The following is a 63,464-nucleotide window of genomic DNA, read 5'->3' as shown; positions in this document are numbered from 1 at the left end:
CTAAACGGGAATCCTCACAATATTTCCATAAAAACCCAATAATGTGGACCCACCCTACCAAACACCAAACTTAACCCTTAAAAGGAAAAAATCCCCCCAAAATCTTAAAACATAATAATTGTCACCCACCCTGCCAAACCTAAAACTTAAGAATTAAGAACCGGGGTGCCTTGCAGACTGGGGATGGACCGAGCAAAACTCATCCCCTAACATTCGTTGGGAGCGTGAGATTTTCATTCCCCTATTTTCACTACTCTTTGCATTCATGTAAGACTGTTTTAACTCGTTGAAGACTGTGCTTGCTAAAATACTGGACAAAATGTGCTTTCTGGCATCTGGTGTGTTTTTGTTCATTCAAGCATGAAAGAAGTTCATACTGGTACGCTGTCTGACAGATTCTGACACAGCCTTCAGCCCATGTGTACGTTATACAGCAGACGGGCCATGTTCCACAGCCAGAAGCTGTCAATCTAAACTGGACGTGTCAATACAACCATTTCAAATCGTATCCAGATAGTTTAAAGGCTTTTATGTGAATAAAAGCTTAATTATGTAATGTAACGCTTGACAATGATTACAGAAAAAATGGATGTTGCGTTGATGGCGTTAAATATTTTTAACGTGTGCATCTGAAAAAATATATTGCATCCATTAAAGCATTAACGTTGACAGCCCTAATATATATATACAAATACGGTATATATTTTTGTGTGTGTGTGGGGGGGGGGCATGGAGAGCAAACCTTCAAATATTGTGGAAGTGAAACAAAGACAGTTTGACAGATTAACATCATCATCCATTATCATACATTTTTCAGTATTTTAAAATCAATGAGCTGTGTTCTGATGATAAAAATCTTCTGATGTTCGTCTGTTCAATTTTCTAAGATATTTAAGGTAAATTACTGCTTTCAAAGTTTCTCTATTTTTCCTATTGATGCTATTAGTAACAGCAGACAAACTGTTTTTGTTTACTCCAAGGTATATTCAGAAAAGCCACAGCTCTCTGTCCCCTTAAGTGTGGAAGTGTTCACCTCCTCAGTGTGACGGATTTGTCACTTGTGTTTTAACTCTACGTAAGGCCTAAAATCTAGTGGCGTTGACGTTGTCGAAACACATCATTTGTAATTTACGTCAGATGTACCCCACATTATTTAGTTTCAGTGGTGTAAAGTATTGGAGTAAATGTAATTAGTTACTGTACTTAAGTATCTTTTGGCTACTTTAATACTCAGTACAACTACAAAGATATTAGCAACTTTTACTCTCTACTTGACTACATTTTTGAACAAGTGTATGTACTCTTTACTCCAATATATTTGTAATGACTAATGCAATTACACATTACATTTTGCATGGCACCCATCTTTTTTGCAGCAGTTTATTTTTGCTACAGAATAATTAATATTGGCATTTACAGGGCATTGCAGGTACTATAATCTTGTGGATTTTGCCCTAATTTACTAAAACTTGTCAACATGGCTTCTTTATGTGAATACGAGTACAGTATCAGGTAGTTGTCGATCGCTGGCGGTTTATATGTAAAATGAGGACATGACTGCAGCTGGCGATGAGGCCAAAACCAGCATGTCCAGTGCAAAAAGGCTTTGACTTTTTGATTTTACTTAACATTCTTTTATTTATCTGTTATATTGAAGAGACCTTTTTGAAGGAGTTTGATTTACTTATGAGCACTTGAGGCTTAAATGAGACTTGGGTGTTTGTAATAGACGTACAGTAGGTTATGGTGTCCAGGGCCGGACTTAGGAGGATGGGGGCCCCTGGGCTTGAGTTGTTTTCGGGGCCCCCCCGTACTATTTAAAATCATATGTTTGTTAGCATTAGTAAATGTTTTTTTCTCCAATGACTAACAATGACACGTGTTCATTGGTTTACACGTTTATAATGCTTGTTTTGACAGTGGGAGCCACAAGTGGTGCATTTATAGCATGTAGGAAGTTTCAAACATACTTAAATGTAAAATCCAATCAACATTAATAATCAACATTACAATATCAAGGGGACTACAGTTTTTGACATAATCATACAGCCCTACCATTATGTATATTAAAATTAAATATTAAATTGATTGATTCATAATAATAAAACTACTAAAAAGGAACAAATGTGTGTGTTTTGCCTGTATTTCTGGAGGATCTTGAGAGATTATACGTCTCAGATCAAAAATTTGTGAACCCCTGCATTAACATGAAACAAACAATGAATAATACAGTCAGCATTTATTAATCTTGTTTATTGTTAGTTAATGCCCAATACAATTGTTCATGTTAGTTCATGGTGCATGTTCAATGTTTTTAAAAATATTAGTAAATACTGAAAATAAAGATTAACAAATGCAGACATGTAATCTAATTCTTAACTAATGTTAACAAATGCAACGGTGTAAAGTGTTAAAATATATTGGTATTCTATTGCAATTCCATTAGTAAAGCATATGACAGATCTATGAGTTTGAAATGCACATTAAAATTGTATTCATATAATGAGATGAACCGTCTTATTATGGCTTAAATAGTTTCATAATAATGAGATTGGTCCATAGTTTTGTAAAGTCTAGTTAACTGAGGTTGTGCAGGGCAAATAGGGCACCCCTCTGTTGTAAATCGTTTTAAATCTTTTAATTACTTTATGACTAACATAACATAATTTTCATGTCAAATTCTTAAATGTAAATCTAAGAGACAGTTTAATGCAGCTCACAGGCCATGAATCCATGAATGGTATATCTGCAAGGTATCATCTTAATTTAGCATTTACATTTTGCCAGATATCTCAACGTCAGAAATGAAATAACTATCTAAACGCAGTTTGAAAAAGCACGAGCAGTATGTCCCTTCACGCGTCCCGTAGTTCGGTTGTTTCAACTTTGTTTATTAGTTAGCAGAATGTTTTCGTTTTTTATTTACATGGATGGATTTAACAGTGTTTGCATATTTAGCAGCAGTTATTGTAAATGAAATGATCACAGACAACAATTTTGATATGCTTTGCCTTACCGAAACCTGGCTTAAACCAAATGATTACTACGGTCTAAATGAGTGTACACCACCAAGCTACTGTTATATGCATGAGCCACGTGCGGTTGGTCGAGGTGGCGGTGTCGCAACAATTTTTAGAGACTTTCTTACTGTAACTCAGAGAACGGAGCATAAATTTAAATCATTTGAAGTGCTTGCGTTGAACATAATTGTTCCAATTGACAGTAAAAAACCATTGCTTTCTTGTACGTTGGCTACAGTGTATAGACCCCCTGGTCCCTACACTGATTTTCTGAAAGAGTTTGCGGACTTCCTATCGGACCTATTGGTTAACGTTGATAAAGTACTAATTGTCGGAGACTTTAATATCCACGTAGATAGTGCTAACGATGCATTAGCAGTGGCGTTTACAGAGCTATTACACTCTTTTGGAGTAACACAACACATCAATGGACCCACTCATCGATTTAATCATACACTAGACTTGATTATATCTCACGGAGCCGATCTAACCAATATAGATATTATACCTCAAAGCGACGATGTCACTGATCACTATCTTATAACATGTACACTGCGCACTGCAGAAATCAGCCGTTTAACTCGTTATCGACAGGGTAGAACAATTACCTCGACTACTAAAGATAGTTTCGCAAAGAGCTTGCCAGATCTGACTCCTTTAATAACCATACCAATAAATACAGAATCGCTCGATGACATGACCAGCAAATTGGGCACTATTTTCTCTAATACATTAGAAGCTGTCGCACCTATGAAGTCAAAAAAGATTAATGAGAAAAACGCAGCACCATGGTACAATAGCACCACTCGCGCCCTTAAAAGAGAAACACGTAAACTGGAGCGCAAATGGAAACAAACCCAATTAGAGGTCTTTAAAATTGCGTGGAAAGAGAGTGCAAACTGTTATAAAAAGGCACTAAAAGCAGCAAAGGCTGAGCACCTCCGTAACCTCATAGAAACTAACAAAAACAATCCAAGGTTTTTATTTAGTACAGTTGCTAAACTAACAAATAAACAGACATCACCTGACCAGGGTATTCCGCCGCACCTTGGTAGCAATGATTTCATGAACTTTTTTACAGAGAAAATCGAAAACATACGAGACAAAATAGTAAAATCTCAACCTCCAAGTCTGTCCTATAAATTAGTACCAACCATCGCCCCAAAAGAAAGGCTACAGTGTTTTTCACCTATAAAACAGGAAGATTTAATTAAACTTATTGCAACATCTAAACCTACAACTTGCTTATTAGACCCCATACCAACTAAATTATTAAAAGAGTTATTACCCGTTGCAATTGAGCCCATTTATAACATTATCAACTCGTCAATTAATCTAGGCCATGTCCCAGGAGCCTTTAAACTGGCCGTCATTAAGCCTCTTATCAAGAAACCAAACTTAGACCCCAATGAACTAGGAAACTATAGACCGATTTCAAATCTCCCTTACCTGTCTAAAATACTAGAAAAAGTAGTGTCCACTCAGTTGTGCTCTTTCTTACAAAATAATGACATACACGAAAAATTCCAGTCAGGTTTTAGACCGCATCATAGTACTGAAACTGCACTCGTTAAAATTACAAACGACCTGCTCATAGCATCAGATAAAGGTAACATCTCACTCCTAGTCCTGCTCGACCTTAGTGCTGCGTTCGATACTGTAGACCATAAAATACTTCTAGATCGCTTACACAATTATACCGGTATTCAGGGACAGGCACTACAATGGTTCAGATCTTACTTATCAGACAGACATCAATTTGTCCATTTAAATGGGGAATCATCAAATCTAACGCAAGTAAATTATGGATTACCTCAGGGATCGGTTTTAGGACCCTTGCTATTCTCCATATACATGCTGCCCCTTGGAAACATTATTAGAAAACATGGAATTAGCTTCCACTGTTATGCAGATGATACTCAGCTATATATCTCATCAAGACCAGATGATTCCTTCCAACTATCCAAATTGGCAGAGTGCATCGACGATATAAAGCATTGGATGACTTGTAATTTCCTTCTTTTAAATTCTAATAAAACAGAAATATTACTTATCGGACCAAAGACACGTGAGCAGAATATTTCGGATTATGACCTGCAAATTGAAGGCTGCACTGTTACTCCAACAAATACAGTTAAAGACCTTGGCGTTATATTAGACAGCAACCTGTCATTTAAAAATCACATCTCAAATGTCACAAAAACAGCCTTCTTCCACCTTAGAAATGTTGCCAAATTGCGAAATATTTTATGTGTGGCTGATGCAGAGAAGCTTATTCATGCATTTGTGACCTCAAGACTTGACTACTGTAATGCACTGCTTAGTGGTTGTCCTGCAGCATCAATAAACAAACTACAGTTAGTTCAGAATGCAGCTGCCAGAGTTCTAACCAGGTCCAGAAAATACGATCACATAACCCCAATGTTATCAACCCTTCACTGGTTACCCATTAAGTATCGTATTGACTTTAAAGTTCTTTTAATTACTTATAAAGCCTTAAACGGTTTAGCCCCTACCTACATAACAGAGCTTCTACCACACTACAACCCATCACGCTCTCTAAGATCTCAAAACTCCAGACTTTTGATAACACCTAGAATAACTAAATCCACCAAAGGGGGTAGAGCTTTCTCATACGTAGCACCTAAACTCTGGAATAGCCTCCCCGATACTATTCGAGGGTCAGACACACTCTCCCAATTTAAATCTAGATTAAAGACACATCTTTTCAGCCAAGCATTCACTAATACATAGCTAATGAACAGCAGCTACGCTAATTATTCTCTTTCTGTTTCTGCCCTCGCCTCGGGATGCCCATCCCGAGGTAGGGAGAGATTCCGCCAGGCCCAGATGAACGTCATATGCCCATCCACAACTAGAGATTACGCCAGCTACATCTGAAAATCCCGTGCCATCCTCCTGCGAGAGCCTGCGGACTGACTGACCATCCAGCTCCATCCAAGGCAATTCCATCACCACCCAAGAAAAAGGCGACCATCTGGCCGGCCCAGCTCAGACAATTCCATCCCCAACCGAGAGCAAAGACGGACTACCTGTCACATAAATGCTAAATTTACAATACTTGGTATTTAATGCTAAACTTACATCACACGACAGCAGTTTGAAGTTATGGCTGCACTCAGTGACTTTGATTGGAGGTAGCTGGGTGGGTGTTGTAGGGAGTGGGGGGGGCTTGTTGGTTGTGGTTCGGGGCGTTTCATTTGTTGGGACTGTGTGGGTCTGGTCTGGTTGGTCTTGTTTTGTGGTCGATGTCGGACAACAGAGGAATAAAGTTAATTATGCCATTACTACTTTTCCCTGGTTGTTCCTCTGTTGTCTGTTGTTGATCGCGGAATGGGACCGGGTTGGACCTGCACGGTTTCGGCGGGTGGGGCTTCCTGGGTCGCGGCTCGTGGGCTCTCCCTGTTCTTCGTGGACGTTGCTCGGTGGCTTTGGTCGGGGTCACTGAGTGCAGCCATGACACGTCAGAGGAGATCTGGCCCTCCCGGCTGAGCCTGGTTTCTCCCGAGGTTTTTTTTTCTCCATTATTCAGCATTGGAGTTTGGGTTCCTCGCCACAGCAGAGCAGTGCAGTGTTGGCTTGCTCACCGGGAGACTGCATTTATTTATTTATTTATTCATTTATTTATTAGATATTATTTATTATAATGATCTTGCTTGGTCTATAAACACCATGCACTGTGCTGTGTTTTACCTTTCTGTGTTTTTCTTATTTGCTCCTGTAAAGCTGCTTTGGAACAATGCACATTGTGAAAAGCGCTATATAAATAAAAATTGAATTGAATTGAATTTACAAAAACCGTTTATGGTCACAGAATGGGAAATATTAGAAATAAACTCTATATTACCTGTTTTTATTCAGAGATGTCTGCAGAACACAACACTTTTCATAACACGTTTTTTGTAAAAGCAAAGAAAGTGTAACAACAACAACAGCTAGTAGACTCTACTGCATCTACCTGTGGATGAACCGATCTGTCGTGTTCAGTGAGCGGACACAGACTGTGAGGAGCGAGCGTCAAATGGAAAACGCGGAGTGGAATCATATAGCGGTGTATTCAGAGAAATTTTTTTGCGGGGATGTGAATCCTCTCTACTCTATTTCGACTACCAAAGGGCGCCAGCCTGTGAGGGCAAAATGGGCAGCGGCTCAAGCCACAGAGCCACCCCGTGAACGCGTTCCGGCTCCCGTCGGTCCGCGAGTTTCAAAGAAGAAATAACTGAAATAAAACCGGAGGGTGGCGGCCTGGCGGGAGATGGTGACAGGTATGCTCTGGATTATCTGCCTAAAGATCAAGGTGTGGTGCCATGGGTGTAAAGAATCATTATTTTCTAAATGCTGTTCTTTTGCGTTCTTGTCTCTCAGTTTTTGGTTTTCATTAAGCGCGGCACTGCGATTGCGCTTGTCAGCCATTAGAACAAGCGTCTTAACGAGCAGACAGGTTTCAACTGAGGTAAACATGATGGATAGAAACCACAAATAACCAATCAGGAAACGCCAACATGACTGACGGAACGTTTAGCCAATTAAACGACATCATTCCTTACATAAGGCAGTGCTATTGAACCTTGGTAGGCCAATGCACAAAGTTTAAATGAAAAATAAAATGATTGGCATATAACTAAACAAATCAAATGAACGAGAGCACGCTGGTGCCCAGTCAAGGCCAATGGTAAGTCCGGCCTTGATGGTGTCGGCCATGATTTGTTGCAATTTTGAGGTGTTCAGTCTTATTATGATTTAAGAAAATAAATGCGATTGCTCACCTCACGTATCAACTGATTCTTGTTTTTCACTGACATGTCTCTTAAGTGTTGAGGACTAGTGCTTCTTTGTGCCTACATTCAGTATGAGTAAAATACTCAAGTACTGTTAAAATCAGATACTCCAAGACCTTTACTGAAGTCGTTTTGGAATTGGTGACTTGTAACTTGTAATGGAGTAATTTTCACTGCAAGGTATCTGTACTTTTACTTAAGTATGGTTTTCAGGTACTCTTTACACCTCTGTTTAGTTTAATATATGAGATTTGAGCTGTTTGAGCCACGGGCCAGTGTTCTGTCGGTTTATGCTACCTTATCAGATTTTGTTACACGTCATTCAAAACGCAGGACTAACCAATCGCCAAACCCTAAACGCAACAGAAGTATGCAAGGGTAGGAAACTCTGATGGGTAGCAAAAATCATCAGAACTCCAGACTTTGGACAAACCCTGCAGTAAGATTTTTTTATGATGATTATTATAATTGTTTTGAAAGATTTTTAATGAAACAATATTCTTCTATTCTTTTAGGCAATTTCTTAAATTTGAAGCGGCCCAGGACAGTTACCCTGAGGGATCTGGTAGAGTGCCTTCCATGCAAAGGGGCAATGTTAAACGTTACATTAGCTTACCCTCGTGCTAATGTCGAGCAAACCAAATGATCGTGGTCTGCTCTTTGCTGTAAGATTTCCCAAACTCTATGGGATTTTAGCAGGATTTTGTTTTGCTGCCATCCGCCATCGATATGCTCCATTGCTTATGTGTTGTGCATGTGTTTATGTTGCGTTCACAATGATGCTACGGCAGTAGAGGCTGCGCATCCATGACTATAACTTTAGAATCCCCACCCACTTTGAAGCAGTACTAAAGTGCTGTGGAAAAGCAAACTGAGCCGAAGTGAAATGAGCTGTATTGAGCAGAGTCGTACTAAACCTGACGGTACCGTGCAGTGGAGAAGTGTCATATGTTACAGCAGGGCAAAGATCCAAGCCTAATAAAACACCTGAAGCAGCCAATCAATGTCTTACAGTTCACTTCAGTTACAGGCAGGTGTATTAATGCGGTTGAAGTTAAATTCTTTGAGAACATGGATCTCCAAGAACTGGACTGGAAAAACAAGGTACTATCTGGTGGACTCAAGCAGAGGGTAGTACTCCGCTCTAACACACAGCACTGAAGCAGGATATCAAACTGAAACAAGGTTGATCTGATTGGCACTGGATTCCTCCTCATACTAAAAGAGTAAAAATGAATGAACAGGTATTTCATAGTTAATTGTAGGTTAAACTGCTGGTATATCAAGTGTTGAGCTCTGGCAACTCCTACAAAAGCATAGTGACGTAGATTTATACAACCTGCCACAACACACTTCAGAGTGAAAGCTGTGATGCAGTCTGCAGGAACAGAAATTCTCACAGCAGTTGACAGTGATCTGGCAGCAGTGGCAGTGCTTGCATGAGGCAGGATCGAAGTCTAGAGCTACAGTTCCTAGTTAAAGATAATACAGAGACAGAAGCAAAGAGAGACGTTACCATAAAGCCATCCACAATTACAACTTCATTACAATTTAGTTATAAATGAGTACTCAGTCTTGCTCTACTGGAGATGTACACTCACCTAAAGGATTATTAGGAACACCATACTAATACGGTGTTTGACCCCCTTTCGCCTTCAGAACTGCCTTAATTCTACGTGGCATTGATTCAACAAGGTGCTGAAAGCATTCTTTAGAAATGTTGGCCCATATTGATAGGATAGCATCTTGCAGTTGGGGCACGAAGCTCCCGTTCCACCACATCCCAAAGATGTTCTATCGGGTTGAGATCTGGTGACTGTGGGGGCCATTCTAGTACAGTGAACTCATTGTCATGTTCAAGAAACCAATTTGAAATGATTCGAGCTTTGTGACATGGTGCATTATCCTGCTGGAAGTAGCCATTAGAGGATGGGTACATGGTGGTCATAAAGGGATGGACATGGTCAGAAACAATGCTCAGGTAGGCCGTGGCATTTAAACGATGCCCAATTGGCACTAAGGGGCCTAAAGTGTGCCAAGAAAACATCCCCCACACCATTACACCACCACCACCAGCCTGCACAGTGGTAACAAGGCATGATGGATCCATGTTCTCATTCTGTTTACGCCAAATTCTGACTCTACCATTTGAATGTCTCAACAGAAATCGAGACTCATCAGACCAGGCAACATTTTTCCAGTCTTCAACTGTCCAATTTTGGTGAGCTCGTGCAAATTGTAGCCTCTTTTTCCTATTTGTAGTGGAGATGAGTGGTACCCGGTGGGGTCTTCTGCTGTTGTAGCCCATCTGCCTCAAGGTTGTGCGTGTTGTGGCTTCACAAATGCTTTGCTGCATACCTCGGTTGTAACGAGTGGTTATTTCAGTCAAAGTTGCTCTTCTATCAGCTTGAATCAGTCGGCCCATTCTCCTCTGACCTCTAGCATCAACAAGGCATTTTCGCCCACAGGACTGCCGCATACTGGATGTTTTTCCCTTTTCACACCATTCTTTGTAAACCCTAGAAATGGTTGTGCGTGAAAATCCCAGTAACTGAGCAGATTGTGAAATACTCAGACCGGCCCGTCTGGCACCAACAACCATGCCACGCTCAAAATTGCTTAAATCACCTTTCTTTCCCATTCTGACATTCAGTTTGGAGTTCAGGAGATTGTCTTGACCAGGACCACACCCCTAAATGCATTGAAGCAACTGCCATGTGATTGGTTGATTAGATAATTGCATTAATGAGAAATTGAACAGGTGTTCCTAATAATCCTTTAGGTGAGTGTATATCCCCAGAGTATGGATCCAACCCCAATAAAACACCTGAAGCACCCAATTACTTTCTTACAGTTCACTCGAGTAACATGCAGGTTTAAGGTGGCTGGAGCCAAACATAAGTGTCAAGAGACTGAACAGAACATCCCCACATTAATGGCTTTCTGAAAATCTATGATAGATCAGACCAAGAAAGAAAACACTTTGTCATGTGAACAATGACAAATCAGGGCCTGCTAAACAGTGATATTTATTTTAACTTTAACACCAACAGCAACAAAGACTGTGCCTATGGCCAACATGCAGTATAACTTCCCAAAACATAACACCAATAAAGACTCCACGAAAAAACATTATGAATTTAACCATGCCTACAATAATAAGAGTTCAGTAACGCGTAATATTTATAAAACTTGCTAAACAGTGAAGTGTACCAATAGAAAAGCCTAACAGCAAACACTTACATAACCTGTGGTTTAGAGAACATCTGTAACACCTGTTTCATAGAGGGGGAATGTGTTTAAGTACAAAGCACAACATGGAAATCAAATGTATGCAGAAGTAAAACCAGATAGTGTAAACACTTCTAGGTTTGAAAGGCTATGCTATAGTCAGCATTACTCAAGCACCAGAAATCCCAGCACATGTATACCTGACAGGTAGACACCACAGATAATGCTCACTAACAAAAAAAAACTGCACAAATCAGCAGAAAGAGACCACAACATAAGGCTGAGATTACTACTGTACTAGTGCAGACCAAGACAAACAGACAAATTAGTAACTTTCATTGTACACAAACATTAAAGTGTTTGTTGGTTTGGGTTAAAAGCCTTTTACAAGATTCCAAATAGACGTTACAAGAGACTCATAATGATCTCTGCTCCTGTGTTAAAGAAACCCCAGAGCTTTACCAGGTGGGTGCAGTGTAACGGGCGGACTGAAGCAGCACTTATAGGCAGGGTAATCTGCAGTTTATGCCAATGAAGCATCCACAGACATAAGATCTGCTGAAAATAGTGACTGGAGATTTGTTTAGGATAGAATCACCATCACGAAGAAAAGCAGTTGGCAGTTGGCAAAACAATTAAAGTTGTACCTGCAAAAACAAGAAAAAGTTGAAAACACAGAAGACAGACATACCCACATACAAAACACTCCACACACACAATATGCACACGTACTAACACGCATAGACATAGACACACACACACGGATGCGCACGCACGCACACACACACACACACACACACACACATGTACACAGACAAGTACGCACACACACACACGGACGCGCACGCACACACACACATGTACACAGACAAGTACGCACGCACACACACACAAACACGCTCAGTGAGAGCACACATTTAAGACACGCCCTCACCACAAAATTTCAAATGCTATTAATGATAATCTTAAACTATAATTTATCTTATTATCTTATTTATTTTATTTAGCCTTGTTGTGCAAGCTCTCTGGAGCTTGTGCAGAGGCAGCAGCTTTTGCCAGAGGGGAACTGGAATCCCCTGGTTGGGCCTGGGTTCTCCTGAGGGTTTTTTTCTCCATTAGAGTTTTGGGTTCCTCGCCACCGTTTGCATACTGTTTTGCATCTGCCTGGCCGGGGGGGCTGCTTTAGAATTTTAAAGTTTTACTTAATTAATATTGCATATAGGAATTTATAGTCTGTTATATTTGACCTGTGCTTCTCTCTCCTTTATCTTAAATGTATGCTCTCACTGAGCGTGTGTGTGTGTGTGCGTGTGTGTCTTTGTGTGTGCGCGTACTTGTCTGTGTACGTGTGTGTGTGCGTGCGCGTCCGTGTGTGTGTGTCTGTGTGTGGAGTGTTTTGTATGTGGGTATGTCTGTCTTCTTTGTTTTCACCTTTTTCTTGTTTTTACAGGTACAACTTTAATTGGTTTGCTTAAAGTCAATATGTCTCATGTACAGCTGCTTTGTAACAAAGAAAATTGTAAAAAGCCCTATATAAATAAAGTTGAGTTGAGTTGAATTTAACTCATTTATATAGGTTTACAATAAGATCAAAAGATGATATTTATGCTTCATTACTTTAAAATGCTTTATTTATTAAAGTTTGTTTTTATAAGAATAAAGTTATATTAATTTAAATGCTGTGTTTAATATTAATTAACTAATATTAATTATCAACTCATGAAATAATTATATGAACATGTTTTAAATTATAATCAATAAATGTAAATATAAAATACAAATAAACACTTAGCAGAAAAAGATTTTCCCTCTAACATCTTATCACTTTAAACTTTTTTTAATTTGGAGCGAGAGATATGAGGGGAGTGGCTTCACTGCGTCAGACATACATCACTTTTCTCAGAGCTGATTGGTCCAGTTTTAGTTTGCCATAACTAACCCAGAATAAAACCTTCTCCGGAGCAGGTTAGCCGTGTAGCCTAAGTTACCATGGCGATGAAACCCCCTCAAAACCAATCCACCTTCTTGAGCCTGAAAACTCTGCGTATGCTCAAACTAAATGCCAACTTAACTGGGTAATAACCCAAACCAGCTTTGTGATACAGGCCACAGGTTTCAGATCCATACAACAAGACTACCTTTACGTTGGTGCTGAAGAAGCGGACTTTGTTATGCTTAGAGAGCGCCATCGAGTTCATCGAGGGGCGTAAGGTGTTGAAAGCATGTCTAGCTTTGTTTATGGGGCTCCTGATGTCACCCTCTGCTCATCCGTCCTTACTAACCACACTGCCCAATGAACCTGTCAACATCGCTAATGTCCACATCATGTAGTTGGATTTGGTCCTGTTTTAGGCTGTTAATCCTCATGGTTTGTTTTATTGATGTTTATTTTGAGGCTAACTTTCTCTGCGAGCCGATCTTGTTGTCTGTGTAACAATAGGCTGATATCATCTGTGAAATCGAGGTCTTCTAGCTGTTTAGTGATGGACCAGCGGATCCCTGTGTTTGCATTTTCTGTGGACATTTTCAATATCCAATCAACTTACCAGCAGAAAGACGGTTGGTGACAGGACAGCAAGCAACCTGTCTCACTCCAGTCTGCTCTTCAAAAGGTTGTGTAAGTTTTCCTTTGTGTACAACCTGGCGTGTCGAGTGGCTGTATAACTGCTGGATGATGGAGGGATCCCATAGTCTGCCATTAGCTTCCATACAACTTCTCTGTCAACAGTCAAAAGCCTTCTCGAAGTCCACAAAGACTCTATAGAGTGGAGACTGTCATTCCAAGGACTGCTCAATGATTATGCACAGGGTTACAATATGGTCTAAACAAGACTTATCCTGCCTGTATCCAGCCGGTTCATCTCTCTGTCAAGAGCCTCCTTCAGTCTTTCCTGGATAAAAATATTAATTGTAATCATTCTAAATAAAAGCATCTCAAAATTTAAGCCAGGCATGCATTTATGAAATGTTAATCCTTCAGAAAGAGTTAAATTTAGTTTAGCTGGTGCTGATACCGCTAAAAGAAAAAAATGTGTACATCCCACTCTAACCCACATTCTGTAGAAACAATGGGTCTCACTCACAAAGCATAATATATATATATAATTACGCTTAGATGTACATTTAATTTTAAAATGATTTCATCATATACATCGAAAGAGTAAGAAAAGCTGCATTAGACTATAGCTCGAGCTGCGAGGTTTCTCTGAATAACAGCGCTTTTACAGCCAGCTAACTTAACCCTGTAAACTGTGTCTGTATAAAAGGTGTTTTACAATGTATGGATACTTGTTGTCTACTTGTATGTGATGGATTCTATTGGTGGGATGGTAAATCCTATTGGATTAAAACCCAAAACACACTACAAAGAGGAATTTAATAGACAATTCTAATTCACAAATTCATTGTTTTTTTCAGCAGGGATGGTATTTGCCGTAAAACCACAAATTTATCATCAAATTTACCATTTTCTCTATATAGTAGCCATACTCCAATTAAGCTATTTTTAGTAAAACCAGAGTAACTAAAAAATTACCATTGTTTCATTATAGGAGCTATAGTTTATGTTTGTAGTTAAACTATGATAATACAAATGGTAATAGATGGCTTCGACACTTTACTATACAGTATACAAGAACCTTACACTACTTACTGGTAAATTGCTGCCAAAACTGGTAAAGGGAATAAACAAAAAAACAAAACACTGCTCATGAATACATATAGGCCTAGGGGGCTAATGAGGATAATTAGGCTAAATGATCATACAGGATTATATCTAAACTAAACATGTGTGCTAAACATATAAAGCTCTTAAAGGTGTAGCTCACTTTAAAATTTGCCCCCATTGACTTTCCATAGTAGGAATAAAAACAACTATGGAAAGTCAATGGGGGCAAATTTTGAAGTGAACTACTCCTTTAATACAACTGATACTGTGAGCTACTCAGTGTGTTCAGTAGGTTGCTTCAGAGGCATAAGGTATAGACAATAAAACAATGCACAACTGACATAAAGGAAATTTACTTTTAATGCTTGAGTACTTTTAAAAGCACGTAATTCTGTACTTTTACTTAAGAATTAGTCTTTACAACTTTTACTTGTAGTGGAGTAATATTTGACCAGTAGTATCTGTACTTTCACTCAAGTTAGGAAGTTGTGTACTTCGTCTGCCTCTGCATTACAATTCCCATTATAACCATTAAAACCATTATATTTTCTGTTGTATTTTGGTAAGGGTTCTATTGTTTTTATTTCAGCAGGAATACTTCAACTATAGTTACTTCAGTAAAAACATCATTCATTTCCAAACGGCTTTAAACGATATAGCAGCAAATCAGAAGTTAATCCTAACTCTAGCTATGCGATCTCATGAAATCTCGAACGAAAACTTAACATTTTCCATTTTCACTGTCATGTAGCTCAAGTAAACATATCTTACAATACTAGAACTTATGAAATATCAAGGTACCAAGTACAATGTGATGCTGTGTCATGTTCATAATTAAAATCTAGAAAATAGACCAAAATTCCCTAATACACAGATCTAAATAAAACATTTTGTATTTAGTGAACTGTATTATACTGCACACTACATTATTTGTAGTATTAACTGTAGTAATTGGTTAAGTTTTAGCAAATACTGTAGTTTACTATATAATTTATTAAATACTAATATTTACTGTGGTAAGATTTAAAAACACTAGTGTCTAGTAATTTTAGCAACGTTTACTGTAGTAACTACTAAAGAACATTTTTAACATTGGCACTAATTCAATGTGACTAAAACGGCCAGTAGGTGGCGGCATTTTTTGTGTCTGTGAGTCATTCAAATAACTCGTTCAAAACCGCCCATCATTTTCATGACAAGGTTTCTATGATCTTTGACTCGTTCTAAGCAATGCATCACACATAGTTGAACCCACAGATGATTACACCACACTTTAACATGAGCCTTTTTCCTCTTGTATTGTTCTATTTGCCTTTTTAGATCGCTTTCAACTGTGTAGTAGCGCTGACGTTCACTTTAGTTTAGTGGGGAGGATCCCAGGGTTGCCAGATTTGCGTAAAAAAATTCAGCCAAATGGCCATTCTAAGCCAGGGGTTCCCAAAGTGGGGGTCGCAAGGCCACGAGGGCGGGGTCGCAAGATGATTTCCAGAAATCTTTTTTTTTGGAATGGCGCGTGTAATCAATAAGTGTAACAAAATATAAAAATATTAGCTATATTAAAAATAAAACCAGGCAAATAAAAAGCCATCAGTTCAGGAATTTCCTCCCCCTCGATCATGACACCTGAGGTGATTACGTCACATTAACAACCGCATTAGGCGCAGCGAGTCCATTTACAGCGCTTCGCTCAATCGCTCAATCAACAAGAATCCACACATTGTTTTGTGGAAAAGCAGAAGATTTATTCAACATATGCTATGGACAGTCAGCGGCCACGTTTGGATTTGCCACCCCGACCCCTCCCTCCACGAAATGATCCACCCTTGACCTTCTTCCTCACTCCAGTTGACTGCTCTTCATCATCGGCCGCTTCATCTCTGGACTGACCTCTTTTTCTCTTGTCTCCGTGTTCTTTCATCTCCTGGAAGACAGAGAAAGAAAGATTCATCAATTCAACACTCCAGAACATTCTATGTGCATGTTTCTCATGAAGAGAAGGACATACGATCCGTGCAAATCTCTGCGCTTCGCTCACTCGCTCCATCAGCATCATAACTTCCTCTTCCTGAGTGGGGAAGACGGGCAGTTTTTTACCAATCAAGGTTTCTATTCGCTGGAAGAGCTCAACATCATACCTGCGTAATCAAAAAACACGCTAAAAATCTTGACATTAACATGAATTATTTCCCTCTGGAATTACTCATTGTTCATTGGTGATCATGACAATTTAACAGTCTTTTATCAAACTCAACACTTACAAACAGACCAGTTTTAAAAACAAATGGCTACTGACTGTGTGACAAATGTGATGGATTTTCCAGATCTTCCCGCTCTCGCCGTGCGGCCCACACGATGGATGTAGTCCTGAAGAAAAAAACAAACACATTTTCACTTTCAGAAAAACAGCTGAGAAAATCATGTGAATGTGTGTTTGGGGCGGGGGGGGGGGGTTCAGTACCTTCGAGTGTGTTGGGATGTCAAAGTTGATAACGCAATCCACGTGTGGAATGTCTAGCCCACGAGACGCTACATCAGTGGCCAGCAGCACAGAGCGAGACTTTGACTTGAATTTGTTAAGAGCTCCAAGACGTTTACTCTAGACACACATACACAAGCATTAACAACAGGACATTGACATTTATTCATTTGGCAGACGATTATATCCAGTACTGGTAGTATAGGCCATGATGCTAGGAGGATAAGAGCTCAAGCAAGCAAGGGAGAGAATGGACAACATGATTTGAAAATGGGCCAGTGCTGTGTGAGGCTGAGGTACGGCACATAGGCTGACGGTCTCGGTCTGCTCCGTGTCAGTGTGCAGCAGTTCTGAAGTCTTTACTCCGTCGTGCCCCACCATTGGTCTCAAGTTTCAGTTTTAACAAATTTCTTTTTTATCCGTGTATTCATTTACACTGATAATCGCAGGAAAAACTCATCTATTAGGCAACGTAGTAACCATATCATGGCACATTCGCACATTAACCGATTCCGCAAAGAAACCCATGTCTGCTCGTGTCAGCCACGCACTGCCTATTCATTGGTAAATGTTTAAGATCCACATATTTTGAACTAGAACTGAATAAAAATCAAGTTAAATCCTGCCCATCGTCCATCAGGAGTAGACTTTAGACTTGAGCTCATGCATGCATGATACGCGTCCGGTGCGCAATACCTGCGAGTTATAGACGCATCTCAAGATGGAGATTCTAAATGTCAATTTCGAGGACAGCATTGCATATTTCGCATGGCCTTTTTAAAGCTGAAAAACTGAAGTGAACTAAAGCATGCTTCTATGAAAGAAAGGGAAAGGCTCATTTAAATGCTTATTAATATCAACTTGGAGGAGAGCAAATGTTGTAGGAAGTTTTGACAAGAAGAACTGGAAATTCAGTGGAAGTTAATAAATAAAGATGATTAATTTAGACGGAGGTGTCAAAAGCAGGCTTTGAAGAAAAAGTGGCAGAAAAGTAAAGGAGGACTGTTTCCCAGTAAAGCTTTGTGTCTAACAAACCCATCGCATCATTATAACAACACTTAAGAGCGAGCGCTCACTTTCTGCTGCCAACTTTGAATCACGTTCACTGAAACGCACTTCCATTTCACCAAGAAAATGATCCAAAGCACTGATAGACAGCCAGTATCTCCACTTTATCAATATGCGCAGACATATTTCACAGTCCACGTAATGGTAAACACACCCGTTTCTTGTTAAGCAATGCATTCATTAGCTTGTGTTTTTGAACATCTCACATAAGTACTGAGCAAGACACTGTTGTCCGTCAAGTCTGTTGCCAAATAAATAAAACAGACGTCATACTAGAGCCCTCCATTCTTTTTAAACCTCTGCTTCTTTAATCAATATTCACTCATTTCATTTTCCGAATAGTTTTAATGTGCTTTCGTTTATCATTTCAAAAAGTGAGGGGGCACAGTGACTGAAGGTGCCGGGCTATGTCCCCTATGCCACGCTCGTGACGCCGACACTGCAACAGATTTTGATTGGTGTGTGTACCTGACACATCTGTCCATGCAGAGGGATTGCTGTGATGCCGAGGTTTCTGAGCAATAGTGCCACCCGTTGAGTGTTGTTACATGTGCTGCAGAAAACCATGAAGGAATTTCCAGCCAGTTCGTTGAGAATAGAAACCAGATAACAATCCTAAAACACACACAAACGTCCACACATTAGCACCTGCACAACCTAGTTGATCAAGAATCTTAATGGAAGTGACTATGAAAAACCATTGGCAGAGAACAACTGAGGTCTGAACAATTTTAGCAGATACAATCCAAGAAGAGTTAACCGAGCTACATGTTTTTTATATGATGGTCAAGTTTTAATGTGGCATTTCATATTTACACTTGTGTTTATTCTAGTGCTGTCAATCGATTCAAAAATTGAATCTGATGAATCGCACATTTGTTCTGTGATTAATCACTAGGGGTGCAACGGATCAAAAAACTCACGGTTCGGATCGTTTCTCGGATCAGAGTCACGGATCGGATAATTTTTCGGATCAGCAAAAAAAAAAAAAGACAAGACAAGACAAATAAACATAAGTTTTGTCTTTTTGTTTATTAACACTTTTAAATGATTAAATTAAAATATATAAAATCAACTTCGCAATCTTTTCGCTGAAGTGGGTGCGCGACGGGATGTCGTAACGTGGCTCAAGCACTTTCAGCATGTGTTTAAAGCCCTCGTTTTGCACAACCGAATATGGCCTCATGTCGGCACCTATAAACACACCGATAGCGTTTGTGATGGCTTTAGCCCGGTCTGATTGTGCAACAAGGGGCTGCTTAAATGCCGCGGTGATAAGCGGTTGTTGAACAGCCTTCGTTTTCACTCCTGTCAGTGAAACACCGGGGTGATGTCACTTCAAATGCGTGGCCATGCTTGATGTGTTTCCACTGTCATATGTCTTTCTTGTGCCACAGTGCCTACACACCGTCACGGTTTTATCCACTAACCTCTTTCCTTCATCATTATATTTCACAGGGAAGCCAAAATGATCCCATACAGGGGATTTAAATGACGCGGGGCGTTCAAGCTCCTCCGTTCCTCCGCTCGCCATGACCACGCTGTGTGTGGACTGAACATGCGCACAACTTTTTTTTCATAAATCAATCTGCGGATCACGTGTGTGCCGAACCGAAGATATTGATCCGAACGGATCACGGATCAATGATGATCCGTTGCACCACTATTAATCACACATAACATTAATGTTTTAAAATATACTTTTACAATCTAATAATTTCACATTTAATCTTCAAATTATTGTAGAAACAACAGATTTCTTTAACAGCATCATTTTATGAATGAAAGCCAACATTCTGATATTAGTACTGTTACTGATGTCTCTATTAAATTTTTTGTTTATTTTAACATTAATTATAGCCATTCAAAAGTATAATTGAGAGCTATCATGTCTAACAGATAGGATATATACAGAAATTGGGTTAGAAGTTCTCAAACACTTGAACAGTCTTTAATGCTAAATTGTAAATTAAATACAGAAGAATTCTCATTAAAGCTACAAAACACATTGAATTCCTCTTTTCTTTTGTTCTTTGATTAACATGAGTGACAGATGTCACAGCAGAAGCTTTAAGAACGCGGCCCCTTTAAGAGCTGTCTCTTTACGCAGATGACGCCACTCCCATTTTCACAACTCTTTGCATTCATTTAAGATTGTATTTAACTTGTGATCATCTTGTGTGTTTTATTCATTCAAGCACGAAAGAGAACTTTATACTGGTGCTGTGCTGTCTGACACAGATTGACTGACGCAGCCTTTAGCCCGTGACTGTATACACCAGACTGGACCTTGAGTTGCGTTTTGCCGCGTCCCACAGCAAGAAGCTGTCTATCTCCACTGAACAAAGCAACCTTTCAAAACATGTTTAAGTGGTTTAAAAGCCTGGACACGAATAACAGCGTGATTATATGTAACCTAGACAAAGGATGACACAACAAACAGATGCTGCGTTAATTGCGTGAAATATTTTTAACACGTTAATCTGAAAAAAATTAATCGCATGCGTTAACGCGTTAACAGCCCTAGTTTATTCCAACATAAATCATCAAGCATACTATAGTAATAGTGTCTAACCTAACCCCCTATACCATAATACAGAGCACTGTTTGAGAGGACATCCATTTTTCTTGGTGTCTAAATTCATAGTGGAAATTATTGAGTGCACTCAATCCTGTCGTGCGCAGAAACAACAAGTGTACAACTGATGTACACTCACAACTAGCTGCTAGGCATCTGTCATGAATTTCTGAATTCACTCACTCGTTTTCATTCGCTGCTTCAAGTGCACTATGTTAGTCAATTAATAGTGAATGAGGGTCTAGGGGCCAGTCTTATGAAACGGACAGTTCTGACTTTGGATTTATAGAACTCCAAGTTCACAAATATTATAACTGATGATATTTAGCTCTTTAACACAATGATTCTTTTCTTTTGTTGCAGTTTTCACCTGTGATTGAGAACATCAGCAATAACTGTGAATATTTTCTACATGAACCTTGTACTTTGATGGTATGAAGATGTAATACTGCTGCAGTTTTTCTACAGTGGCGTATTTGCTGGACACGGCACATTTGACAGGATCTAGTAGCGCCGCCCGCTGGAGCTTCTGAACCTGAAACAAGAGGCACAAGAAGGTTTCATTCAATTTCATTTGAATACTACACAATTTACATTACTAAGTGCTGCGATCTTTGCTAGAATGATCGGAGCACTGGCAGCGGCACTCTCACAACGCTCTCGCTGCTTCAAACTCTTTGTACCTTTTTCGTCATGGTTGCTGAAAACAGGAAAGTCCGTCTCTCTCGAGGAATCACTTTTAGAATCTTATCCACCTGACAACAGAGAAACACTCAGCATAAAATATTTGTCATTCTCACAAAACGAAAGATTTTAATTATAAAACATATAATACCGTAACACAAAAAATACTCATAATAAACATAATTGTGTTCTCAACCTTGCACAAAGCATCATTTTAACATTTGATTACTGTATTTGATTACTTTTCCTGCTGAAATTCTCATTACTGTAACACGTCCTGATTTGTCTGAGTGCACTACATGTTGTAATTTAAACAAAGCAAGATTAACCCATTCTTAAAAAAAATCATTGACAAAATATTAACGTTGAATAAAAATGAAGAAATGGTGAAAAAAAGAAGTGTCCATGACTGATAATCTCATCCTCTGTAACATTTAGGGGCGGGTTCCTGGACAAGGATTTCCAGAACTAGGTCTTAGTTAAACCAGGATATTTCAGTCGTCTTAAAAAACATACTTTACAAAAAAAGCATAATTGTGTGCATCTTGAGACAAAACAATCGCACTGATATGTTTTAAAGGGGACATTTCACGAAAAAATTTCTGTGAAAAAGAAAACAACTTTTTCTGTGTTTAGGTGCTATAATCGGTTCCGCGGTTCATCCACTAACCCAGAAAATGTGAAAAAGTACAACACAGTAACTTTGGTTTGTTACGTCTTTCTCTGAAAGCATGTGAAAAAAGTCAGTGCTTCAGATTACGCTCCCTTGATGACGTAGGTGAAGGATCTCATTGTACAAACCCGATTCCAAAAAAGTTGGGACACTGTACAAATTGTGAATAAAAACAGAATGCAATGATGTGGAAGTTTAAAATTTCAATATTTTATTCAGAATACAACATAGATGACATATCAAATGTTTAAACTGAGAGAATGTATCATTTTAAGGGAAAAATAAGTTGATTTTAAATTTCATAGCATCAACACATCTCAAAAAAGTTAGGGACAAGGCCATGTTTACCACTGTGTGGCATCCCCTCTTCTTTTTATAACAGTCTGCAAACGTCTGGGGACTGAGGAGACAAGTTGCTCAAGTTTAGGAATAGGAATGTTGTCCCATTCTTGTCTAATACAGGCTTCTAGTTGCTCGACTGTCTTAGGTCTTCTTTGTCGCATCTTCCTCTTTATGATGCGCCAAATGTTTTCTATGGGTGAAAGATCTGGACTGCAGGCTGGCCATTTCAGTACCCGGATCCTTCTTCTACGCAGCCATGATGTTGTAATTGATGCAGTATGTGGTCTGGCATTGTCATGTTGGAAAATGCAAGGTCTTCCCTGAAAGAGACGACGTCTGGATGGGAGCATATGTTGTTCTAGAACTTGGATATACCTTTCAGCGTTGATGGTGCCTTTCCAGATGTGTAAGCTGCCCATGCCACACGCACTCATGCAACCCCATACCATCAGAGATGCAGGCTTCTGAACTGAGCGCTGATAACAACTTGGGTTGTCCTTGTCCTCTTTAGTCCGGATGACATGGTGTCCCAGTTTTCCAAAAAGAACTTCAAATTTTGATTCGTCTGACCACAGAACAGTTTTCCACTTTGCCACAGTCCATTTTAAATGAGCCTTGGCCCAGAGAAAAACACCTGCGCTTCTGGATCATGTTTAGATATGGCTTCTTTTTTGACCTATAGAGTTTTAGCCGGCAACGGCGAATGGCACGGTGGATTGTGTTCACCGACAATGTTTTCTGGAAGTATTCCTGAGCCCATGTTGTGATTTCCATTACAGTAGCATTCCTGTATGTGATGCAGTGCCGTCTAAGGGCCCGAAGATCACGGGCATCCAGTATGGTTTTCCGGCCTTGACCCTTACGCACAGAGATTGTTCCAGATTCTCTGAGTCTTTGGATGATATTATGCACTGTAGATGATGATAACTTCAAACTCTTTGCAATTTTTCTCTGAGAAACTCCTTTCTGATATTGCTCCACTATTTTTCGCCGCAGCATTGGGGGAATTGGTGATCCTCTGCCCATCTTGACTTCTGAGAGACACTGCCACTCTGAGAGGCTCTTTTTATACCCAATCATGTTGCCAATTGACCTAATAAGTTGCAAATTGGTCCTCCAGCTGTTCCTTATATGTACATTTAACTTTTCCGGCCTCTTATTGCTACCTGTCCCAACTTTTTTGGAATGTGTAGCTCTCATGAAATCCAAAATGAGCCAATATTTGGCATGACATTTCAAAATGTCTCACTTTCAACATTTGATATGTTATCTATATTCTATTGTGAATAAAATATAAGTTTATGAGATTCGTAAATTATTGTGTAGCGAGGAAGGCTGGGCGAGAGCCGTGGGGCGAGTAAGGCGGGGCCGGCGGCGTAAGTGGCAACGAGTGTCAGCTGTGCGACCGCCGGTCTTGCCTTACTCGCCCCACGGCTCTCGCCCCACCTTCCTCGCTACATATTGCATTCCTTTTTTATTCACAATTTGTACAGTGTCCCAACTTTTTTGGAATCGGGTTTGTAATAGCACCGCCCCTTAATCTGCTAGTTTCCACCCACGGCGCGCCGTTTTGTTTTTCGCAGGTGATAGGAGTGTATCGTTCTAACGCCATGGCAAAAGTTCGTGCCAAACATGCTAACTGTTCTGTCCTTGGGTGCACAGAGCAGCACAGAACACTGTTCCCAGCCTGACAGGAGAGCAATGGATTCATTTAGTTTTCAATGGAAATCCCCCAGACTGAACGAGGCAAGGCTGCAAATAAAGATATTGTAAGTAGCAGTATTTTTTAAGTAAGACCTCAGGGACCTGTGGCAACTTAAAAGTAGGTAAAATGTCATTGTGACAGGTTTGTCCGTTCACGCAAAGAAAGCAATGTGTATGGCTTGTAAACACGCGACGGGATTGTCCTGTGTAACCTTAGTTTCACTTAGAGAATACGCAATACGTTTGTCTTGAGTAACTTCACTTATAGAAAGCAGTGTGTATGGTCTGTAAACACGCGGACGGTTTGTCATGGTAACATGGGTTCTCGCCACCCTCCCGTTTTGTTATTTCACCCTTGAAACCCTGTGACGCGATCGCAGGTCTTACTCCCGAAAGCGGTCGTGACCGGACCAACAGGGACCGGAGCGCCTTCGCGAATGGCCCCGGGGGAAACAGGTGTGCTTATAGAAAACAATGTGCTTGGTGTTCAAAGACGAGACACAGTAATTTCTCATTCGCTTTGTGACATTTCTTTCTTGGGTAGGCTACTTTCACTTGTAGAAAGCAGTGTGTATGGTTTGTAAATACGCAATCGGTTTGTCATGTGTGTTTTCACGTATAGAAAATGTGACGCCTTTGTTAGGAGTCTGTTCGCTTATAGAAAACAATGTGTTTGGTGTTTAAAGACTAAAATGTTTCTCATTCGCTTTATGTGACCCTTCTTTTGTCGATGGAAGCACAGGCTCACAGCCCTGGCTGAGTTTTCTGTGAAAAGGGGGCGGAGACTAGCAGCTCATTTGCACTTAAAGAGACACACACCAAAACAGCGCGTTTCTCCTCACATGCAAAACTGGGCAACTAGAGCATGGTATAATAAAAGATCTGTGGGGAATTTTGAGCTGAAACTTCACAGACACATTCTGTGGACCCCTATGATTTACATTACATTTGTGTGAAAGTAGAAAAAAACCTCCCATTTAAGATATGTCAGTGCAAGTCAGTTTTGATCAAGACCCCTTTAACATTTAAGTTAGTCTGGGACTAGGCTTAAAGCACCAGTGAAATCAAAATGAACCTTTTTTCCTTTTATTAAAAATAAGTCAATAAACTGATATCCTCCTACGTGCTGATAAAATTCCCATTTAGAAGATCTAATCGTTCAAAACTGACAGTCTGCATGCGCGCGCTCAAACAAATCTAGAAATCTAACACCACTGTGGCTATTACACTGTTAAATGCAGCTTTGCCAGGTGGACTGTGCCCAAAACGAACCGCTATTTGTTATTTTAAAAGGGGAGGAGCCACACGAAATGTCTCGCGCTCTCTGCATTTTTCAGTTGAGATTATGTCCCAACATCAAATAATGCTGTGTGCTCCAAGGCATTTAAGTGGGGCTTTAAGCTCTGTGCGGGAAACCACCCCTTACTGTTTACACACACAAAGATACTTACATTAAGTCAAGTTTATTTATAGAGCACTTTCAACACCATTGTAAAGGACCTTAAGGGCTGTACGTCAATAAAAATACTAAAATCACCAAATCAAACCCTACTACAAAGTTTCCCAATCAAACGCCAAAAGGATGAGAAAATGGCTAAGTCTTCAATTGCTTTTTCAAAGATCGAGATAGTACGTTCCAAAGAGCAGGGGCTCACCTCAGCTGAGACCGTCGAACAGTAACCACAAACTCTGGGAGGACCGTAATGAGCGTTGAGTTTGATAGGGGATCAATGCCTTATAAACAGATGTACAACTGATGTACTTGTTGCATCAAAGAGTACAGAACAGGTTACCACAGCGAGCAGGATGCAGTTCATGGCCTGACCTGATGGTAGAGCGGCGACCTGACAAGAGCTGAGATGATAGAGCTGGATAAAGAAGGACGCGGTCACCTGACACGTCTTCATGGCCTGACCTGATGGTAGAGCGGAGAATGGGAAGCGGCGACCTGACAAGAGCTGAGATGATAGAGCTGGATAAAGAAGGACGCGGTCACCTGACACGTCCTCACCACAAAATTTCAAATGCTATTAGATTATTAATGATAATCTTAAACTATAATTGACCTTATTAGTAAGTTTATTTATTTTATTTAGCCTTGATGTGCAAGCTCTCTGGAGCTTGTGCAGAGGCAGCAGCTTTTGCCAGAGGGGAACTGGAATCCCCTGGTTGGGCCTGGGTTCTCCTGAGGGTTTTTTTCTCCATTAGAGTTTTGGGTTCCTCGCCACCGTTTGCATACTGTTTTTTGCACTATTTGCCTGACCGGGGGGGCTGCTTTAGAATTTAGAATTTTAAAGTTTTACTTAATTAATATTGCATATAGGAATTTATAGTCTGTTATATTTGACCTGTGCTTCTCTCTCCTTTATCCTAAATGTGTGCTCTCACTGAGCATGTGTGTGTGTGTGCGCGTGTCTGTGTGCGTACTTGTCTGTGTACGTGTGTGTGTGTGTGTGTGTGTGTGTGTGTGTGCGTGCGCGTCCGTGTGTGTCTATGTCTATGTGTGTTAGTACATGTGCATATTGTGTGTGTGGAGTGTTTTGTATGTGGGTGTGTCTGTCTTCTGTGTTTTCAACTTTTTCTTGTTTTTACAGGTACAACTTTAATTGTTTTGCTTATAGTCAATATGTCTTATGTACAGCTGCTTTGTAACAAAGAAAATTGAAAAAAGCGCTATATAAATAAAGTTGAGTTGAGTTAAACAAGCATCAGCACTTGTGTTGTATTCTGAATGTTACAGATACCACAACAGGGCTTATATGATCCCATTTCTTATTATTTGTTAAAAGTTTCGTAGCAGCATTTTGAACATACTGAAGGCGGGCTGTCAAAGATGCACTTAAACCCAAATATAAAGCATTGCAATAATCCAACCTCGTAGAAACAAAAGCAAGTATAACAATTTGATGTAACATTAACTTTGATATTATGTGAAGAAACACATCTAACCGAGATTTCTAGATATTATATATATATATATATATATATATATATATATATATATATATATATATATATATATTTAAAAGTTTAGTATTGTCTTGTCTTGCTTTGTACACAACTTTTTTCATTCTCATTACAGATACAGGTAGTTTTCTGCTTTAAAAAAATGTTACATGTATAATGATCTATTCAAATATACTTCATTAATGTCTTATTATTTACAGTATCTCACAGCAGTGAGTACACCCCTCAAATTTGAGTAAATATTTGATGATATCTCTTCATGTGACAACACTGAAGAAATGACACTTTGCTACAATGTAAAGTAGTGAGTGTACAGCTTGTATAACAGTGTAAATGTGCTGTCCCCTCAAACTAACTCCACACAGCCATTAATGTCTAACCCGCTGGCAACAAAAGTGAGGACACCCCTTAGTGAAAATGTCCAGTCCACTTGGTCAGATTTTCATCCGATGAGCCCTTTAAGCGAATCAAACCTCATCAGTCTGTAGAAGACTCAGCTGTTTTTCTTATAAATTGAGGTTGTGGAGTGTGATAAATACAAGGGGGGCAATAATTGTGGCCAACATGTATGGAGGAAAAACATTTTTTACAATGTGATATTCCCTCTACCTCAAATTGTTTTCCTTCAATGAAATGTTGGAATTTTGTAGATTATTTTAAATAAAAGATCAAAACGAGAAAAGGTGCAGATTTATTTTTACAGCCTTCTTTGCTCATATTTACCAAGGGTGCCAGCTGTCCTGTGGTTCAGTGGTTAGAGCATGGCGCTAGCGAAGCCAAGGTCATGGGTTTGATCTCCGGGGATTGCACATAGTATGTAGTATTGCACAAATGTATAACACAATGCAATGTGAGTCGCTTTGGATAAAAGCATCTGCCAAATGCATAAATGTAAATGTATGTAAATAATAGTGGAGGGCACTGTATGTATGAAGAGAAAACATTGGACTAGAAGGTAAACTCTGAATCAAGTGTGTGCGTGCGTGCGTGCGTACCCGCATGTACCTCAGACTCAAAGTCCATGTTGAGAATGCGGTCGGCTTCATCCATCACCAGGTATTTCAGTGCTCGTAGATTGAAGCCTTTTGTATTCTCCAGGTGATCTAACAGGCGGCCTGGAGTTGCTATGCAAGACAAAGTTCAAAAGAAGCATTGAGAGCAATCCATGGCTCCTAAATTCATATATACATGTAAGTATACATATATATAAATTGCTATATATATATAATATACACTCACCTAAAGGATTATTAGGAACACCATACTAATACAGTGTTTGACCCCCTTTCGCCTTCAGAACTGCCTTAATTCTACGTGGCATTGATTCAACAAGGTGCTGAAAGCATTCTTTAGAAATGTTGGCCCATATTGATAGGATAGCATCTTGCAGTTGATGGAGATTTGTGGGATGCACATCCAGGGCACGAAGCTCCCGTTCCACCACATCCCAAAGATGTTCTATCGGGTTGAGATCTGGTGACTGTGGGGGCCATTCTAGTACAGTGAACTCATTGTCATGTTCAAGAAACCAATTTGAAATGATTCGAGCTTTGTGACATGGTGCATTATCCTGCTGGAAGTAGCCATTAGAGGATGGGTACATGGTGGTCATAAAGGGATGGACATGGTCAGAAACAATGCTCAGGTAGGCCGTGGCATTTAAACGATGCCCAATTGGCACTAAGGGGCCTAAAGTGTGCCAAGAAAACATCCCCCACACCATTACACCACCACCACCAGCCTGCACAGTGGTAACAAGGCATGATGGATCCATGTTCTCATTCTGTTTACGCCAAATTCTGACTCTACCATTTGAATGTCTCAACAGAAATCGAGACTCATCAGACCAGGCAACATTTTTCCAGTCTTCAACTGTCCAATTTTGGTGAGCTCGTGCAAATTGTAGCCTCTTTTTCCTATTTGTAGTGGAGATGAGTGGTACCCGGTGGGGTCTTCTGCTGTTGTAGCCCATCTGCCTCAAGGTTGTGCGTGTTGTGGCTTCACAAATGCTTTGCTGCATACCTCGGTTGTAACGAGTGGTTATTTCAGTCAAAGTTGCTCTTCTATCAGCTTGAATCAGTCGGCCCATTCTCCTCTGACCTCTAGCATCAACAAGGCATTTTCGCCCACAGGACTGCCGCATACTGGATGTTTTTCCCTTTTCACACCATTCTTTGTAAACCCTAGAAATGGTTGTGCGTGAAAATCCCAGTAACTGAGCAGATTGTGAAATACTCAGACCGGCCCGTCTGGCACCAACAACCATGCCACGCTCAAAATTGCTTAAATCACCTTTCTTTCCCATTCTGACATTCAGTTTGGAGTTCAGGAGATTGTCTTGACCAGGACCACACCCCTAAATGCATTGAAGCAACTGCCATGTGATTGGTTGATTAGATAATTGCATTAATGAGAAATTGAACAGGTGTTCCTAATAATCCTTTAGGTGAGTGTATATATACAGTATATACATATTAGTGCTGTCAATCAATAAAAAAATAATCACGACCAATCGCACATAACATTAATGTTTTTAAAAAAAGTGAAAGTGACCTATTAGTCAGATATGGTGACCCATACCCGAAATGTGACCTCTGCATTTAACCCATCCAGAGAGTAGTGAACACACGCACAGCAAGTGGTGACCACACGTTCACCCGGAGCAGTGGGCAGCTATCACTGCAGCGCCCGGGGAGCAAGTAGGGGTCAGGTGCCTTGCTCAAGGACACCTCAGTTGTTACCCGCCGGCCCGGAGAATCGAACCGGCAACCTTCTGGTCACGAGTCCCACTCTCTAACCATTAGGCCACGACTGCCCCTAAAATACTTTTACATTCTAATAATTTCACATGTCATCTACAAATTAATGTAGAAACAACAGATTTCTTTAACAGCATCATTTTATGAATGAAAGGCAACATTCTGATATTAGTACTGCAACCGATGTCTCTATTAAATTGATTATTTTTTATTTATTTTAACATTAATAATAGCCATTTAACATTGAAGTACTGAGAGCTCTCGTGTCTAACAGGTAGGAAATATACAGAAATTGAATGAAGTTCTCAAACATTTTACAGTCTTTAATGCCAAATTCTCAATTAAATACAGAATTAAAGTTACAAAACGCATTGAATTCCTCTTTTCTTTTGTTCTTTGATGAACATTAATGACAGGACTCACAGCAGCAGGTATATTTTTAAATATAACGCAGCATCTGTTTATTTTTTCTGGAGCTGTGTCTGGACAACAAGAGATTGATCAAATGAATTCTTACCAATGACAACATGAGGTTTCTTAGCAAGAACCAGTGACTGAGACATCATATCAATCCCTCCGACAATAACAGCTGAAACACACAAATCATATCATATCAATGCAGGGCTCCTGCAATGCTTGTCCGGGACAAATGAATGTTTGGTATGGGCGAGAAAGTGAGAGAGAATTTTACTTGCCCGACTGGAAAAAAAGAATAATAATAACAGTGCTACGAAAAAATCGGTCATGTGCCAGTAACATAGCAATAAGAATATGTGCATTAGACAGAGCTGTGTGTTTGTGTGAAGTGTGTTTGCTTGTGTGTGACAATAATCAACGCAACGAGTCCATTTAACTAGAATCGTGTTATTTAAATCAGTCATCTGGATGTTCTGCGTGTCTGAGGTGCACAGTTTAACATACAACACGAGTGATGGTCGAGGATTTGTCTGCGTCTGCACTGTATGAGGATGTGAACACATGAACTTCATCTCCGGAGTTGTTCTGAGAGTTTATTTTAACAGCATCGTACTGTTTGAGTGAAGCTATCTGCAAACACACACAATAAAACTCAAGCGTCTTCACGACTACACGTCAAAATAAAAGTCCCATTAACGGTAACATTACTGTAGTATTTGCTAAAGGAAATTGTAGTACCCTTGTAAACACTGTAGTATACTATAGTAAGGTTCAAAAACACTATAGTATCTAGGAATTTTACTGCAGTTTACTATAGTAAATAACACTATAGTTTACTACAGCAATTTATGTGGACAAACATACCTCTATTGTTTAGTAAAAAAATGAAATACACAGAACTTCAGAAAAATAAAAACCAATTTAGGTAAACTAAAAATGATAGGGCCCTAATTTATCCATCTGTATGTAACATTAACGTCATTTGTGACCCTGGACGACAAAACCAGTCTTAAGGGTAAATTTTTCAAAATTGAGATTTTACATCATCTGAAAGCTGAAGAAATAAGCTTTCTATTGATATGTGGTTTGTTAGGATAGGACACTATCTGGCGGAACAACAACTATTTACAAAGCTGGAATCTGAGGGTGCAAAAAGTCTAAATATTGAGAAAATCGCCTTTGAAGTTGTTAATCTGAGGCACTGTAGCAGGCCATCCACTCACAAAAATAAAGTTTTTATACAAACCCGATTCCAAAAAAGTTGGGACACTGTACAAATTGTGAATAAAAAAGGAATGCAATAATTTACGAATCTCATAAACTTATATTTTATTCACAATAGAATATAGATAACATATCAAATGTTGAAAGTGAGACATTTTGAAATGTCATGCCAAATATTGGCTCATTTTGGATTTCATGAGAGCTACACATTCCAAAAAAGTTGGGACAGGTAGCAATAAGAGGCCGGAAAAGTTAAATGTACATATAAGGAACAGCTGGAGGACCAATTTGCAACTTATTAGGTCAATTGGCAACATGATTGGGTATAAAAAGAGCCTCTCAGAGTGGCAGTGTCTCTCAGAAGTCAAGATGGGCAGAGGATCACCAATTCCCCCAATGCTGCGGCGAAAAATAGTGGAGCAATATCAGAAAGGAGTTTCTCAGAGAAAAATTGCAAAGAGTTTGAAGTTATCATCATCTACAGTGCATAATATCATCCAAAGACTCAGAGAATCTGGAACAATCTCTGTGCGTAAGGGTCAAGGCCGGAAAACCATACTGGATGCCCGTGATCTTCGGGCCCTTAGACGGCACTGCATCACATACAGGAATGCTACTGTAATGGAAATCACAACATGGGCTCAGGAATACTTCCAGAAAACATTGTCGGTGAACACAATCCACCGTGCCATTCGCCGTTGCCGGCTAAAACTCTATAGGTCAAAAAAGAAGCCATATCTAAACATGATCCAGAAGCGCAGGTGTTTTTCTCTGGGCCAAGGCTCATTTAAAATGGACTGTGGCAAAGTGGAAAACTGTTCTGTGGTCAGACGAATCAAAATTTGAAGTTCTTTTTGGAAAACTGGGACACCATGTCATCCGGACTAAAGAGGACAAGGACAACCCAAGTTGTTATCAGCGCTCAGTTCAGAAGCCTGCATCTCTGATGGTATGGGGTTGCATGAGTGCGTGTGGCATGGGCAGCTTACACATCTGGAAAGGCACCATCAACGCTGAAAGGTATATCCAAGTTCTAGAACAACATATGCTCCCATCCAGACGTCGTCTCTTTCAGGGAAGACCTTGCATTTTCCAACATGACAATGCCAGACCACATACTGCATCAATTACAACATCATGGCTGCGTAGAAGAAGGATCCGGGTACTGAAATGGCCAGCCTGCAGTCCAGATCTTTCACCCATAGAAAACATTTGGCGCATCATAAAGAGGAAGATGCGACAAAGAAGACCTAAGACAGTCGAGCAACTAGAAGCCTGTATTAGACAAGAATGGGACAACATTCCTATTCCTAAACTTGAGCAACTTGTCTCCTCAGTCCCCAGACGTTTGCAGACTGTTATAAAAAGAAGAGGGGATGCCACACAGTGGTAAACATGGCCTTGTCCCTAACTTTTTTGAGATGTGTTGATGCTATGAAATTTAAAATCAACTTATTTTTCCCTTAAAATGATACATTCTCTCAGTTTAAACATTTGATATGTCATCTATGTTGTATTCTGAATAAAATATTGAAATTTTAAACTTCCACATCATTGCATTCTGTTTTTATTCACAATTTGTACAGTGTCCCAACTTTTTTGGAATCGGGTTTGTACATATACAGTAGGAAATTTATAAAATATCTTCATGGAACATGATCTTTACTTAATATCCTAATGATTTTTGGCAAAAAGAAAAATCGTTAATTTTTACCCATACCATGTATTTTTGCCGATTACTAAAAATGTTCCCGTGCTACTTAAGACTGGTTTTGTTGTCCAGGGTCACATTTGTCAGTTTTCTGCCCATTCATGTGATGAACTGCGCTTGCATATTTTTTTAATGATCACAACAGACGTTTTATACTATGTTTGGCATGTGCTACACAACTTTAAACATCTGTAGCACCAGTGCTATGTTCTAGAAGTGTGCGGTACAGCCCTGACACTCATAATCATTACTGCTGGCCTTGTTCTGTAGCAATTGCAATTTTCTTTGCCGATTCCGGTTTCCGATTTTATTATAAATGAAATCTGCCGATTCCGATTTTCTATCCACACACTATAATCGACAGTATACTGTATGTAAAACCACACTGTAAAACGTTGCTGTATTTTTTGCAGCAGGTTTGCCAGTAACTTACTGTAGATTTAATTACTTAATAAACTTTCCAATTAGTACTGTTTTCAATGACTTTAATCAACATTAAAACACTTTGACTTTTGAGATTCAAAATTAGCAAGAAGAGACTGGAATTAGCACAGCAACACTGCAAAAAATGACATTCTTCCTTAGCATGTTTTCTGTAAAAATATTTAAAACGTCTTCAAAAGAGACCCAAGATATTTAGTCTAATTTTATGAAAGAAAAATATATAAACTGTGTAAATTTATGCTTAAAACAAAATTGTACATTAAATCTACAGTAAGTTACTGGCAAACCTGCTGCGAAATTACAGCAAAGTTTTACAGGGCATATTAACTTCAATGCACATTTTCTTATTTTCATTACATAAATGTTTGAACATTACAATTTCCCTAAATGCAGTTCTCCAAGCTGCATTAAATTACAGAATCTTCTCTTTCCCAAACAACTCTTAAATTGAAGAACTCTGTGACTGAAAAGAAGTACAAATAATAAGATATAACTAAACACTTAATTTACCTTTTTCATTTTTGTACTCATCTCACAAAAGTCTAAGATAACAATAAAATACTTCAACTTTATTCTTGTCTGTTTCTGTTTATGAAACTAACATTGCTTTATTTCATTTTTTCTGACATGTAAAATAATTGTCTTTATCTTGGGTCTGTAGTATTAAAAGTTAATAGTTGATTTTTGCTGCAACTTCAATAAAAAAGTAAAGATCTTATGATACTCTAAAGATGTATATGTATTTGCAGTTTTTTGTGTTAGTAAAGAACTCAATCAGATATATATCACATATATTGGTTGATTCATTCATTTTTTATATTTTGGATTTAGTAGAAGTCGTGTTGAATGTCATTTTACCTAGGTGAATTTACCACAGTTTTAACGTAAGACAAGGAATCAAGTTGAATGGAATTTACGTTTGTTTTACAAAGAGTGAATGACTTCAACATGAGTTTAGCATGTGTCCGAGTTTAGCATGATGCTAATAGCATCACTGTTAGCATACATACCCCATGTAGACGGAGCAGCGAGAGATGAACGACAGTGTGTACAGTACATGATGCGTGTGAACGCGCGTGCAGTCAGCGGATATGAAAGATGCACGTCAGTCAGCAGAGACTCGCGGTCCGGTGGACACACATGCGAGTACAAACGAGCCGTGAAAGACAGGCTGTGCGCACGCACGTTTACATGTTTACTTGCGGCTTTGAGTGTACTGACGGCTGTGACGTTCTTGCCCGCATCACGGGCAACAGAAGATCGGCTTGGAATCTGGCCGGTCAATCGGTGCACCTCTACTTATAAGCAAACTTGACCAATCAGAAAGAATAATATCGACATATATTAAATGAAATATCATTTTTTATCTTTGGATAAGTGAATGACAACTTTACTTGTCTGAAGGAGAAGGACAACCCCATGACAGCGCTTAAAGTCAAGCCGTGCAATGCTCATGTGTGAGTTGTGTTAGTACCCGTCTTGACTCCGATGCTGGAGCCCAGAGCCTCAAACTGTTCAGAGATCTGAAAGGCCAGTTCTCGTGTGGGGGTCAGTATGAGCGAGTGCAGCCGCTGCGCAGACGTCAGCAAAGACTGCAGGATGGGAAGAGCAAATGCTCCGGTCTTCCCTGAACCGGTCTCTGCAAGACCGATGACATCACGACCTGAAAACACACACACGTATGTACAGAGTCACAATAACTGTAAGAAAGATCAGAATATTAAAGTCTAATATTGCTTGGTATGGGTATGTTTTATTATGCTGTAAAACTGGTTTGCAAAGGAATGTTAGAATAATAAAGTGATTGGCGTGAAGTCGCTTGTCTTGAAACACAAAGACTGGCTTTAGACACATTCTTTTTTAAAAAGCAGATATGAAATGACTTCTGCCAGTAGAAAACAATGGTAGGGATGCACCGATCAGATGCTCTCTGGATCTGGTATCGGACTGACAGGTTCCATTCAAACCAGATCCGTTGCGTTGCGTTACCCACAGGTGTCACTCTTGAGCTTCTAAAAGGACTTATTATTATGAAAGTTTTCATGCACTGTATTCCACGGCATGTATTTCGATAGCTTTATGGGAGGAATAACCTAATCTAGCATAATGAAGAAACTCTGAGCGCCGCTGGTGCTGTCATGTGTCAATCTCCATCCAGCATGTGTGTGTACGGTGACGGTCAGGACGTTACTCTTTCAAGATGTTCCCATGTTTTCATTATTCTTCATAATCACTAAATGATAGTCTATGGCAGTCATCTTCAATTGGCGGAGACCAAGCCTAATAAACCATTGAAACTTTTGACTATTTTGGTTGTTTAAATTGAGCCGCGGGTCTACACAATGGAGAATCACATCACGCGCTCTCAGGAACAATTATGTAATTGATATTTTGCCGCTATATCCTTCAATATCTTTATCTAGCGCCAAACACGCTTCATTTGAACCCTTTCCGCTCCACGCGCGCTGCTTCTCTCCCGCCGCAGGAAGAGCAGCAGACACGAGCTCATTTTAACAACACTAGTGCAGACACACAGAGCAGGTAAATAGACACACAACAGTAAACAAAATGCAGCAATATTAAAGCATTAGTATCTGTCAGTCTGTTTACTGTTTGCTATACTGTATGTCTCCAACCTTTCAACATGTGGCCTGTATCACGAAGCGAGGTGAACAAACGCTGAGTTGCAGAGTAAGTTTTGAGTTGACAAAACCAGACAAACCCAACCTGGGTTAGATCGGGTTCAGCTGTAGCACAATGCTTGGTATAAACTTTCTCTTCTTTCTCTTCATTACTTTAAAATGCTTTATTTATTAAAGTTTGTTTTATACGAATATAGTTATATTAATTTAAATGCTGTGTTTAATATTAATTAACTAATATCAATTATCAACTCGTGAAATAATTATATGAACATGTTTTAAATTATAATCAATAAATGTAAATATACAATATAAATAAACACTTCGCAGCAAAAGATTCTCCCTCTAACATCTGGGGGAGTGGCTTCACTGCCTGCCAATTACGTCTTTGGGGGCGGGGCACTGATGGATAAGTGAATGGTTGAAGGAGGGGAGACGAAAATGAGTGACTGAATGTAACATTTCTGCGCATTCAATTTATAATACGCAAAAATGATATATTGATCAGTTTGGCAGTCACACCGGTGCGACCATTAAGAAAAACTTGTCGCACTGGCGGGAAAAATAGTGGCAAAATAGGGCTGAAACGATTCCTCGAGTAACTCGACTTATTCGAATACAAAAAATCATCGAGGCAATTTTTGTTGCCTCGAAGCCTCGTTTAATCCATTTAACTACAGTACACATGGAGCGCTGCGTTTCCCCACGGACCGTTATTACTGACGCACAGCCCGCTAAACTCTATTCATGTTACAGGCTCTCAAGTCTCACGCATTCACCGTGAGACACACGCATTTTAGTCTGTAATGCTACCATTTAGTCGCAGTCTAGAGCCCTGTCAAATATTAATGATCAGACTTCTATTAAGAGGGCATTCCACTAAAGCCACAGAGCCTACAATACATATATATATATATACTGTGGATATCCAAATATCAAATAAATGGCCTGATGAAAGACCATATCTTTAATACAGTATATCCACCTGTAAACGGTTGGGTGTGTTCAACACACAACATAACCCATTCTCTTCTGGTTGTGTTCGAACGGGTTATGAACTTTGGGAGCAAAGATCCCGCGATTTCAGAAGGAGAAGCTGCTTTAAGCGCATCATTCTGCATCCGGGATGCTCGTGAGTGAAGTGGATGCATTAAGCGCAACATTCTGTGTCCATGATGCGCATAACTGTAAATAAGGTTGAAGTTGCTCGGCTAAAGAAAAAGTGGTCTCGGGGCATCCCTAACCCATCATTAGATGACTGTGTGCTCACCCTCCAGAGCTACAGGAACAGCCTCCACTTGGATCTTAGTTGGTTTCTTCCATCCCAGATGATCACAAGCTTCACAGAGAACTTCAGTGACTCCCTAAAACACACACACACGCGTTTGTATTACTATACTAGTGGGGACATTACGTAGACTTCCATTGATTCAATATCAGGCGTATGACAGATTCTATCCCTAACCCTGACCCTTAACCTAATAATCACACAAACATGTGCAAGATATTAGATTGATAGAAAAACACTTTGACTGAATTATGAGCCTTTTTATTTAGTGAGGACCAGTCAAATTTATGGTGCCTAGGACATTTGGCCCTCACAAATATAGCTAAACACACACTTTATTAATAGCATTTTCATTGTTCATTATTAGCTTTAGCTTCCTTTTAAATTGAGTGACGTCAGTAGCGCTACGAATCAAGCAAAGGACGCAGATGTTGTTACAGATCAAAACATCCCTTCCGCGAATGAAGCACAATTTTCTTACACTTTAACCATATCTGTAGTGAACTATATCATGTGGTCATACAAATGATAATCGATATGCCAAACAAAACCATGGTCAGTACACTTTCACTATAGTAAATCAACTGCGGTGTGTGAATGTTTTTGTCACCAGATCTCGGAAGCTCTTGTGTGTCTCTTCTGTGTCTTCATTCGTTTCACTGTGTGGTGTTTCGTCTTCTGCTGTTTGTGTGTTTATTCTCTCATCGCGTGTTTCTCCCTCATCCGCCATGTCAGCTGCCCGTACCCACGTGTTACGTTTGAGACTTCGCGCATGACCGGAAGTGGCAGGTTTATGGTTTGGGAGAGTTACGACACTCGCATGGTTTTGACTAGAACGATCCAGCTACCTCGACTGGGCATGCGCACTTCAATACCGCATCATTAAACACACAAAACGGATTAATACTGTCAATTTAATCAACATTGTGTTGGTATTTAGTGAATTGTGTTGCGAATAAAGCTGCTTCCACGGTCTCTCCCGCTTAAACATTCAAACAGACTGACAGTTTGGAACTATTGAGAGCTCCATGAACCACGTGACCACGAGATCACAGTGTGTCGTAACTCTGTTTTCGACGGCTCTGGTTTGGGAGGGTTCAGTGCGCGATGTAACTGCACGCGTGTGTGCTTAGGAATGACGTAAATATGTAATAATATCTATAACCCTATCGTGTACTATGTTGTGCCACAAAACTCTTCGGCTTTACCATCATGACTCACTTTTAAAACGTCTCGATTCTCACCACAATGCAAATACTAAACACACCGACCGACAAACAGTGAGACTCACATACTGATGATGAACTTTTAAAGTTGGAATGAATGTGCACATAAATATAACAAATCCACAAAGCAAATGGTTCCAGTTGCATGTAAGTGATGTAGCTGCTCATCCTGACGTTTCTTTGACAAAGATCTCTTAAACATGATCTAGAGCAAACTTTTTCATTCCAGGACCCACCTAACAGCTATAATCTATCTCGAGACCCACCAAAATATTTTTCAATGGAAATATGGGGAGAAAATACACGTTCATCCTCTATAAGTAGAGAAGAGTTTTTATTTTCCCTAAATAGAAGAAATGAAATTTAAACTGCAATACCAAACGATCTAATGGTCAAATATCAAAGCTATTGTTATTGCCAGTCATGTTTTTTGCGTGTCATTCAAAAGCCAAGTGACTTTCCACGAGCCACAGTTTGCTGATCTAGACAACAGTTAGACAGTCACACACATGATGCTGATGACACGTCTGCATTACTGCTTTGCCAACAGGCCAATACTGTCCAGATTAAACACAGCAACACTTGTGATTTATGTGTACACACGGTCAATCCATGTCACACTCCAGCCATCAGAACCCTTGAGATGAACGTCTTCCTCTCCTCCAGCTCCTCCATCACACATAACTTGATGCTTATGAGAAACATTCGAATGCATAAGTTCTTGTTTCTCCTAAATCACAAATGTACAATCACAATGACTCCTCCTTCACTGTTTCAGACGATTCATTTGTTTTGTTGTATTGAATATACCTCATTGCTTACTTGAAATCACGGAATATAGTTATAGTAAATTATAATTATGATTATTTTTATTCATTATCAAATGAAATATGTCCTAAATTTCATACGTTATAGAAATCTGTCTACCTAGATCTCAATTTGGAGTGTTTTATGACTTTGAGCAAGAACCACAAATGAGTCTTCCAACCAAATCGTGAGTATTTGAAACGTTAAGAGTAAAATCAGGATAAATAAACCCTAATAAATAATAAGGCTAAAGGTGCTAAGTTCTTTACGTTGGGTTTATTTTGGGTGAGACAGCATGACCCGACAGCGCACGCGGTTCATTGTTTAACGTGTTGCGAGTTTTTCTCGTGTTCAGGTCGACCATGATCATGACATTGAGAAGAGCAGAAATACCGTGGAGATGAGAGAAGACAGCAGAACACCACCTTGACATCTGTTGAAGTTTATTGACGTTTGAAGATGAAACACAGTCTTGTCTGACAATAACCAACAATGCTGCTAAAGAAAATAAAAACACTGTCACAGTACACGTTTCACAGCAGACCCTCCATCTCTCTCATGAAGGCCTCGTACATCTGGTCCTTGGTCTTCATGCTGGGCGGGGCCACGCTGGACATCTGGAAGGGGTGTGCTGACGCTTGCTGTCTGGGTGGCTCTCTCTCGTCCTCTCTCCTGCCCCCAGCTTTCTCCGGCCCGGCTCGATCTCTGCGCACGCGGAGCGCCGTGGGCACGAAGCGCGTCACCTCCGTCTTGGGGTTTATGATCTGGGGCTTTGCCGAGATGGTGGCGCCGCCTGGCTGGGCCGCCGAGGGACCGGAGATGTTGGCCCGTTTCTCGATGGTCGGGGCGAGCAGGTTGGAGGTGGTGCCCGGGGGCGGGGGCATCTGCAGGGCGGAGGGCCGCGTCAGCACGGATGCGCTGTGAGAGCTCTCGCCGGATGACGCCGCCGGGGGCTTCTGACGCGGAAGGATGTTGGGAGGGGCGCTGAGCACGTTGGGGTTGAGCGGAGGGGGGAAGAGGGAAAGGGGCGGGGCCATGCGGGGGGGTCCGGCGCGAAGGGGAGGGGGTGGTGGAGGCATTCCTACAAATAAAAATACAAAAATCACACATTAGAACCACCAAGTAAAAAACACTAATAAAAATGAATCAACACCCCATTTGAATCAATGTGTGTGTGTGTCAGCAACTGAACGCACAGCAGTGAGTTTTGACGGTTTTCTAGTAAAACAAAGTAACACATTACCATGCAGGACAAAACAGAAGGATATTTTAAAAAGAAAGCAACACATTTGTCAGATTGGTAACATTTTACAACAGCATTTCTTCATCTCCTTTCAACATTTACGCACCCGTTTTTTAAAACCAGTTGTTGCATACACGCACATGAAGTGTATTTGTACTGTTAGCATGAAGATTGGTATAAATCATCCCTCATTCAAGCAACATTCACTTTTAGGATTTTGGCATCGGAACAGTTCCGTGTTCTTTTGAGAGTTCACTGAACACATATGAAAGACACACTCAGACCTGGAGGAGCGGGAGGGGGCAGGCGAGGTGGGGGTCCTCTAGGGGGCGGTCCAGGAGGCAGACCAGGCGGTGGTCCCGGAGGAGGTCCCGGAGGTCGTCCCGGCGGCGGTCCCGGGGGCAGCATGCGTGGAATGGGCCCTCTGAGCGCAGCGGGGAGTCCGGGAGGTCTCAGGAACGGAGGCGCACCTTCAGATGTGAGCCGACACAAATGTACAAATGTTTTAGTCCCGTCCAAATGTACCATCTCACTCATGATTACGGACAATGTCGGGAAAGATTACGGCCACTTTAACCTTCTGTAACAATTACTTCAGGTAACACTAACCCCATGCGAATAGACCAGCTGTAAATATGCTCGTAAATGTTATGTCTCTTGGTGTTTAAAAATAGTTTTCCGTAAAGTCATCCAACAGCAATGTGAAAGACTGACAGCATGACAAGACACATGAAAATTGGGATAAAAATCACAGAAAAACATCATGTTTGAACTTTTTCTAAATACATGTAGAAACATGACTGATCTATTGCACTAAAATCTGAACTTGTTTTCTTTGCGGTATTTGAGGTCTGAAAACTTACACGGCATCTTTTCTGTTATTTTCACCCGTTTCTCCAGTTTTCATTGTTTTAATTTGGGAGAAATATTGTGAGTAGTTCACAGAATGAAACAAAAATGATTTTACCGAAACCTTTAAAAAACTGAAATGATCTCTTAATTTTATACTGTATATACAGTAAATATATTTCCTTGCGGGTTTCCTCACGGAAGGTTTGTTATAAATGAGGTTTCAAATTCATATTTTATAACTTTCTTATGAGGTATGCAGCCGTGTAATAAACGGGGTTCATTCTTACAACCAGCTGCTCAACTTTATCTTATCTCTTAATTATTATACATGTCTGCGCCTGTGAAATCACAAAGCAACGTCACACACACTTGACGAAAGGAAACGGCGGTGGTGCATAGATCCAGTTACCCCTCCCACTTCTTCCTTAGATTTATATTGCCATGCAAACTGGCCTGTAATATTACGCATGTCCTGTGGTAAATGATGTATCCCACCTCCCCATGTAAAACTAATCCCGTCAGAATAGACTTTATTTTATGGATACAGACCAGCTGTTGATCAATCAGCAGCCACACAAAAACCACAGACACGTTCTGTTCGAAAGCCTGAAATAACGCACCAGGAGGCGGTCCTGGGGGCGGGCCGGATGGAGGCCTCATTGGAGGTGCGGGAGGCGGTCCTAAAGGCGGAGGCCCTGTGATTGGTGGAGCTTGCATGTGTGGGGGGGGCTGCTGAGCTGCCATTGGAGCAGATGAAACAGGAAGTCTGTGGTTAGCCAATGAGTGAACAGCTTCACCATCCTCATTGTCTGACAGCTTTGAGTCTGTGTACTCCTCTTCATCTTCCTCATCTTCATCATCCTCGCCGCCTTCTTCCTCTGGGACAGACTGACCTGTACAAAAACACACACAAACATTAATACAACACTCAAACTAGGGCTGTCACGATTATTAAATAATCGTCTCATCGCGATTGTTTGACCTCATCGCGATGGTTTCAGATCATCGCAATTATCGCACATCTCTATAGAAGACACTAGGGGGAGCTGTAGTGCATCTGCATATTGCATATTTTAGTGTATATATGGTTACTAAAGCATGGTAATACTTGTAAAATGTACCACCACAACACAATCACTTAAAAAAAAAAACTAAAACATACAAATTACCTGCAGTACAATTTAATATTATTTAAGCAAATCTCAGTGTGAAAACCAGTCTACCAAAATTTCATTAACATAGAAATGAACTTTTATTGTAGTCTTGCAAGTGAGAAAAAAACAGACTAGAAGCTTTTCTATGACTGATAGTATTTTAATGGTGGCTTCAATTCACACCTGATCAATTTACTTCATTTACAAGTATTTGGCGGTTGTATTATTGACAGGTAAAAGCCTAAACCTTAAATATATGATGACCCAATTTTTTCCAATGTATTTCCAAGAAAGTCTTGTATTCAGAACAATATGGTCGTTTCAATCGCTGAATCAAAAATCTATGAGAACTAAATGTCAAAGCTCAAAAACAGACAATTAATCGTCATAATCGCCAAAGCCCTAAAACAGACAATTAATCACCATAATCGCAACGATTTATTAGACAATTAATCGTCAGTCAAATTTCATAATCGTGACAGCCCTAACTCAAACACCTCACACACTCAAACACCTCACGCACGCACGCACCTGCCATCCTGAGCATCATAGCCTGCAGTGGTGTGATGTTGGTTGTTTTCTTCACCGCCTTCTTCTTTCCGCTCTCTCTGGGTGAAGGCATATCAGCAAAGCGCACACTGCGACCTGAGCACAACAAACACACAAATACAAAACCTCAAACAAAATAATAACACTAATACAAGAAATCATAAATCATTGGTTTGAATGAATCGCTGTATCACTCAGAGTGATTCTTTACATCGGATTTACTTGCTGACTGGACCCTTAAGAGACGGTTTCATCAGACGCACACGCCTGTCCTTCAAGTTAACTTTCAGTCTGTGTTTGTTTATCAGTCTGGCTAGTGGCTGATGATATAACATTAGTTTTTATTAATATATATGAATCAATTATTATATATTGATTGTATCAAATAAGCACCTTGTTGAATGGGTCGTGTAACTTTGTGGCATTTAAGTTTAGTCAAGTAACAATAGTCTGTTCACTCCCGTCTGTTTGTGCTCGTCTTCCCAAAGCTGCCCACATGAGCAGCATCTGCGCCGGTTCTTTTGCTGCTAGACATCATTTTAACGGGCTGTTATTTCTTTTACTTAATCTGCATGGTCTCTATTGTTTGCGGAGGTATATCTTTTTTAATCCTTTAAAAGGTTTCGCCACAGTTAAAAGTTGATGTAAGAAGGTTGATATTTAACTGTGGAATGTCAAAACAGGATGGACTTAACAAAAATAAGTGATGTCATGTAAAACCTGATTGGTAGAAGGTGATGTCAGGTAAAACATGATTGGTTTAAACCGTGATAACAACTTGAGAACAATGTATAAAAGATGGAGTCAGAAGTGTATTTGTTGGACATCATCAGATGAACTCTGTGTGTCTCACTTTGCTTGCTCGAGCAAATCAAGTTTAAACTCTTGGCATCTGGAACCCTTGTCTCTGAGATTTCTTTCTGCGATGGAAGGCCGATTCGCCACAACACTTGTGGGCGTACTAATTAGCATATTTGTGACATCATCACGTCGTGTTAGTGTTAGCACTATTTTTGACAAGAAAAAGTTGACAAAAGAGCTTTTGTAGTAAAAACGCTCGCAGCGTTTGGTTACAATAGCAGCCGAACGCCATGACTGTGCACGAAGGCAGCCCAGAGAAACATAGGCAGCGAAACGGAAGTCTACTTGAATTATAAACGGAGAGCGTCTTTGCAATACCTAACCACATATTTAAAAACAAAACTAATTTCTCGATAGAAATGCAATCAGAAGTTGTTGAAAGTGAAAATTAAACTTACATTTATACAAAACCCTCCCCCAACGGGCGTTCAAGTCTGAACATGGCTGTATTTTACAACGGGATGATTTATAACCGCAATATCATCGGACAAAATCACAATACAGTACATGTACATTAAAGAGCAGCTATATGCTGTTTGCCCTCTCTCCACAATTTGTTGCTGTATTACGAACGCTTCTTTGATTTTAAATGCAAGTGACCGTTCGAGAGGCCGAGGGCTCGCACACACACACGGAGCTCATCGGAAGAGAGAGTGCACGCAGCCACGCACACCAAACAAGTCAGGAAGAAGAGAAGACGCGTAAGCGCTGTTTATCCACTAGATATTCCATCACAGATACTGTCATTAGCACGGATGGATAAAAAATATGCTTGGGCGGCCGTAAATATACCTGGGCTGACCGCCCAAGAAATGCATTGTATGGGAAACGCTGGAAACTGTTGTGAGGTACAGAACACTGTATAGTTTTCTTTAGCACGGACTAAACCCACACCTGTGTGTTTCTCGCTTCGGTCTCTCTCCACCTCTCTGTCATTATGACGATCGTCTGTCTCGTCTCTCTCACTGTCGTCCTCTGAGTCGCTGTCACCGTCACTCTCGCTGTCAGTGTCTCGCCCTCCGATGTCCATCAACTCAGTGTCTGATCCGCCACCAGCATCTGGAATAAGACAACTCAACTCTCAACTCAACTTTATTTATATAGCGCTTTTTACAATTTTCATTGTTACAAAGCAGCTGTACATAAGACATATTGACTATAAGCAGACCAATTAAAGTTGTACCTGCAAAAACAAGAAAAAGTTGAAAACACAGAAGACAGACATACCCACATACACACAATATGCACACGTACTAACACACATAGACATAGACACACACACACGGACGCGCACGCACACACACACGTACACAGACAAGTACGCGCACACACACACACGCTCAGTGAGAGCACACATTTAAGATAAAGGAGAGAGAAGCACAGGTCAAATATAACAGACTATAAATTCCTATATGCAATATTAATTAAGTAAAACTTTAAAATTCTAAATTCTAAAGCAGCCCCCCCGGCCAGGCAAATAGTGCAAAAAACAGTATGCAAACGGTGGCGAGGAACCCAAAACTCTAATCGAGAAAAAAACCCTCAGGAGAACCCAGGCCCAACCAGGGGATTCCAGTTCCCCTCTGGCAAAAGCTGCTGCCTCTGCACAAGCTCCAGAGAGCTTGCACAAGGCTAAATAAAATAAATAAACTTACTAATAAGGTAAATTATAGTTTAAGATTATCATTCATAATCTAATAGCATTTGAAATTTTGTGGTGAAGACGTGTCAGGTGACCACGTCCTTCTTTATCCAGCTCTATCATCTCAGCTCTTGTCAGGTCTCCGCTCTACCATCAGGTCAGGCCATGACAAAGAGTTGTGTGTGTGTGTGTGTGTCGGTGTTTGACTGATAAACGCTTTCACTCTTATTGAAGCATGCTTGTAATTCATACACCTTTCCAAATGAAATCTCTCAGGTGCCTCTATTTACTGTGGTGAAAATAAGTTGTTTTGAATCAAATAATGCTATTATCAATAAAATCATTTGTTAAGTTTCATGATATTATCATTGTGTCAAAAACAAAACTGTGTGTGTGTGTGTGTGTGTGTACCTGTTCGTCGTGTGTTTCCATACAGCTGCAGTATCTGTGGAGGGGGAGGCCCTGGCGGGGGTCCGGGTGGCTTCCGTCCGGGCGGCAGACGAGGGACTCCGGCCAGTGCAGCTGAAGAGACCGCCGTCCCCTTTCTGAAACACACATTCACAGGACGATGAGCATGTATCTGTGTGAGCTCTGTGTGTGTGTGAGCTCTGTGTGTGTGTGTGTGTGTGTGTGTGTGTGTGTGTGTGCGCGCGTGTGTTTTCTAACCCGAGCGCAGAGCTCTTCTTCAGGATTGACGGGGGTTGAGCACCAGGCAGTGGGATGTCTTGGATCAGAATGCTGGATGGAGCGTGAGGCATGTCTGGAAGAGGAATACTGTCCACCTCCACGGACTCGGCATTCTGATGGACACACACACACACTTATACTCACACAAGGAAAGTGACACGTTGCGTTTCTAAGATTTCGTTCAGTTTTTGGATAAATGATGGCATTTACATCAGGTCTTAAAAAGCCCTGTGATCACACAGAAGACAACAAGAAGAATTACAGCAAAACTGAAGATGATAAGTGAACATACAGACATCACTTCAGACATCATTACGTCACAAACTCTTAAACAGAACTGATGCTGCGCTGTGTGAAACATTTGTAAATCTTATCCTGACCTGAAGATGAAAGATGAGGAACAGCATCACATAAAGATACGACACACACTCTTCACAAACGACCACTGACAGCAAACACACCTTCACTGAGTCAAAGTAGAGCGACAGTTGGCCGCGTTTGGTCTCGTAGTCCACCTCCAGCTTGCGTAACTCTTTGTAGGTCTCTGGGTTCTCTCGCTCATACAGACGGACGATCCGCTCAAAGGTCTCTCGAAGCTTCTTCCGTTTATCACGCAGAACTTTCTCATTCAGAAGAGGCTGCTGGACCGGGTTAAATTCTGATAACACACACACACAATTCAAAAACCCTTTATGACCTGCTCTCTTATTTAGTCCTCGACTCCTGCACATATTTATAGTATGCCCTATAAGTTAGTCCTCGTTTGGATTAGGACACTACGCACAGTTCGTTGAGTATGTGCAGTATTGAGACAAACGTACACACAACAGAATGTAGCAGATGGGACCTGAAACTCACTGTTAACACAAGCTAACATTGGCTTTCTTCATGCTTTCTCATGTCATGTTATATTCAGTGTAACTCCTCTCATGTTAACACACTGTGACCTGTACATATGATTTAGGACACACACAAATACACACCCATCTCATCGAGTTTCTCCATGTCTCTGATGATCTGTCGAGGGTCTTTCATCTTCAGCACAGCAGCTCGGACCATCATCCTCTGCTTCTTGTTCTACAAACACACACACACACATCAGCAAGTGCACATCAAATCCTTCTAACACACACACACGCACACACGCACACGCACACACACACACACACACACACACACGCACGCACGTGCACATCAAATCCTTCTAACACACACACACGCACGCACACACACACACACACACACACACACACACACACATCAGCACGTGCACATCAAATCCTTCTAACACACAAACACACACACGCACACATCAGCACGTGCACATCAAATCCTTCTAACACACACACGCGCACACACACACACACATCAGCACGTGCACATCAAATCCTTCTAACACACACACACACGCACACACACACACACATCAGCACGTGCACATCAAATCCTTCTAACACACAAACGCACACACACACACATGTCTGGTTTACTATCTCCGTGGGAACAGTCCATAGGCGTAATGTTTTTTATACTGTACAAACTGTATATTCTATCCCCTACCCCTAACCCTATCCCTAAACCTAAAGATCATAGAACACTTTTTGCATTTTTAGATTAAAAAAAATATTGTTCTGTACAATTTATTAGCTTTTTTGCCCGTGGGGACCTCAATTTTGGTCCCCACGGTGACACGAGTCCCCATGTGTTGGTGTGCGTTCAGGTTTAGGTCCCCACCAGGATATACAAACATGAACACACACACAAACACACACACACACATCAGCACATGCACATCAAAACCTACTAAAACACACACAAACCTTCTTCAGCTCTCTCTTGCGCGCCTCCTTCCCTGCAGACAAACACACACAGATGAGATATGAGGGTCTTCGGGGAGATTTGAGGGGTTCACATCAATGTTTGACTTACTGGCCTGATCGGTGGGGTTCATGAACTTCCCACTCTTGGTGGAGGAGGTGGAGCGTCGCCCCATGACTGCAGAGTTTCACCTGAATAACACAAAACCAAACTGTAACATGACAGCAACATACACTTCACAAGAGCATGGAAACTAACACAAACTGTCTCTGCTCTGTTCCCGTGTGAAGAACGAAGATCTTTTCAGAGCTTGTACAGCACATCCTTCTTCTTCATCCAGTTTAATGACAGCTGATGCACACTTGACTTTTCTTTAAAGTTACTTTGGCAAATATAGTTTTGTAATCTACCGTTCAAAGGTTTGTGTGATAGATAAAAAGACAGTGATGCTGTGTGTGTGTGTGTGTGTGTGTGTGTGTGTGTGTGTGTGTGTGTGTGTGTGTGTGTGTGTGTGTGTGCGCGCGTTTTAGTTGCTCCTCATTGATAAAGATTGTTCATCAATATTTTAAGCCCTCTCACCCGACTCTTACCCAGGGTTTTTCCTGCATAGAGAAATTGGAGGCAGCCGCCTCCGTCAAATGTCGTGCCGCCTCAGGCTCTCGCCAAAATTATGTTGTGAGTAGGGTTGTCACGATTATTAAATATTCGTCTCATCGAGATTGTTTGAGATCATCACGATGGATTCAGATCATCGCAATTATTGCACTAGGGCTGCAGCTATCGATTCTTTTACTAATCGAGTATTCTACTGATTTTTCCATCGATTAATCGGGTATTCGGATAATAAGTACTTTTTCTTTATTAAAAAGCAATACTAAATATACAAGAGAAAATAAGACAGGTCTCTTAAAATGAGTAAAACAACTAATTTGTTTCCTTTTTAGAACAATTAGTTTTTATTGCTGAAATAGCATACATTAATATCTGTGAAAACTAAACCCATTTAGTACATTCCATTGCCATATTAAATTCAAAATGCAATATAATACAAATATATAAATAAGAAACATGAATAAAAATGGAAATAATAATTTCAAACAATAGCCTATGACTTTTATTTTGGCAGGTTGTCAGAAGACGCTTATTTTTTAGTATGTCTGTTTCTTCACTCAAACAATAACATGTTTGTGAAATAAACTCTCAGCGCAACTCTGGAGGTGAAGTTCATGTCCTCATTCAGCGCAGACGCAGACAAATTCATGAGCATCACGCGTGTAGCACGTTAAACTGTGCAGTTCATTCACTCAGACACGCAGACCAGACAGATGAAATGTGTAAATAACAGGATTCGGTGTCCACTAGTCCGCATCTAGTTTGATGGACTCAATGCAGCCGGAAAACAAGTTTCACTCGTAAAATAGACTAAAACCAAGTCAAATATCAGTTCACCATTTCAATAAGCTATTAGGGCTGTGACGGTGGCAGTTTTTTACCACCGCGGTGGTAATAGACAAATCGACCGCGATGGTGCGGTGGTTGAGAAATATATATTATTTATATAAATAATATTTATATTATTATATTTGCGTGTAGCAACCACATGACGAGTGGAAGAGAAATATAGACCTTATTTAAATACTTGAAATTGTTAAATAATTGAAATATGATATCTGAAATAAATGAGGATGAAACATCCGTCAATGTTTAACGCGCAAATCCATCAGTGAAACGGCACACTACAGCATATAAAACATTTAAATAAACATCAGTAAATAATGAAAACTTAAATGATATAAGAAAGCTAAATACTAAATAAAAAATCTCTTGTTGCAGTAACTTCAGTCAGTGGCGTATTAACCCTTACAGTCCTTAACAATTCCATTTGAAACAAACTGTTTAAACCTACATTGGCTTTCCTATTCAGATTGCCATAAAAACTTTACTTTTTCCGACTCGTTGATGTGAAACTTACTTGTTGACATTGTCCAGATTAAAATGTGTACAGCTGCACTAAATGCGCGTTCAGAAGATGTGCACAGGAGCGCAAATGAAGAGATGTCTCTCCGCAACCGCGGCAAAACCTGCACGCGCTCCGACTAAAAAAGCAAGCGGGTCATAGCCAGTTTTGATTTTACGTATCTGTTCATTTCACAATAAGATCCATTGCAAAACCCGCAGAATAACCTGGGTTTTGCCGTGCAGGCCTGCGCTCGAACGCACCAACGGAAACGTATGCCAATAATTTCTGTTAATTTAAAATCTTTTAAATAAAACCATCCACAACTGAAAGGCTACAACTAGCAATCGTTATCGCAACTCTCATATTTATTACACCTATATTTGTCAGAGTGACGTGCACTACCGCCGGTGGCAGTTTGCCACCGTCATGGCACTTTACCATCGTGGTGGTGCGGTTGTTACGGCAACCGTCACAGCCCTATAAACTATCAGTTATTTATCAGCATGAGAAACACGTGTGAGCGTGTGAACATACTAAAACGCGTGTGTCTCACGGTGAAGGCATTTGCATGAGACTTCAGAGCCCTGTAACATGAATAGTTTAGCGGGCTGTGCGTCAGTAATAACGGTCCGTGGGGAAACGCAGTGCTCCGTGTGTACTGTAGTTAAATGGATTAAACGAGGCTTCGAGGCAACAAAAATTGCCTCGATGATTTTTTGTATTCGAATAACTCGAGTTACTCGAGGAATCGTTTCAGCCCTATATTGCACATCTCTATAGAAGACACTAGGGGGAGCTGTAGTGCATCTGCATATTTTATTGTATATATTGTAACTAAAGCATGGTAATACTTGTCAAATGTACCACCACAAAACAGTCACTTAAAAAAAAAACTAAAGCATATACCATAAAAATAACCTGCAGTACAATTTAATATTATTTAAGCAAATCTCAGTGTGAAAACCAGTCTACCAAAATTTTATTAACATCCAAGTAAAATTTTATTGCAGCCTTGCAATGAGAAAAAAAACAGACTAGAAGCTTTTCTATGACTGATAGTATTTTAATGGTGGCTTCAATTCACACCTGATCAATTTACAAGTATTTGGCGGTTGTATTATTGACAGGTAAAAGTCTAAACCTTAAATATATGATGACCCAATTTTTTCCGATGTATTTCCAAGAAAAAAACATAGTCTTGTATTCAGAACAATATGGTCGTTTCAATCGCTGAATCAAAAATGTATGAGAATTAAATGTCAAAGCTCAAACACAGACAATTAATCGTCATAATCGCAATGATTTATTAGACAATTAATCGCCAGTCAAATTTCATAATCGTGACAGCTCTAGATGTGAGTCTTCACAAGAAATGCTGCGTGCATTTAACACTGTCATTTGTAAATGCAGTTGTGACATTTTGCCACAGTGGAGGCGCTGTTTCGTTATCAGCACACTGAGGGAGTAGCCTCTCGCTGCGGGCTGCGGTGGATGTCCAACCTAGAGCTGTAATCGGGCCTTAAAAGTTAGGCCCGACAGGGTCCGAGCCTGACAGAATACGCCCTTTTCACATGACGTCACGCATCTTCCGTTCTGCCGTGAAGCAGTGTATCGTTACTTCCGCTAGCACTCCAGTTCATAAGGTGGCGGTAATGCACCTATAAGCTGGTTTGCCACCCGATCCACCTTATTAATGATAATCTTAAACTATAATTTATTTTATTATTAAGTTTATTTATTTTATTTAGCCTTGTTGTGCAAGTTCTCTGGAGCTTGTGCAGAGGCAGCAGCTTTTGCCAGAGGGGAACTGGAATCCCCTGGTTGGGCCTGGGTTCTCCTGAGGTTTTTTTTCTCGATTAGAGTTTTGGGTTCCTCGCCACCGTTTGCATACTGTTTTTGCACTATCTGCCTGACCGGGGGGGCTGCTTTAGAATTTTAAAGTTTTACTTAATTAATATTGCATATAGGAATTTATTATCTGTTATATTTGACCTGTGCAGTCCCTTGCACATCTGCCACAAATACGGCAAGATGATGTACAACGTTGTAACAAGCAGAGTGGGACGAGAGAGATGCTCGTCATCGCTCGCGTCACCGGCTCTCGCAGTTCCCTCACGGCCCGCGTCCCGTTCTGCTTGTCACAAACGTCTTGCAGACAAATTTTAGCTAACGACAAGATCAAAGCTAGAGAAATGATACAAATTCTTCGTTGAACAGTACCTGTTTGATTATGAAGGTAAGTGTTTTCTTTTCTTTTTGTGTTAGCGAAGGTGCTAGGATAAGCAGGAATACGTGTTCTGTCAGAACTATTGTTAAATTCCAGCACGACGGGAAAACGGAAGTTCTTCTTCTTCTTCTTCTTGTTTGTTGCAAGACGGATGTTATGATACACTGCTTTGCGAAAAGGCGGAAGTTAAGTGACGTCATTGTAAAAAGGGCTTATTCGGCCCGAGCCCGACAAGAACATTTTGATTGACAGCTTTTTAAAAGCCTGAACCCGTTTACAGCCCGACATTAGGCCATTCAAATGTGCACACGCACACAGCTTTTGTCAAGAATGCGTCATTTATACATGTTTTAACAATTTATTTATGACTAACGTAGGCTATAGGCCACTTGGAAGTTGGAACAAAGAAATAAAATAAGTCCTCTGTAACATCTCACATATCCCACTGGCTCATTATTCTCATTATGCACATGGTCAAAACTTTTCCTCACCTCAGACTTTGCTTTAGTTGCTGGTGCAACCAAAACGTAATCGCCAGAGGCAAGCCTCCGTTTCACCTCCTCAGCATCCATTTTCGCATCTTTCTCGCGCTAATCGGAATGCATCACATGACCGCTCATTTACCGCGCAAGCCCGGCCCGTGTAAAATGATAGAAATTAAGCCCGAACCCGACCAAACCGTCGGGTTCGGGCAAAGATCTTCAGCTCTAGTCCAACCCGTCCCACATCCAAGTGTGATGTCATAAGCCACGCCCATGTCAAAATACGTCACATTCTCATTAACATTGAAGCAGTAAGACGCCAACAGTAGGTGGCGATAATAGACATAATTGTTTGTGTTACCTGAAACACGAAACCTTTACCCTAACCCTAACCTTAGTCTAAACCAGTGGTCACCAACCCTGCTCCTGGAGATCGACCGTCCTGCAGACTGCAGCTCCAACCCTGCTTCAGCACACCTGTCTGTAATTATCAAGCAAACCTTAACACCTTGATTAGATAGTTCAGGTGTGTTTGATTGGGGTTGGAGCTGAAATCTTCAGGACGGTCGATCTCCAGGAGCAGGGTTGGTGACCACTGCTCTAAACCATCGAAACTACCTATGATTGTTAAAATTGACGAAAAAACACGTTTGGGTGATGACGTCAAACTCGAAACACCAAGGATTTAGTGAGAGACTTTTTTCACATGCGTACGTTTAACCGGGTTTCTGAGGCGGAACACTTGTTGTGACGTATTGGACATGGGCGTGTCTTATGACATCACACTTGGATGTGGGATGGGTTGGACGTCCACCGCAGGTCACAGCGAGATGTACTTGCACTGAGGTGCTAAAAAGTGTTGCAGAACAAGAGCTAGCCTGTGTTTCACGGCTGTTCGTTTTGCATCCAAGTACGTTTAATCTCTTGAAATTTCTTAAATTAACATGACGTACATCATTGTAATGTCTTTAGCTGTGCAGTTGGATCGTTGAATCAGCGTATACTGTACACAGCGAGTTCGCCAGTATGAACGCACATTGCGTTTAGAACGACTCGCACACGAATGACTCATTTGAACCGATTCATTTAAACTATTGAACTTTTCAGTCACTAGCGAATGTAAGAGATCATTGAATCATTTAAAGTGAACCACAGAGAATGAAAGATGTGAATGAGCTTAGTTGAAATGATAAAAAAGCTTTATTTGATTAAAAAAACATTTCTGTTTGGTTGAATAAAAGTAATGTTTCATATAACTTAAGAATTGTCTTTTTTATCTCATTTTATTAGAACTACGTGTGTGTGTACAAGATCAGGATGGCACCACCTCCGCCTCATTTTGAGCCAGAAAAACCCTGTTACCATCTGACAGATTGATAAAAACACAATTTTCTCTAAACACACAAACATTCATCAAATAACCTCGACTGTCCCCTTCTTCAGTGCACATGTGCGAGAGTTCATCTATTTCTAATCCATCCAGCCAGCCAATAACTGCACGATTATGATCTGTATGCTCATTCAATGAGCCCTTTCATTTATTCTCCATTGTTTGTTCATCATGTTTGTGTTCTTCTATGTTTCGTTGAGTTCAGCACTGTTGTGTAGCGTCTGTTATGTGTAAATGTGCATGAACGGCCTTAAACTGGCCACAGTTGATATGTTTAAGCTCTCGATTCTCTAAATATAAACACTTCTATATTCTGCTTATGACAAATTAGCCGTATTTGTGAACTTTTGAGCATAATATTGGTACAGTTCATCAACTCTAGGACCTGAAAGTACAGACACACATATACACGCGCGCGAGCGCTCGTTTGACTACATCAGTCTCACAGATCAGGTTGGTTATTATATTCTGATCTCTAACCTACAACATAAACGTCACATGATCGAAGTGAATATCAAACTTACCTCGATCACTAATCGATCTGAAATATATCTGAAATATTCCTTCTGTTCTGTGATCAATAAACGCGTCTAACAACAAGCCGCGCCATCTTGCACTGAGATCGGAAACACATCAGCGCCCCCGGAAACAATCAGTTCGTTTTCACTTCCGGGGCCCGTTTCAGAAAGGAGGTTTAGTGAAAACTCTGAGTATATTAACCCTGAAATGAGGGAAACTCTGGGTTTTCCGTTTCAGAATGTGAGGTATGTGAAACCGCGGTAACTCAAGCCCATTTCTAAAGGAGAGGTAACTTATACTCGGAGTCAGTAACCATAGTAACTTACTCTGTGAACCTAACCTGGTCGGAGCAGGTTTTCTTTGGTAAACCCAGAGTTTCTTTCCATCTCCTCCCCCTGTTAAAGCGCAAGTGGTGTACCTCATTCATTCTTTCATTAATACAGTCATTCATGGCACACATTTTGATCACACAGAGACCATCTCAGTGACTTATATGTCATGTGTGCTTTTATAGAGGATTCATGAAGAGGCTGCATTCATTCATAGGAATGTTCACTGATTTCAAGAGAGGAATTTAGGACCAGAGTGGAATTTTGTCATTTCCCTGTGCATTTTTTATTAAAACTGTACCGTTTTTCTTTACAGTGAATTAGATATATCAAAATATATCTCATCCATCCTTACATCAATAACATCAGCCATCGTGGCCGTGTATTACATCAGAGCACAAATGGTAGTTTTCTATGGAGCATAAGAAATGGCTTAAAGGGGTCATAGGGCGGAAGTACTGTGTTTTTGGTGTGTTATAAGTTGCCCATGCATGTATTAGACACGTAAAATTGCACAAATGAAAGTGTGGGGAAAAAAGATGCGTTCTATGTAAAAGCGAATGCTCACCCAGACTTGCTTGAAACACCTCGTGTAACCACATCCCGGCGAATCTACTTAACTTCGTAACATGATTTGACTAAGACCGCCCAAATCTACACGTAGTTAAGGTGGCGTAATTGTAAATCTCATTGTATCGTCTTGTCAGTACAATTGCTTTGGAACCTGATGTTCCGAATATGGTAAGAGGCGTTACATTTCCTTGATTGTATTTGACCAATCACTACGCACTGGTTAACTGGCCAATCATAGCACACCTCGCTTTTCAGAGCCATGAGCTTTGTAAAAAATCTGAGAGTTTCAGAGAGGCGGGGCAAAGAGGAGATACAAACATGTACGGTATGTGGAAAATACAACGTTTTTTAAACTTTAAATGGTGTATACACATTGCGTTCCATCTAAAACAAACAATAATATTCGTTTTAGCCGTGCAATATGCTTTGATTACGCTTTAATAAAGTGTGTAAATAAAGTGCATGAATAAAGAAATGAATAAATACAGGCAAATGCAGAAATGAAGTGATAAAGATAATAAACAATTAATTTAGACGTGCAGCCATTCCTACCCTAAACTGCTCGAGCAGGGTTCGAACCGATGAACAGTCTGATTTTGACATGAGAGTCTGACACACTAACAAGTGTCCTATTCACCATGACATATCATACCTCACTAGAGTACTCATGAGGAGTTAGAACATAAGATTTTTTGTATTATTTCTGATTTATTTCTGTTGTTTCATTCATTTATTAATTAATTTGTTTGTTTATTGGTACATTTATCTTTTTTCAATTTAAACTTTCAACTAAGTCATTTACATATTAAAGCACATTTGTAAATCCACTGTATGCAGAGCGGAAAGTGTTCCTCGCTCTCAAGCGCTTTCTGCCGCCATGACGCTTTTTTTTTGGTGCCGTTGCCATGGTAAATCGTAATTTCGGAGCTCCATTGATCATGGCTTGTCGTAGTTGTGGTGCACGCGCTTAACTCAAGGTAAGTCTACCCAGAGTTGATAGAACTAACTCAAATCAGCTGTTCTGAAACTAAAAACTCAAAGTTTCGCATCTCGTGTTAAACATCTCAGCGTTCACATTTTAACTCTGTGTTGGTTGAACCTCCTTATTGAAACGGGCCCCCGGACTTTTATTATGTGTGTAAATCAACAAAGTACTTTTAGACACACACACAAGAGAGTGAACAAAATATGGCAAATAATACAAATTATTAATGCTAAAATAAAATAATTATTATAGGTTAATAGCAATGTTTAGCTGTTCAAATAATTAGATAAACTATAAGGTAAATAACATGTTCATTTCTGTCTCCTCAGTTTGTCAATTTAAATGCCCGTTCACCCTAACGTTCTGATGAACACAAAAGAAGATATTATAAAAATGTAGGAAAGCAAATAGTTCTGAGGCACTTTTGATTACCGTATTTTTCCTACTATGGTAGTCAATGGTGGCCAAGAACTGTTTGGTTACAAGCATTCTTCCAAATATATTTCCGTCTCCGTCTGGATCCGTCTCTGTTTGAATTACACTTTGAATTACCTTGTGTATGAAATGTGCTAAATAAACAAACTTGCCTTGCCTTGTTTATGTTTCTAACAGTGTAGAGCTATTCTGCAGATTGTAATGTCTGTTTAGGGCCCGATAATATTCTTGTTTACTTTGGTTCTTACTTTTATTTTGTCAATGGCCCAAATATAAATTGTATATTTTCTTTAATAATGGGACTGGTTTTCTCAGCTCTTGGGTGTCCAGAATTTGAGAGAATGTTTTTGAATATTTATCTGCCTAGTTCAGCCCTGCATGGTCAACTTGTCAAAAACCGAGTTGGACGTATGATTCATACGCACAGATTCAACCTCACAGTCAAATAGAGCGATGGCCATAATAACCCCATCAAAGATTTTACACCAAACTGTAACAGGACTGTCTGTTTGGGTAAATTCATGTAAAATGTTTGACTAGCGTTCTCGTTCAGCCAGACCAAAACCTCCTGAAGTGCTCAGAGAGTGTGTGCGCGTGTGTTCGTGTGTGTTTTTGTTTTTAGTGGGAGAAAGTGAGTTAACGGTCTGATCATGTAGGTGGAAAAAAGAGAGAGAGAGAGGGAGAGAGACGGGGTGGGTGTGGTAAGGGGTGTTGAAGGGTTTATAAGGGCTTGTGAAAAACAGCAAACGTTATAAAAGTTTCTGAGATTTTAGAAGCAGATCCTCTCACACACATTCAACTCTTCAGGTACGTCACAGACAAACTCTGCTGCTTCTCGTCATAATGTTAGTGTCTGTTGTGTGTCTGTCTGTTGTTAAATGCTACCTTGTCTTCTGTGTGTGTCTGTGTGTTTGTTTCTAGCAGCCGTCATGCGTTTTATACTTCACATTGTTTTACTGTGGGCTTCTCTGCTTCTCTGTGTTTGCTACGGTTAGTATGAAACTGTCCACAGACGGCAAACAATCTCTGTCTCTCATCCACACACACACACACGCGCACGCACGCACGCACGCACGCACGCACGCACACACACACACACACACACACACTCACTCTCTCTCTCTCTCTCTCTCTCTCTCTCTCTCTCTCATCCACACACACACACACGCACGCACGCACGCACGCACGCACTTCTACTCATCTCTCTCATCTCTACATACATCAGTCATCTCTCATCCACCACACACAAACACATCTCTCTCTCTCTCTCTCTCTCTCCTCTCCGTACTCATCTCTCTCTCTCTCTACACACCCAACACAACACACATCTCAAAAAATCTCTCTCTCGTCTCTCTCTCTCTCTCTCTCTCTCTCTACTCATCCACACACAAACAACACACTTCTCTCTCTCTCTCTCTCTCTCTCATCCAAAACACACAACACACTCTTCTCTTCTCTCTCTCTCTCTCTCTCTCTCTCTCTCTCTCTTTCACTCTCTCTCCTCTCTCACTCCTCTCTTCACTACTCTCTCTTCTCCAGCTCACTCACTTCACTCTCTCTCTCTCTCACTCATCACTTTCTCTCTCATCTTCTCTCTCTCTCTCTCTCCTCACACACTCTCTCTCTCTCTCTCTCTCTCTCTCTCATCCACACACACACACACACACACTCTCTCTCTCTCTCTCTCTCTCTCTCTCTCTCATCCACACACACACACACACACACACAACACACACTCTCTCTTTCTCTTTCGCTCAGAGTATAACAGAATTCTCTGTGTTGTAGATTCTCAAGAGAGTCGTGAGTCATTTGAGGGTAAGCGCTCATGGTTTGTTTTGGCTTGAGCTTTATAATGTGAAGCCATTTTCTTCTGAAGCAGTCACATTTAACACATCTGCTATGAACTTCATACACAACTGAGGACAGACGTGGAAACTTTGAAATGTTAGAGCACACACAGTCTTCAGTCAGCTTGTGTTGTGTTTGTATTTTATTCATATTGTTTTTAGTATCAAAGCTACTGTTTTCTTTCAGACGTGTTTGTGAATCGATATCGAGCAAATACTTTCATGAATGGCCCACGAGTCAGACTGTCCGACCAGTACCTCTACAGAAGGTAGGCTACACACATAAGCACAGTTTTATTACAGTAAAGGTTTGGGGCAGTCGTGGCCTAATGGTTAGAGAGTCGGACTCGTGACCAGAAGGTTGCCGGTTGGATTCCCAGGGCCGGCGGGTAACGACTGAGGTGTCCTTGAGCAAGGCACCTGACCCCTACTTGCTCCCCGGGCGCTGCAGTGATAGCTGCCCACTGCTCCGGGTGTACGTGTGTTCACCACTTGCTGTGCGTGTGTTCACTACTCTCTGGATGGGTTAAATGCAGAGGTCACATTTCGGGTATGGGTCACCATATCTGACTAATAGGTCACTTTCACTTTCACTAAGCATGTTTTGGGGGATTTAATATCATTTGCAGAGCACCAGTTTCACTACAAATGTCATGCTTCTGATTATGGTTTTATTTTTTGTGTTTTTCAGAGTGAAATCTCCATCTGAGCGCAGGGCAGAGATTTGTGAAGATTACCCACCCTGTCGACTTTTTGCTCATCGCTACGGTTTCCCGTTGGCCTATCAAGCGTATTTTGGTGGTCTGCAACTCAACGCTAACCAACATCAGAGTTTCCCTCACCTTCGTCCATACTGACACATAACATCATTTATTTTCATGTGCTCTCTACATATTTACATATGAAGATTCATAATGACATTCATTCAGAGCTGAATTGACGTTTCTGTATTTCTTGTGATGTCACACAGTCTGTTTGTTATAATAGTTTTGCTGTTTTATATTGCGCATTTGTTACCCAAATATAACTTTCACAATTAAACTACTGGACACCTTTCATTCTGCATCAGATTGTTATGATTATTTCTGATAATTTTAAATGAGATTATTTTAAATGAGTTTATGAACGATTGCACTTATTATGAGTCTGAATTTCTTTGAGCTGATAAGTCACATGTACTCAAACTTTCTTCTCAGCTGCTGTGAAGGGAAAAGGCCTAACCCTTTGACAGACTCTTACTCCACATCAGAAAAACATACAAAGTCAACGGAACCAATTCATAAACTGTAGGAAATGTTGTCTGCATACAAAGACCCACAACAACACCTGCACCTGTTCCAGAAATACAGACAGTTGATCTGAAAAAAAAACCTAAAATCATGATTTTCCAGATTACAGGACACACACACACAAACATACGCATGCACACACACACACTCATAAATACAGTTACATCTCAATATCTACATGCGACAGAGACAAACAGAGAGTGGTCTGTCGTCAGTGGTAAACACTGAAGAGATTTACATTTGAACACACAAAAAAGATCAAATGAAAGAGAGAACGAGAGAAACGTGTTTTAATTAAAAGAGCAAATGGAAAAATTGACCGTTAAACTTACATCACCAGATCCTGTCTGACATACGGTCTGTCTGTCTGTCTGTCCGTCTGCAAGTCTCTCTGCGTGTCAGTGTCTTGTTCGCATCATCTGCGGTAAAAATATTTTTTTTGTGCACCAAAAAGCACAACACACACTTACGGTGAAAATACTGTACAAAGCAAAACAACTTCAGCAGAAACAGGCTGTTTGTTACTGTATTTATGATCTACCAAAGGTTACATTCCCTTACATTTCACATCATATGATCTTTTTGTTGCATTTTTTGGTCATTTCTTCATGTAAAGATGTCCATTCACTCATCTTCAGTGACTGCAAAACACTTCTTACATGCACTATACATCATAGCCTGAGCAATCTAAAAAAGCTTCATGATGATTTTCATGGTTTGGAACAACATTGGAGGCCAATTTTAGCGTGAGAAAAGGAGTGAGAGGAATGTAAGAGGTGGACAGAATGCACAATAGTTTTATATTCATTTTACAGTATTTTGAATACTGTAATACTGAATACTGAACACAATGAAAATACAAGGTTTAAAGAATTAATTATTTCCCCCAACACATTTCTGAAAATACTGAATATGCGTTCACAGTGAATAAGGAATATTTATTCGATTTTACACAAATGCGTGTGAGTGTGTGTGGATGAGAGAGAGAGAGAGAGAGAGTGGGTCACCAACACGGTGCCCGCGGGCACCAGGTCGCCCCCAAGGACCACATGAGTCGCCCGCAGGCCTGTTCTAAAAATAGCACTTGTGAGCTGCATCTGAAATTAAATTTTATTCTGTTGCTATTCTTTTTTAATCACACTTGCATTTATATATATTCAAAAATGACAATATCTTAAAAATATGTTCATTATACATGAGTTTAGATAAGTTTAGGTGAACTCTGACCTACTCTAGTTCAAAAGTATTTTGCGCGAGACAAAACCAGTGCTCGTGGAGAGTAAGCTAGCGGGCGCGCGACGAAGATGGTAGCTGAATGCAGTTTCTTGCCCCAAAAACATGACAGAAAAAGGAAGAAAACTTATCACTTTCACAACGAATGGGAGGAGGAATTCTTTTTTACGACTGTGAAAGAAACCTGCGTGTGTCTCATTTGCGGGGCGACTGTGGCGACGGCAAAGTGGCACAATGTGGAGAGACACTTCACTACGTGTCACAAAAGCTACCATGCGAACTACCCACCGGGAAGTGCACTACGGACAGAAAAAGCCTGTGAGCTAAAGGCAGCTTTGGGTAAGCAACAGTCTTTTTTCACGAGGCCGGCGAAAAAGTCACAAAAAGCAACCGAAGCCTCGTTTAGAGCTACACATTTTCTGATCAAGAAGAAGAAGGCATTTTCAGACGGAGAAGTTTTCAAAGAAGCAATGATGATAACTGCTAACACTGTACTTAAAGACGAGAAAAATGGAACCGATCTAATCTCCACTCTCTCTGACGTCCAACTGGGTGCATCTACGATGGCTAGACGAGTGTCAGATATGTCTGGTAATTTGGCCGATCAGCTGGACCGGGATCTGTCAGAGTGCAGCTGGTTTAGCATCCAGTGCGACGAGTCCGTGGACAGCAGCAGTACAGCGCAGCTGTTAGTTTTTATCTGGATGGTGTTTGAAGATTTCTCCACAAGAGAAGAACTGCTGACACTACTGCCATTAAAGACAACTATGAGGGGAGTTGACATTTATAACACGGTGAAGGAGTTTTTCGTGCAGAAAAAGGTACCATTGGAAAAGCTGGTAGCGGTGACTACAGATGGGGCTCCTGCTATGATCGGCCGACATACAGGTTTCATCGCTCACTGTAAAAGTGACCCAGACTTCTCAAAATTTCTGCATTATCACTGCATCATTCACCAGCAGGCGTTGTGTGCAAAAGTGATCGGCTTTGGACACGTGATGACTCCCGTTGTAAAAATCATAAACGACATCCGCTCCAAAGCAAAACAACACAGGATTTTCAAGGTGCTGTTGGAGGAGATGTCAGCTGAATATGGTGACCTGCTGCTACACACAGAAATCCGATGGCTCAGCAGAGGACGAGTTTTACTTCGTTTTTTGTCACTTTTGGGTGAAATAAAAGAGTTCAAGCAGTCCAAAGGGGAAGACGTCTCACTGCTAGAGGACACAGAGTGGACACTTGACCTTGCATTTTTGACGGACATTACTGGGAAACTAAACGACTTGAACTGCCAGCTGCAAGGCAAAGGTAAGACTGTTGAAAAATGCATTTAAAGCCAAGATGAACATTTTCTCTGTGGATTTACAGAGAAAAAAGGTGCTGCACTTTCCCTCTGTGCAGTCGGTGCTGAAAGACAATGCTTCTGCATCTGAGACATTTGACAAAGTTGCAGAAAAGTACTGCGAAGTCATAAACAGACTTGGGCAAGAGTTTGAGAATAGGTTTTGTGACCTTCATCAGCTTAAGCCATGTGTGTCGTTCATTTCCAATCCTTTCATGAATGTGGACACAACATGGTTTGCTGAGCAACTAAGTGCAACGTTCAACTTGGATGGTGGACAGGTGGAGATTGAAATCATAACATTGCAGAATGAGCTCCAC

At 40.4% G+C, this 63,464-nt stretch overlaps 3 protein-coding genes across 5 annotated transcripts; 1 reads left to right on the top strand and 2 right to left on the bottom strand.

The window, feature by feature from the left end:
* Nucleotides 1-16,173: 16,173 nt before the first annotated feature.
* ddx47 (DEAD (Asp-Glu-Ala-Asp) box polypeptide 47) lies at nucleotides 16,174-38,456 on the bottom strand. 2 transcript variants are annotated; one of them, XM_057328056.1, is made up of 12 exons: nucleotides 38,305-38,456; nucleotides 37,677-37,770; nucleotides 35,239-35,427; nucleotides 30,486-30,557; nucleotides 28,215-28,333; nucleotides 21,523-21,594; nucleotides 21,258-21,374; nucleotides 18,730-18,876; nucleotides 17,176-17,313; nucleotides 17,011-17,081; nucleotides 16,723-16,852; nucleotides 16,174-16,638 (listed from the first exon to the last, which is right to left on the bottom strand). In XM_057328056.1, the coding sequence occupies exons 1-12, from the start codon at nucleotides 38,422-38,424 to the stop codon at nucleotides 16,483-16,485; spliced, it is 1,425 nt and encodes a 474-aa protein (XP_057184039.1). In that variant the 5' UTR covers nucleotides 38,425-38,456; the 3' UTR covers nucleotides 16,174-16,482. The 2 variants fall into 2 exon arrangements, with proteins under 2 accessions (XP_057184039.1, XP_057184040.1); XM_057328057.1 differs by having other exon boundaries at nucleotides 16,521-16,638; nucleotides 16,723-16,782.
* A 1,697-nt stretch (nucleotides 38,457-40,153) lies between these two features.
* On the bottom strand, nucleotides 40,154-55,230 carry LOC130550574 (WW domain-binding protein 11). Its single transcript, XM_057328061.1, has 12 exons — nucleotides 55,117-55,230; nucleotides 48,645-48,724; nucleotides 48,536-48,567; nucleotides 47,699-47,792; nucleotides 47,177-47,373; nucleotides 46,695-46,828; nucleotides 46,440-46,573; nucleotides 45,281-45,445; nucleotides 43,508-43,621; nucleotides 42,443-42,715; nucleotides 41,255-41,440; nucleotides 40,154-40,808 (listed from the first exon to the last, which is right to left on the bottom strand). The coding sequence occupies exons 2-12, from the start codon at nucleotides 48,706-48,708 to the stop codon at nucleotides 40,261-40,263; spliced, it is 1,941 nt and encodes a 646-aa protein (XP_057184044.1). The 5' UTR covers nucleotides 48,709-48,724; nucleotides 55,117-55,230; the 3' UTR covers nucleotides 40,154-40,260.
* Nucleotides 55,231-58,159: 2,929 nt separating this feature from the next.
* Nucleotides 58,160-60,339, top strand: mgp (matrix Gla protein). Of its 2 annotated transcripts, none has more exons than XM_057328059.1 (5): nucleotides 58,160-58,240; nucleotides 58,358-58,423; nucleotides 59,219-59,248; nucleotides 59,468-59,549; nucleotides 59,972-60,339. In XM_057328059.1, exons 2-5 carry the CDS (start codon nucleotides 58,363-58,365, stop codon nucleotides 60,135-60,137), a joined length of 339 nt encoding a protein of 112 aa, XP_057184042.1. In that variant the 5' UTR covers nucleotides 58,160-58,240; nucleotides 58,358-58,362; the 3' UTR covers nucleotides 60,138-60,339. The 2 variants fall into 2 exon arrangements, with proteins under 2 accessions (XP_057184042.1, XP_057184041.1); XM_057328058.1 differs by having other exon boundaries at nucleotides 58,179-58,240; nucleotides 58,355-58,423.
* The last annotated feature ends 3,125 nt before the right edge of the window (nucleotides 60,340-63,464 follow it).

This window comes from Triplophysa rosa, unplaced genomic scaffold (assembly GCF_024868665.1).
Source record: "Triplophysa rosa unplaced genomic scaffold, Trosa_1v2 scaffold359_ERROPOS111650+, whole genome shotgun sequence".
In the NCBI taxonomy this organism is placed as follows: Eukaryota; Metazoa; Chordata; class Actinopteri; order Cypriniformes; family Nemacheilidae; genus Triplophysa; species Triplophysa rosa.
The sequence above is the reverse complement of the archived record's forward strand: the minus strand, read 5'-3'. Positions and strand labels throughout refer to the sequence as shown.

What these genes read in the sequence shown, in the direction of transcription:
- ddx47 (XM_057328056.1), bottom strand. Translation starts at nt 38,424, where the DNA reads ATGGCGGATGAGGGAGAAACACGCGATGAGAGAATAAACACACAAACA. An exon ending in GAAACCTCATGTTGTCATTG is followed by an intron (nt 28,334 to 30,485) that starts GTAAGAATTCAT and finishes TGTCTTGCATAG; the next exon opens with CAACTCCAGGCCGCCTGTTA. An exon ending in ACATCCCAACACACTCGAAG is followed by an intron (nt 17,082 to 17,175) that starts GTACTGAACCCC and finishes TTTTTTCTTCAG; the next exon opens with GACTACATCCATCGTGTGGG.
- mgp (XM_057328059.1), top strand. Translation starts at nt 58,363, where the DNA reads ATGCGTTTTATACTTCACATTGTTTTACTGTGGGCTTCTCTGCTTCTC. An exon ending in GCTTCTCTGTGTTTGCTACG is followed by an intron (nt 58,424 to 59,218) that starts GTTAGTATGAAA and finishes TCTGTGTTGTAG; the next exon opens with ATTCTCAAGAGAGTCGTGAG. An exon ending in GACCAGTACCTCTACAGAAG is followed by an intron (nt 59,550 to 59,971) that starts GTAGGCTACACA and finishes TGTGTTTTTCAG; the next exon opens with AGTGAAATCTCCATCTGAGC.
- LOC130550574 (XM_057328061.1), bottom strand. Translation starts at nt 48,708, where the DNA reads ATGGGGCGACGCTCCACCTCCTCCACCAAGAGTGGGAAGTTCATGAAC. An exon ending in CCGAAGCGAGAAACACACAG is followed by an intron (nt 43,622 to 45,280) that starts GTGTGGGTTTAG and finishes TGTTGTGCTCAG; the next exon opens with GTCGCAGTGTGCGCTTTGCT. An exon ending in TATGATGCTCAGGATGGCAG is followed by an intron (nt 42,716 to 43,507) that starts GTGCGTGCGTGC and finishes GTTTTTGTACAG; the next exon opens with GTCAGTCTGTCCCAGAGGAA.